This window comes from Chanos chanos, chromosome 8 (genome assembly GCF_902362185.1).
Source record: "Chanos chanos chromosome 8, fChaCha1.1, whole genome shotgun sequence".
Classification (NCBI taxonomy): Eukaryota; Metazoa; Chordata; class Actinopteri; order Gonorynchiformes; family Chanidae; genus Chanos; species Chanos chanos.
In genome coordinates, this window is record NC_044502.1 from 19,183,663 (window position 1) to 19,255,751 (window position 72,089).

Sequence of the window (72,089 nt, forward strand, 5' to 3'; positions counted from 1 at the left end):
CTCTAATATTACACACCGTGGACTTCTTGCTCTCAGATCGGAGTAAATTCTTTGCTCTTCTTTTTTTTTTTTTTTTGCCGACGGGAGTTTCCTTTATCACACTGGCGACGCCGAGTATATCGGGAAAGCAACTGTTTGTAGAGCCGTGAAAAGTGTCCCTTGTACTTAAACGGCTAATGCACATTTTCCTAGTGTCAGACCTCTAAGGACCATCAAAGAGGAATTACACAGGATTGCAGGTGACTGATGTAGAATCATTCAGTTAAAGGTAACGATATTTTAAATTATATCGTGTTCATGACATTCTGCTGCGACCTCAGACTGGGATCAATCGTTAGTTTTTATGTTGCAGCGTTTCCCAGTGTCATGGGCTGCATCGATGGCACACAGATCCCTATCACTGCTCCTTCAGTTAATGAAGTTGACTATGTGAATAGGAAGTCTTTCCACAGCATTAATGTGAAGGTACACTGACTTTTGTCTTACAGTAACAAAGACTATACATCACAATATACTGCAACTAATCTTCCTCATTCTCTGCACTGTCAAGATCATATGTGATGCAGTGCATTAGATCACAAATGTTGAAGCCAGTGGCCCAGCTCTGTGCATGATATACGAATGTATCATTAGTGTACCCTGAGCAACAGATTTGCACATGGTAAGTAAACCTTTGCAGAAATACCATTCCTTGTCTCCCTCTTTTAACACCCTTAAAATGTATCCACTATATAATTACAGGAGAGTTTGATGGCCACCTGCTTGGTGACACCCATGCCAGCCCTCTCTGTTGAGCCCTTACCCTGACCCTGAGCTGGGCCCCCAACAACGTTCCAGTGTGGCCCACTGTAGGACTAGAGCCTGGGTTGAGATGACAATAGGCATGCTCAAAGCCCGGCTTCAGCGTCTGCGTAAACTCAGGGTAACCCCAGAGACGGCGTGTGACATTATTTTGCCATGTGTTGTTCTCCATAATAATATTGCCACAATTAGAGGAGAGCAGCACCCTGCCGCACAAATGAACCACCCTGAGGAAGACAGTCCCATCCACCCTGCAGATGTCCTGGATGGAGGAGCCGTCTGAGAGAATTTGCCAAAAACATTTCACAGATTAAGATACCACCACCCCCAGCAGCCAAATAAAGAAAAATCAGTCACATTTTATTTGGTCGTCTTTATTTCCTACAAATGCAACAATTACTGTATTTAGATTGTTCCAACAATTAACAATTCACCTGTGACCATGCACCCACCTCTAACTGCTGTTCTAGTAATTGAATTTCAAGATAGGCCATTTAATCTGCCACTGCAAGTGCATCATTCTCAGTCAGTTTTAGCCATTTTCCTCCTTAACTCATAACTGAGAAAACATAAGGATGACACTAAATTCTACAGTTCTACATGCAGAATTAACCTGCCATTTATTGAACATCTCACTGTGTCAGTCTGTGCTGTGGAGGTTGATGGACTCTCCTCCTGGTAATGCCCAGTCATGCTCTGTTAAAAAGGATAAGAACGTGTCATCCTTTCAATGTGCATTTTAAACTCAAAATTCCACAAAAGAATGTAAAAACATTTTAATAGGGAGATAAATAGCAGTAGCTACCATACATAATATTAATGTAAACCACAGTAGGCCTTTCTGAATCCCTCTCTGTGGCAGCAGACAACGTGTCTTCATCATCATCCTGTGATGATGAGGAGCTTTCTGTTTCAGTATACTTTAAACTACTATCATTGGCAAAATCTCTGGCAGTATTTACAGCCCAAATGTTAATCTGCTAAGCAGGATATGAGGTGAGAGGACATTTGTGTGTCTTAAAACAGCATTCTGTTGGGGGTTAAAGCTACTCCAAGTTGAAATAGCCACTGAATGACATGTACTTGGTTTAATGTCAAATATGATTAAAACCATAATGAGGTACAATCATGAGCCTATAGGCCTAAGCAAAATGTGTCTTACCTGTTTGAAATATGTTTTTATATTTCATTTTCAGCGGCTACCAAGTGCGCTTTGTGCCCGTAGGATTGCTCCTAAAAGAACATAGAATTTTATTCAATTACATTCCACCACTTCCACCTGTAATATTAAAAGAAAGTGTGCTTACATGTTAAATGAATAGACTTCTGCATTCAAACCTACGCATTGACTCGGGCAGCAATTCTCTCCCACGCCGATTATCTCACCTTTGCTGATGGGAACCGAACCAAACAGCTTTTTGTTGTGAGGCGACAGCGCTACCCGCTGCGTCACCGTGCCGCCCCAGATTGTGCTCATACTCGCCATAAATACGTATCAGAATTTCTAACTGCCGCGGGGTGAAGTAAAACGATTTTTGTTTTCGCCGGTTGCCATGGTGAATCGTAGTATCGGAGCTCCATTGATGATGGCTTTTTATAATTGTCATGCACGCGCTTAACATACTCAGAGTTGATCGAACCAACTCAGATCAGCTTTTCTGGAACCGAAAGCTCAGAGTTTCCCATCTCAGGGTTCATCAACTCAGAGTTCAGAATTAAACTCGGAGTTTGTTAAACCCGCTTCTTGAAATACCCCCCTGGGGGGTATTTCAGAAAGCGGGTTTAGTGAAAACTCTGAGTTTGTTAACCCTGAGATAAAGGAAACTCTGGGTTTTCCGTTCCAGAAAGTGAGGTAACTCAAACTCTGGCTCAGTTACCGTGGTAACTGACTCTGCAAACCTAACCTGCTCGCTGGCAGGTTTTCTTCAACAAACTCTGAGTTTCTCCCTAACTCCTCCCTCTGGCTGAACCTGAAGCAGCTGTCAAACATGGCGTCTCCTTTCGCCGCTAATCCGATCGGTGTTGAAGCCAAATTAATTCGCATAGCTTAAGTCGGGAGAGGTTTATGAGACCCCGATTAGATGTATTATCATTCCCTGATGACTACGTAATCGAGTGTTAGTTTTTCATCACAATCTATCATTTATCCGAACAACTCCGGCCTACATCTCTAATATTAGACACCGTGGACTTCTTGCTCTCAGATCGGAGCAAATTCTTTGCTCTTCATTTTTTTGCGGACGGGAGTTTCCTTTATAACACTGGCGATGCCGAGTATATCGGGAAAGCAACTGTTTGTAGAGCCGTAAAAAAGTGTCCCTTGTACTTAAATGGCTAATGCACATTTTCCTAGTGTCAGACCTCTAAGGACCATCGAGGAGGAATTACACAGGATTGCAGGTGACTGATGTAGAATCACTCAGTTAAAGGTAATGATATCTTAAATTATATCGTGTTCATGACATTCTGCTGCGACCTCAGACTGGGATCAGTCGTTAGTTTTTATGTTGCAGCGTTTCCCAGTGTCATGGGCTGCATCGATGGCACACAGATCCCTATCACTGCTCTTTCAGTTGATGAAGTTGACTATGTGAATCCACAGCACTAATGTGCAGGTACACTGACTATTGTTTTACAATAACAAAGACTATACATCACAATATACTGCAACTAATATTTCTCATTCTCTGCACTGTCAGGATCATATGTGATGCAGTGCACTTGATCACAAATGTTGAAGACAGTGGCCCGGCTCTGTGCATGATATACAAATGTATCATTAGTGTACCCTGAGCAACAGATTTGCACATGGTAAGTAAAGCTTTGCACAAATATCATTCCTTGTCTCCCTCTTTTAACACCCTTAAAATGTATCCACTGTATAATTACAGGAGAGTTTGATGGCCACCTGCTTGGTGACAGAGAGTACCCATGCCAGCCCTCTCTGTTGAGCCCTTACCCTGACCCTGAGCTGGGCCCCGAACAACGTTCCAGTGTGGCCCACTGCAGGACTAGAGCCTGGGTTGAGATGACAATAGGCATGCTCCAGCCCAGCTCCAGTGTCTGCGTAAACTCAGGGTAACTCCAGAGACGGTGTGTGACATTATTTTGCCATATGTTGTTCTCCATAATAATATTGCCACAATTAGAGGAGAGCAGCACCCTGCCGCACAAATGAACAATCCTGAGGAAGACAGTCCCATCCACCCTGCAGATGTCCAGGATGGAGGAGCCGTCCGAGAGAACATTTCACAGATTAAGATACCACCACCCCCAGCAGTCAAATGAAGAGAAATAAGTCACATTTTATTTGGTCTTCTTATATTTCCTACAAACGCAAATGCAACAATTACTATATTTAGATTGTTCCAACAATTAACAATTCACCTGTGACCATGCACCCACCTCTAACTGGTGTTCCAGTAATTGAATTTCAAGATAGGCCATTTAATCTGCCACTGCAAGAGCATAATTTCTCAGTCAGTTTTAGCCATTTTCCTCAGGAGATGTATTTTATACAACTCCTTAATTCATAACTGAGAAAACATAAGGATGACATTAAATTCTACAGTTCTACATGCAGAATTGACCTGGCATTTTTTTGTACATCTCACTGTGTCAATCTGTGCTGTGGAGGTTGATGGACTCTCCTCCTGGTAATGCCCAGTCATGCTCTGTTAAAAAGGATAAGAACGTGTCATCCCTTCAATGTGCATTTTAAACTCAAAATTCCACACAAGAATGTAAAAACATTAATAGGGAGAGAAATAGCAGTAGCTACCATACATAATATTAATGTAAACCACAGTAGGCCTTTCTGAATCCCTCTCTGTGGCAGCAGACAACGTGTCTTCATCATCATCCTGTGATGAAGAAGAGCTTTCTGTTTCAGTATACTTTAAACTATTAAAATTGACAAAATCTCTGGGAGTATTTACAGCCCAAATGTTAATCTGCTAAGCAGGATATTAGGCGAGAGGACATTTGTGTGTCTTAAAACAGCATTCTGTTGGGGGTTAAAGCTACTCCAAGTTGAAATAGCCACTGAATGACATTTACTTTGTTTAATATGTCAAATATGATTAAAACCATAATGAGGTACATTCATGAGCCTATAGGCCTAAGCAAAATGTCTTACCTGTTTGAACTATGTTTTTATATTTCATTTTCAGCAGCTGCCAAGTGCGCTTTGTGCCCATGGGATTGATCCTAAAAGAAAATAGAATTTTATTCAATTACATTCCACCACTTCTATCTGTAATATTAAAAGAAAGTGTGCTTACATGTTAGATGAATAGACTTCTGCATTCAAACTTACGCATTGACTTGGGCAGCAATTCTCTCCCACGCCAATTGTCTCGCCTTTGCCGATGCAGTTGTGTTGCCCCCCCCCTCCCTTTTTTTTTTTGGAAAATGTGCTCATACTCGCCATAAACACGTATCAGAATTTCTAACTGCAGCGGGGTGAAGTAAAACAACTTTTGTTTTCACTGGTTGCCATGGTGAATCGTAGTATCGGAGCTCCATTGATGATGGCTTTTTACAATTGTCATGCACGCGCTTAACTCGGAGTTAACATACTCAGAGTTGATCGAATCAACTCAGATCAGCTTTTCTGGAACCGAAAACTCAGAGTTTCCCATCTCAGGGTTCATCAACTCAGAGTTCAGGATTAAACTTAGAGTTTGTTAAACCCGCTTTCTGAAATACCCCCCAGGTAGTTACTAATGAGGCAAGCTCTCGCTTTTTCTCAACAGATGCATGACCTGCCTGTCAAGATGTAGGTGTGATTTGTTTAAGTGGCTTCATAATGATAGTTTAATTGCAGTGTGTCTAAGGCCCCACCCACTTGACAACAGAATGTTTTGAAAATATCATTTTTCCTTTGTGTTTTCAAAAAGTTTCGCATCCATGCAACGTTTTGAGAACTCATGCTTGTCCATACAAATTCAAAAAATGAGTGAAAACACTGTAGTATGTATGCCAGGCCAGTAGGTGTAACTTTGCCACTCAAATATAAAAACACCACAGAAGAACACCAAGTAAATGTAAATAGCCATGTTTGAGGTGGGGCCGTGTCTTCATCACTTTCAAAAGGTTTCGTATTTGACTGTCTGCATGGCGACATAAGGGTTGCGTTTTCAAAAGATTCCACTCTGGAACCCGGTTTCAAAAGTTTGTGTTTTCAGGCCCGAAAAACACCATTTTCATGTGGATGAAAGGCCAAAATGCAGCAAAACTTTTCAGTTTTTGAAAAACTCAGTATTCATCATTGTTGTGTGGACGGCCCCTAAGAGGACACTTATGTGTGAGGTCTGATTGCTCCCTGAAGTACCTGATTCTTGTCCAATATGGTTCGAAGTCTTCTTCCTGTGGCACCTCCCTTTTTGGTAAATATGGACAGCAGTCATGGCTTGTGTTTGTCGAGGAGCAACATGAATTCTGACTGTAGATGTAAAGCAATAATCCTTCATAACTTCTCTCGCACCTTAGAGACACAAGAGTAACAAGAGCACTTAGAAATACAAGAGTAAAGTAAGTTGGGAAAATAAATTGGGAGAACATCAATGCCACTTACGGCTTACTTATATACATACATAGTAAAATGAAGAAGTTATGTACATACCTGGGAAAACCTGAACAAAGCCATCAGCCATCTCTCTTTCACCTCTGCTATTGGTGGGCACTGGCACACTACTTCTTGTCTTTTAGTGAAAATGTCTGTCATTTTTCCTCTTATCATTTGGCTTTCTTCTTTGACTCATCAATCAAGAGAATTTGTTCTCATTCCAGAATTTCTCCAGTTGTCTGAGGAGGGAGATAATTAAGTTAGGCTTTTTCTGGCTTTTTCATATTTCTGTCAGGAGATGCATTTTGAGATCTTGACGTTGCTTCAGTTTGACAGAGTTGACTGTGACCTCTGGGGGTATTTCAGAAAGCTGGTTTAGTGAAAACTCAGTTAACTCAGAGACAGCAGTAACCCTCCTAATACAAGAACCCTATGGCTTTGTTCTCCTGGCAAAACAAAGCAATAGCAGTCTTCTATCAGGAGATTTACTACTTTCACTGAGTTAACGAACTCTGAGTTTTAACTAAACCCGCTTTCTGGAACACCCCCCTGGACACCTACCGCTTCTGAGTTTTTTCAGTAATTCCCCATTTTGTACTTTAAACTTGACAGCCAGCCATAGCGACCAGAGACCGAGCCTGGTTCTTTTAAGCACGGATGTCACTTGATGAGAGCCTCTGCCACAGCACAAAGCTGTGCACCAGATGGATAGGCTGTGTACTGGTAGATCGTTTCTGCCAACTTCTAAAGAATGTTGGTCTTAATACTTGGTGAGTTCAGAAGGCTGCCTTCCCTGAGAAAGCTTTCATGTGCTCTCTCCAACACAAGCTCTGTGTTATAGGCAAGTATTGGAATCAGAAACTCAGATAGCCAGGGGATGGATCTTTTTTTTTTTTTTATAACTTTGTTTATTGGGTTTTTAAAGGGAATTACATTTTTAAAAGGGTAATTTCAAATACAAAGTGAACTTGTAACACCCCGCAAGAAAAGGAATATGTATAGAGAGGGGAAAATTGTATCAACTACAGTTGCGTTACCCCCCCACCCATAAACAACACATATATCCATTCACATACACACACACACAAATTAAGATTACATGAAATATACAATAGATTAAAAGAAAAAAAAAATAGTAATTTAAAAAAAAAAGAAAAAAAAAAAGGAAGCGCCGCACAGTAAAATTAACAGCACAATCCACATTACTGCACATGTTATTATTCTACAATGATATAAGGAAAAACTCAGTCTGGAATTTCTGTAAAGGAAGTGCGTCTAACATACTGGAAAAGGGGGTCCCATATCTTTTTAAATTTATTTGAGGTACTACGCAGGGATAGCCTTATCTTTTCCAATTTCAGAAAATAAAAAACGTCTCTCATACAATGTGAATGAGATGGAAGTACCCGTGATTTCCACTTCATCAGTATCAACCTTCGTGCCAATAAGGTGGTAAAAGCTATTACATTCTTTTTAGATGAAGAAAGGAAAGGTAAAGAAGGTGACACACCAAACAGTGCACTTAGAACATTAGGATCAAGTTTCACACCGATTATGATTGATAAAGTTTGAAAGATTTCTGTCCAATAACTACCTAATGATGGACAGAGCCAGAACATGCGTATGAGGTTAGCCGGAGTCTGATGACACCTGTCACAAGCAGGAGATACATCGTCATATATTTTAGACAGCTGAGCCTTGGTGTAATAAGTACGATGTATGAACTTACACTGCATAAAGCCATGTTTTGCACAAATAGAAGAGCTGTGTACCCGTTTCAAAATCTCACCCCAAAGATCATTTGAAATTCCTTCCCCTGTCATTTTCCCAAAGAGATTTTATAGAGGAAAGCAGTGAATGTATTCCCGAATGGTATGCATTGAAATAGGTAGGAAAACCTTGGAAGAATGTTCATCTTAACTGCACTGATTCTTGCAGTAGTTGATAACTTAAGCAAGGACCAGCGCTCAAAATCATCCTGTAGCCAAGATAATAAAGGGGCAAAATTTTCTTTATAAAGATTTGCAAATTTCTCAGTAATATGGACCCCAACATATGTAAAACCATGTCAAGCAATTTTAAAAGGGAATTTATATAGGGGGTTTTTCTGAGCGACTTTATTAATTGGGAATATCTCGCTTTTATTTAAGTTCAGTTTGTAACCAGATATCCCACCAAAAGACTGAAGTGTTGTTAATGCAGCAGGAATGGAGGTAGACAAATTGGTGACAAACAAAAGCAGATCATCAGCGTAGAGTGAGACCCTCAATTCCACACCATTTCTAACTATACCAGTGATATCAGGATTGGACCGTAACGCAATTGAGAGAGGTTCAATGGCTATGGCAAATAATAATGGACTTAGAGGACAGCCCTGTCTAGTGGACCGGTAGAGGCAAAAAAAATCCGAATTTCTATTGTTTGTTCTAACAGAAGCTTGAGGAGAAGAATAAAACAATTTAATCCAGCATTTGAATTTTTCCCCAAAACCAAATTTCCCCAGTGTATAAAACAGGAAGTCCCACTCTACTCTATCGAATGCTTTCTCAGCATCTAAAGATATCAAAGCCTCTGGGGGGCTAGAAGAGGGAGAATTATAAATGGTGTTAAACACACCTCTAATATTAAAAAAGTAATGTCTGTTACGAATAAATCCTGTCTGATCCGGAGAAATAATAGATGGGAGAGTTGGTTATATGCGACGGGCCAACAGCTTCGACAAAATTTTAAAATTGGCATTCAGCAGGCTTATTGGACGATACCAGGCACGAGCTAAAGGATCTTTACCTTTTTTAAGAAGGAGGGAGATCGAGGCTTGAGTTAAAGTCTGGGGAAGACGACCTGAATTAAAACTATCATTAAACAAATCTAACAACAAGGGGGCTAACTTATGTAAAAATTTCTTATAAAACTCAGGTGGATAACCATCCAGCCCAGCGGATTTACTGCTTTGTAGTGACACTGCAGCTGCAGTAAGTTCTGCAATTGTGATTGGTTTCTCCAATTCCTCTACAACAGACTGCTAAATAGAAGGGATTTCAATTTTATAAAAAAAAGTTATTGAAATCAGAAAGAGTAGAAGACTGTTCAGATGAATAAAGCGAAACATAAAATTCTTTAAATGCCTCATTGATTTCAACAGGATCCGTTGTTTTACCTGAGTTCGTTTGAATCTGAGGGATAAGATGGGATGAAGAGACTTGACGTAGCTGATGCGCCAGTAGTTTACTCGCCCTGTCACCCTGTTCATAGTAATTGGGTCTAGACTGAAGCAAAAGTTCAGTGGCATGATCTGACATAAGAATATCATATTCGGTTTGTAAAGAAAGACGCTCTTTATATATATCAGGAGATTGGGAGGTAGCATATGCGGTATCAAGTTGGGATATACGTTGTGCCAAATTATTTAATTTTTCTTTTCTAAATTTCTTCTCATATGCAGTGTAAGAGATTATTTCCCCTCTAATATATGTTTTAAAAGTCTCCCACAAAACTGAAGCCGAAACATCTGAAGTTTTATTTAAAGTTATAAAGAAGTTGATTCGCTGTGAGACAAAATCAACGAAATCCTCATTTAAAAGTAAACGTGTATTAAGATGCCAAGACGCACGCACACTGACTGATTACTGAAAGTGGACATTCATAGATACTGAAGCGTGGTCAGACATAACAATTGCATCGGAGATGTCAAAGGAAGGAGCCTATCATCAATTTAAAAAAATCAATACGTGTGGAGAAAAAGAATACTCTCTTTTCAGTGGATTAAAAAAGCGCCAAGGGTCGGAGACAGCAAACTCTTCCATAAAGGACTGTATTATTTTAGCAGATTTTGAAGGCGTACAGGGCGTGAAGAATGGTCCAAATGAGGGTTCAGCCAGTAATTAAAGTCTCCCCCTAATATCAAGTAATGTGAAGACATGTCTGTTAACATGGAGAAAAGGCGTTTAAAAAAATGATCATCGTCCCAGTTCGGGGTGTAGACGTTGGCCAAGATTACATTGGTATTGTAAATTCGTCCTGTTACTATAATAAATCTGCCATTAGGATCTGAAAGTGTTTTAGTATGAACAAAAGGAACCGATTTATTTAATAGGATGGCCACCCCCCTCGACTTAGTAGAAAAAGAAGAGGAGTAAACGTGAGCCATCCAGCCCTTTTTTAATTTCAACTGGTCTGAAACTCTGAGATGGGTTTCTTGCAAATAGATTATATTAGCTCCCAAATGGCGTAAGTAATGAAATATCTTACTGCGTTTTATCAGGTTGTTGAGGCCTTTACAATTGAGACTACTGAATTTAATGTCCCCCCCCCCCCAGGGGAGTTACATTAGACTGAGTCATATTCCTATACTAAAGATATTGTGCAACATGAGCATATACGACAAAATGCGGCCACCAAAGCAAAGACAAAAAACAAAAAACAAAAAAAAACAAACAAAACAAACAAACAAAACAACAAAAACAACATATAGTCCCTCCAATCTCCCAAGAACACCCAGTAACACACCTCCCACCCCCACCCCAGCAGAAGCACCCCCCCCAAACGGGATGCGCGCGACCCCCCTCCCTCCCCCGCCCAATATGAACAAACCGTCTCACCCTTAACAGTAGTTTAAACCTTGTTAACCTACTCTCGGTGTTCTCTGGGAATGTGACAATGAACAATACAGGAAAAATATGCACTACAGTGAACGTACAAATATTTAGGCTAGATGTATTCTGTTCAACCTCCTTAGGCGCAACAAAAGAGCGAGAAAAAAGTGGCCAAATATTACACATTCCACCATATCCAACGAGCAAGGCACCTACAGGCATTACAAATAAACGTAAATATAGAGGTGTGAATCAGAGAGGTGCCTTTAAACAGTAACCTGACATCATATTTAGGAACAAAGAAGATTAAACATAGCCAAGTTTCAGCTCCTTCGGCAATAAAAATTTGGTGGGAATGAAAATTATAAGCTCCATTAACAACAATAGGCGCTTTCGCACCGAACAGTTCTAAGGTCTAATTCATAGGAACTACCCCCTGTGGAGCTTCCCCTAGAACTACATTCGTTCTAGGGCCTTTTTTCTGTTTGCTTTCGCACCGCCAGTAGGAATGCTGAAGTGACGTAAGCCGGCCGACGGTATAGCAGCTAAGAGCTGTTGTTTACGACTAACCAGGATAGCTGCACATTTTGAAGTACAAATTTAATGACTTTTAAGACCTTTTAAATACCTCCAAAAGGAAAAAAAGAACCATTACTGCGGCAAAAGAAATCGACAAACTAGACTACAGTATACACAATGAGTTTTATTGAATTTGAATGACAGAAATATTGATTGCACATTAGATAACCTATAACTGCCTTCTCATTAACGAAAATAAAAGTGTATGGCAATAGACCCAGTCCAATGGAAAAAATAATTTCCCAATGCATTTATGCATTTACCACCGCAGTAGCAGTGAATGACTTAATGGGTATAGTACTTTTCGGGTGCTAGCATAGCGCTTGTGCCTGACCCTTGCTCGCAGCATCGTGTTTTTTTTTTTTTTTTCCTTCTTCCCCGCCGCAGCCCTCAAATCGTAAGCTGGATAAACACATTCTTATTTTAGGTTAAAATGCAGATCACAGCCACACAGGCGGACACACAAGCAGCTACCGAAGCAGAGTGTACGCTACCTCTTCAATGTACAAATATACATTGGACGTTGCAAAATGGTCATTGTTGGGGGATATAAAATACCGGTAAAATAAAACATAAAAACCATGTGTCCCCTCCTACAATTCCAGACATTTTAAGACATTTTTAGACATGAATATCAAAAACAAAATGTAATACAGTCCAAGACTTTATATTTTGCATGGATCTTTAAAAATGGTGGTTACAATCATCGTATACCTGCGTCTGGACCAATGGCTGTACACCTACGTCACAAGGTTCCTATTGCGCCGCGAAAGTACCTACCCTGAAGTAGGAGCTAAAAAAGCCCCTCAAAACAGCGTTCTAAGAACTATGATCATTCTAAGTTCCTGCGGTGTGAACACGCGAAAAAGGGGGTACTTTCTCCAACAGTTCTAAGAACTATGGAAAAGTTCCTCCGGTGCGAAAGCGCCTAATGTCAACAATGAAGTTCGACTATTTGGCCATCATGGTCGCTAACGCACCGTTCAAGATCTCCATTCACCTCACCATGCAAGACAAGTTTAGAGTCAAGTGGCTCCAAAGGGGCGATGATCTCCCTTTTGACTGCCTCTGAGACTATGGAGTTGAATTTATTGATAATGTCTTCTCGCATGTTATCCATCATCTGTTTAATTCTCCGTAGCATAGTTTCATTTGCGTCAAGCTCCGAAGGTATTTTGGGCTCAGGATTGTGAGGACTCCAAGGCTTCACGCGGCCTAGCCCGGAGGTGGCAGACTTCGAGCGCAAAGTCGCCATTTATCTTGGCAACAAGTAGAAAATAGCAAAATAATGTAATCACAAACAATACATAAGCCTAGTATGGCAAAAGAGTACAATTTAGTACAGAAATAACTTATGAAAAGTCACATTCAAGAGGAGCCACCATAAAACACGTCTTACATCTCCGTGCTCCCTAGCGCCCCCCAGGGGATGGATCTTAACATACATGGCTCACGTGGCAACAAAACTGTGTCTGCAGAGGAACTGAATGATGTCAAGGAACTACAGGGGGCTGGGGAGGCACCATCATTTTGGGAGATGTTCTCAGCTATATCCAATGGTGGCACAAATGCTGATGGTGGAATGTGAATGACTTTGAGTGTGGATTTTAGGGATGCAACGGTACATGGTATGTTATTGAACCATTCGGCACGTTCCCACGGTTCAATATGCACATGTCAAACGTGGTATCATGATATGCCTGTTATTTTCCTTTAATTTACAAAACTTGCTTATTGTGCTGCAGACTACATGAACGTTGTACCTTCAGATCCACAGAACCTCTCTGGAGCCTATCAGAATTTCCCTGCAGCCTACTTGTGCTCTGTATGCAAATATGAGCTGGAGAAGAGAGGAGAAAACAAATATTCTCTCAGCTTCAATGTGATAATGGCGAGCGCCAGCGAGACAGAGAGAGGCAAATTTGAAGAGGCACCGCCGTCTTTCAAATCTACGACCAAGTATTAGGGCCACATTAAGTGGAAAAAAAAAATCAGAGATTTTGAGAATAAGGTTGTAATATTACGAGAATATAGTCGTAACTGAGAAAAATGTAATATTACGAGAATAAAGTTGTAATTTAATGACAATAAAGTATAATATTCCAGGAAATTATTATGAGAATTAAGAGAAAAAAATCATAATATTGTGAGAATAAAATCGTAAAAATTTCGAGGTAAAAAACTCATATACATTTATTTGAGAAACCTATACTAAAGTATAACTTCACAAGATCACATGTTCCTTATTTTAACACAGGTGGCAGGCTGCTCTTCTGATATTTCCCCTCTAAAATAACACATAGTCTAAAATTACGACTTTATTCTCATAATATTACTCACTCGCTAAGCCACTTATCCTGATTAGGGTCGCGGGGGGTGCTGGAGCCTATCCCAGCACTCATAGTGCGAAAGGCAGGTAAACACCCTGGATAGGTCACCAGTCCATCGCAGAGCAGACACACAAACAAACTCACATTCATACCTAGGGGCAATTTAGTGTCTCCAATTCACCTAACCTGCATGTCTTTGGACTGTGAGAGGAAACCGGAGATCCCAGAGGAAACCCATAATGCAGACACACATGAAGGACCTTGGCCGCCCGGTGACAGCGCTACCCACTGCACCACAGTGCCGCCCTCTCATAATATTATTGCTTTAGATGTATTACCTTATAAAATTATGAGTTTAATCTCATAATATTACAACTTTTTTCTTGTAAAATTATGACGTTATTCTCATAATGTTATGACTTTTTTCTTGTAAAATTATGACTTTATTCTCATAATATCATGACCTTATTCTCGAGATCTCGAGATGTGGCCCTAATACTCTGTCATACAAATCCGCTGTGTGGGAACATCTCGGATTCAGAATTCGATACAGTGACCATAAACAAAGAAAGTACAGTCTGCAAGCATTGCTTTGGCACTGTCAGCCCATTTTTCTGAATGGAAAGTTTTATTTGTCTATAGGCAAAATGAAGAGTTCATTGTTTAAAGGGTGATGTGCTTTATTTTTTTTTTCCAATGTAAAGATACCGAAACCATACTGTTATCGTAACCCAAAAACTGAGATACATACTGAACCGTGGATCCACTGTACTGCTGCATACCTAGTGGATTTAGCTTCGATCAGTTCATCAGTTGAAGTTACAGTGAAGAACTGGTCTCTGAAATCTCTGTGTACTGAGGGGTAAACTCCTCTTGTATATCAAATTCCTCTTTTACAGCAGCATGGAGTTCTTCTACAATCAGCGATATTCCAGATGGTCAAGTCAGTTTCATGTTGTGCCAGAGTCACTCAAAGCATTAGTGTTACCTCCTCGGTGTAGTGTGGTGTCTAGGGGTATGTAGAGGGGACGTAGCATAAAGGAAACCCACCACCTGTGCTGGTTTGGGACGATGTGATGGGGGAGGAGAACACGGACACGGGGAATCAATGTGAAAAAAAGTGCACGATATATTTGGAATATTTACAAAGTGATATTTACAAAAGGTTTACAAGTATATATTACAAGCACACACAAAAACACACGAAGATGGGAGAGCACGACAGACGGTGCCAAAGGAACGAAACTAGTAAAACAAAAACCACCCTAAATGTCTACACCAAAACATACACTGAACTAAAAAACAAAAAGGTGGCAGAGCCAAAGGAAACCTAACTACACTAACTATCTAGTAACAAGTGGCACCCGCCTCTAACCTAACGCTATACAGCGTGAGCACTACCGCAGGTATCCCCTACCTTACCTGTCCTTCTCCTCGCAATAACCAAATCACCAAAGCCAAAGCGCAATCCACAAACGAAGTCAATAAACGAGAATTCAGGGTTGTATACAGAATGACAAGTTTGTAATTATAGCAGGGAATCGACAAAAGGCACAAAGGCAAACAATGAGATCGGAATCTGAAAACGCAGCACATCTAGCTTCTTTAAATGTTGGCACTCCATGTCTGGTTGGCCAAGCCGAAATGGGCACTCCATTCCTGGCTGACCAGGCTGGCACGGGGACGCGAGACGTACCATCAGGCCAGATGGGACAGCCTTTCGTACCTGGGGAGAGAGAGAGAGAGAGAGAGAGAGAGAGAGAGAGAGAGAGAGAGAGAGAGACACAGATGAAACAAGACACACAAATGAAACGCACAGTGCGTCGCACGTAACAATTAGAAGCAAAGCCATTGTGTCTGGTGTCAAGCTAGGGAAGAGTAGAAGAGAGAATAAAAAAGAAGAATGATTCATTTGGCTGCATTTGAAGTGATGAACATTAATCATGATCTTTTTGAAGGCATTGTACCTTATGAGCTGGCTCTGTGCTTTGGTCTCTTCATTATGAAGAGGTACACTACACTGACTGAACTGAGGTTTAGGTGTATGTACAGTGAAAGATTCTTTTATTCAGAGCAGTGACTACAGCTCTGAATAAAATATACTACTGCTAATCATTGCATAAATTTGTAATTATTCCCTAAATAACCTGAAGCAACAAGCTATGTGAATACATCTACATATCTGATGTATCTTTGTTTAATGGGAAAAGAGAGAATTAAACCCACCCCTCCCAGTTACCTAAAATGACAAGCAAATATGTCTCCGTGGAGTTACTGTAACCCAGTCAAATTTATCTGTTCTAATAATCATTATAATTATTATATTTAAATTGATAAATAGTGAAAGTCTATACAATAATTAATAAATAACATTTATTAATTCATATTCAGAAGTCCCTCCCACCTCCTGGAGTGACTGTACGTATTCACAATATCACGCTCCTGGAGCGAATGTATCTATTCGAAAACTCACGGTTGCTGTGTCTGAAACCGCTCCCTGCTCCCTACTCTCTACTCACTATATAGGGAGTTCCATGTACAACACTATATAGTGAGTTCATCTGCAAAATTAAAAAACACTTTTGGACACTACTCTGGTCATTTTTTCTGTGACGTTAAGTACCTCATTGCTGTCACACAATTAAAACGTACCAGATCAACGTCTGTTTGTGGTCCATCCATGAAAAATACCGGCATAGGTTTTTGTGACATATTATACTGAATGTATTTTCCCAAATTAATAATTAGTAAATACAAAATACTTCATTATGGCCTTTTGTGTTGTAATGCGCTGCTCTGCTAAACTGAAACATATTAAAGCATAAATTATGAAACACATTAAAGCACATTATTTTCGGGCCACAATTCATGAATGTCTCGTGCCTGTCCTGAGTAAAAACGAACAACGCTCCAGTGAAAATACTTCAATATTCTTCTTTTGTAAAACAGCTTTCAGAAATATGTGGAAATGTCACCCATTACCAATCTTTCTTTCTCTGTTCTCACCACCATTCAACTATTGCTGATTAGGAGAGGAAACAGGAGTATAGAAATAAACAGACAAAGAAAACTGAAATGTGCTGCTCTTGCTACACTAGCAAGACGTCGTTGAATTGTAAGTGAAAAGATTAAGATGATGCTAGGCCTTTCTAGTTATATCTTCATTAGATATATATGTACATCATTACTAAACTCTCATCAGTGTGAACAATTAACTTTCTCATAGTATTAGACTACACCCCCTCCTGGGGAAACTTAGACATGGCACAATTTTGTTTCCACATCACATACGGCACACTATTACAACATAGTGTGATTGTATTATCGCATAGCTTTTAGTCACATATTACATTTCATGACACTGGATTATCAGTGTTAATATCTTTATTTACAGTGTGAACAATCATCTCATTATTGCACACTGAACAGCCAAGCTCTTGTTTTGTCCTTATACTTTGATGGCTAAAGTGACCTGCAACCAGACTTCTGCCTCTCCTGAACTGATGGGTATCGCTCTAATTTATATTGGATATTGAAATCATAATTTAAATTGAGAATACTGTGTGTGTGTGTGTGTGTGTGTGTGTGAGAGAGAGAGATGAACTTTGTATATAATTGTTATTAATCTATAACGTTGTATGATTTAATTATGGGTGCACCCATAGCCTTGTTATTTATATATTTGATTGAATCCCTTTGCAGCTGATATTTGATTTGATAGTAGTATATCTGATACATTTTTATTTATTTATTTACTTATACTTAATAGACATATAATATTAATATAGTTCTGCACAGACTATTTTAACTACTGAATAACTAGATTTAAAATATAAATAAATCTCTTTTAACTTAAGAAACAATTGTCATTCCTTACACCTCCATGGAACCTACTGGTTCAAAAGCATATTTAATCAGGTACTACTGAGGTACCTGTTACATAACCATATGCTGTTGTAAGCTGCCATGGGACAGACATCACCAAGTTGTTGTTGCTCAAGATATGTCTGGTATCCTGTAACTGATATGACCTTAAGTGTTTGTTGTGTCATGCACTACGAGGCCTCGCAGTGAAACTGACACTGTTCTTAATTACTTTAATTTTAAGAATTTCAAAAAAAGATGGTAATCGTTCTGCTGAGCCATAAACACAAATCATTCCAACAGCATAACTGATTCCATGACAATATACTATGCTGAACAGCTGCACAGATCTTAGGCTTGGATGCTTCTTTTGTATTGTTTCCTGTATGTTTCCATGCAGCACATGTAGGGAAACTGAAGACACCTTTGAGCCACTCACGGTTGGTTTCTGTAGAGGACCACTGTGCAGATGGTAGGACAGCATCATCTGGTGTTTCAAAGAAAGGGATAATAGCACATTCTTGAAATTGTGTGCATGTCTAACAACCCTTTTAAAAAGCTATGCTTGGCCTCAAATCGCATAGTCCATAACAACACAAGTGGCCCAAAGGCTTGGATCATCTGATGATAATGCTCCAAAAAAATGGTGCTTTGGAATTAGTCTAGATGAAGAAAAAAGTTTGACAAATTTATGGCTATGCTAAGTTATTTTGCAGTCAAGATAATAAACAGATTCTTCCAAATGGACTGGAGATGCAATGAACTCCACAATGTCTTTCAAGTCCATGACAGCTTACCATCCTAGTTCATCAACAGGTATCTTTGACCCGATTATCAATGGCAACAATCTTAAAACGGTGCAATTTTCATGTGCATTTACACCAGCCCTTCTACGAGAGGTAAAATTCTGTGGAACAAAATGTGGAATACTACGCAGATCAGTCCATTTGTAAGGAAATCTCCTAAGGGCATAGTGAAGAGATCAAAGCACAGAGCCAGCTCATTAGGTACAACGCCTTTAAAAAGATCGTGAATTACCTCAGGAGGGTAGCCAGAAACAAAATGAAAATGTCCCAATTTATAAGTCACTGGACACTGCCTCTTGACACCATGTGAGTGTGTCAATGTAAGATTATCAAGTAGAGCTAGGATGTCTTGCTCATGGGCCTCTTTCATTCAGTGAGAAAATGCCCCAGATCGCACTTCTTTTGACTTAAATTCAGAATGTGGTCCGAAACAAAATCTGCAATCAAATGAACCTGAAAAATTTTCAAGAAGGCCACGAATTGAATGAACCCCTAGATTATCAGCGTATACACAGTGAACAGTCCCAATCAATAATCAGCAGCAAATAGAATGATCAAAGTGTAAATGGTAATATAATGGTAATGAGTCTATGTACAAGTATTCAGTGTAGGACTGAATGAGTGTTACAGTAGAGATGTATGTGCATGTGTGTGTGTGTGTGAGTGAGAGAGAGACAGAGAGAGAGAGAGAGAGAGCGCGCGCGCGTGTATGTGGGTGTGTGCCCAGCTGCGCTCTGAAGAAAGAGGGAGGAGCGAGGGAGAGAGGCTGTGCGCAGGCGCACACAAAAAAGGAGGAGGAGCGAGGGAGAGAGGCTGTGCATGTGCACAGGCAAGAGGTATGCGTGGTATGAGGATGTAGTGCGCAAGCATGTGTGCTAGGCACCAACTAGAGTGGGGATGGGCAACGAGAAGCGCATGTGTGTGAGAGAACAAAGAATGTCTAACTTGAGAGCTAGTCTCAAGCAAGTAGGCCCTAAACTCAACAACTCTATCCAACCCTTAAGTCACACTGCAATCCCACTGTTGGAGGTGTGCAATCAGAAAAAGGAAGTTAGAGAGAGAGAAAACGCATGCCAGATCTATCCTTCAGAAGTTGTAACCAAAAGAAAAGAACAAGCGGCTAAAAACAGCATTGTACATGAAATACAGTGTGTACATTTAAATCATAAAAGAATTCAAATAACAACACTTCCTTCACCTTAACTGCACATAATCTTAATACTAAAGTGTGCCCAGATGCCAGCCTTACTTGGAATAGCTCATTGCGTGGTGACCGAAGGTGCATCTTTGGTGGCCTGATGAGAAGTGCGATTCGCAGGTCCAGGGAGAAGTTCCTTTTCCTTGTCGCTTGAAGATCTTCGGGGCTCCGTTGCTCGTCCGATGATCTTGAAGGGTTCTTGATTTAGTTCGTCGACGTTTTAAGAAATAAAAGGGGATCCGGTCGCCTTTTCTTCCGTCGAATACTGTGTGCGTTACAGTGTAACTAGCCGGTTGAAGTTAAAGTCGCAACTGCGTGACAGAAAATACATTAAAACTTTGGTCATACGAATATCTCGCTTCATTGTTACTTTGTTCTTTGCTTCGGCAGAGAAATTGTGTCTCTTTATCCTGATAGGATCACTCGCCCGAGAGATCAAATACCAGGGAGTAACGGAGTCTCTGTATGCCGCTAGAGACACCCGCTGCCAGCAAGCTGCTGCCAGGGAGTGGGAGAATTGAAGAGCTGGAGAGAGAAAGAGTTTGGAATTTTCCGCGGTTTTATGGCGAAAATTGCGTTATCACTGTGTCTGGTATCTGGCTCCATTGCTGTATCCAATACCGTTACAGTGAAAGCTGAGAAAATAGGTTCAGATTACCCATGGGGTCAAGCAGGGAATTATGGGTAATATGGTCTACGGGCCTGACAACCCCTACAGTGTACAGCCATTGGTCCAGACGCAGGTGTACGATGATTGCAACCGCCATTTTTAAAGATCCGTGCAAAATTTAAAGTCTTAGAACGTATTACATTTAGTTTTTGATATTCATGTCTAAAAATGTCTTAAAATGTCTGGAATTGTAGGAGGGGACACATGGTTTTTATGTTTTATTTTACCGGTATTTTATATCCCCCAGCAATGACCATTTCTGCAACGTCCAATGTATATTTGTACATTGAAGAGGTAGCGTACACTCTGCTTCGGTAGCTGCTTGTGTGTCCGCCTGTGTGGATGTGAACTGCATTTTAACCTAAAATAAGAATGTGTTTATCCAGCTTACAATCTGAGAATTGCGCGGGAAAAAGGAAAAAAAAGCACGATGCTGCGAGCAAACGTCAGGCATAACCGCTATGCTAGCACCCAAAAAGTACTATGCCCATCGAGTCATTCACTGCTACTGCGGTGGTACATGCATAAATGCAGGGGGACATTTTTTGTCCATTGGGCTGGGTCTATCGCCATACAGTATTATTTTCGTTAATGAGAAGGCAGTTATAGGTTATCTAATGTGCACTCAATATTTCTGTCATTCAAATGCAATAAAACTGATTAATTGTCTATACTGTTGTCTAGTTTGTCGATTTCTTTTGCCGCAGTAATGGTATTTTTTTCCTTTTGGAGGTATTTAAAAGGTCTTAAAAGTCATTAAATTTGTATTTAAAAATGTGCAGCTATCCTGGTTTGTCAACAGCTCTTAGCTGCTATACCGTTGGCCGGCTTACGTCACGTTATTACGTTATTGCTGCTGTCCCACTATTGTCATCTCGCAACAATTCACAAGTGCACTTCATGACTGCTGCTCTCTGCCCCTTTGCACACACTGTACATGTAACAGCAACATTGCACAGTCACTGTAACAAACTGCACATGTAAGTTCAATGCTAATATTCTAATTACTAAATTTACTTGTCATAGATCTACCTCAATTTTTTTCTCTTGTTCTGTCTGTCTTCCTTATAAGATTTTATTTATATATATTTTTATTCATACTTGGCTGGTAACGGAGGATTAACAAAGTAAGGATTTCATTGTGCAGTGCAACTGCCTGTTTTGCTGTGCACAGGACAATAAAACTCTTGGATCTTGAATCAAAATTCTCAGGGCTCCCTTCCTCTTCACTCATACGTTAAAGAATCATCCTCAGCAATATCCTGCACCTCATCAATAGCCTGCTCTGATCTTCTGAGGGGTATTTCAGAAATCGGGTTTAGTGAAAACTCTGAGTTTGTTAACCCTGAGATAAAGGAAACTCTGGGTTTTCCGTTCCAGAAATTGAGGTAACTCAAACTCTGGCTCAATTACTATGGTAACTGACTCTGTGAACCTAACCTGCTCGCTGGCAGGTTTTCTTCAACAAACTCAAAGTTTCAACAAAGTCAATCAACTACAAATTGAGAACAGCTCATACAGAAGTTCTCTACTCAGTAACTGGTCAATTGTAAGTCATAGCTAAAACCAAAGAGCTTAGTGAGGACCTCCGGTTGTGTATTGTGGCTGCTCACAAGATGAGCAAAGGCTATAAAGCCATATCCAAGTGTTTTCAAGTGCCAGTGGCCATAGTGCAAAACATAACCTAAAAGTACAAGGAGTTCCACACAGTTAAAAATTTCAAAGGGCGGGGTAGGAATCCAAAAGTGACCCTTGTGCTGGCAAGAATGGCAGTGTATAAAAGGGCCATCAGTTGTCCAAGGAAAGTATAACACAGATTTACATACACTTACATAATTTCATAAAGTAATCATTTAACATCACCATCTATATTCAGTCAGTTAACCCTCTCAGTATTTTTCCTATTTAAACACAAGTCCTTTCAGTCAGTTAAATATTTCACACTACCAATTTCAACATGTTAGATGCAATGCACTGGGCAAGTTCTGTGTTTTTCCATCAGGCTGGCAGAGCTCCCCCTCCCCCTGATGCACCCCAAAGTCAACAAGTTGCACATACACCAAAGACCGCACCCATAAACTTCTCGTCCAGGTCAGGGTTAGCCAGCTGACCTGTCCATCCAGGCTGCCCTCTGACCTTACAACCAATAGGGTTAAAGATACAGGTCAGCATATATAAGACTCGCATCCCCCCGATCGTCAGATCAACCCCCACTCCGGAGAGAAGAAGTGAAAACCTGGACAGTTTACGTTTATGCGGTGTGCGTCAGTGACGATTGTAAGTGCTAAACATTGTTGGGCTAAGGGTGCATCTTTCGTAAATAAGGGGAGGATTTGTAATTAACTGCATATAGTTTGTTATATATGTATATATGTCTTTATTAGCATTTTCCTTAGTATCGGTCGCATGTACAATTACTGTAATTTCCCTGCCGTCTGCCGTCACTAAGATACGTATTTGTATATGTATCCTAGTCCCTGCCAATACGTAATAGCCACATAGCCATATCGAACATAGCATAAACGATACAATGCTTGTGTACCTGTACAGTGACGTGCATGACCTTAGTGTAATGCCTCCTCTGTTGCCATAGTGCGGTCCACGATTAGAGTTCCACTAGCACACATGCGCAGTGTAGCGCCCCAATATGGCGGTGCCCTGTGAATTATTTTCTTAGCATTGCCACTTAGCATGCTGACGTTAGCTATGTAGCATGCTACAGTTAAGAGTCCAATGTGGTTACCGCACACTAGCGCTATTAGTGGGCTCATGAACGTGGATCGGCCACAAGTTATTACAGTTTATCTAGTCATGCAACCAAATATTCCCTGTAAATAGTGTTGTTCATGTGTATGCATATGTATTCATGTTTATGTTTACATCCATCATTAACTGTTTATTCATTATCGGTTTATATGTTTATTTCCAGCAACCACACACACATATACACCCACACCAGACCATACCAACCAAACCCCCCTTTTGTAAGTTCAAGTATGCTCATGTCGTGCTGTGCGTTTTAATAAATATAAAAAACCCAAATTAGATGCTTGGATTGTGTTCTGACCGACACCCCACGATGACAACAAGGTCCCTGAAACAGCGCAAAGGCACAGTGACACAGAGAGCAGCACACCTAACACTGCACTCTCAGTCACCCTCCTTTTCAGGCAGTATGAGAGGCCAAGAATCCAAGGATTACCACAAAGGCCATTCTGATGAATCTGAGCAATTCTGGTACCAACATGTCAAGGCAGACACTCCAGCAGATTGTGCACAAGGGTGGTCTTCATGGACAACAAGCAAGGAGGACTCCACTTCTTCAAGACAGGCACACAAAAGCCCACCTAACCTTTGCAAAAGCTCACCTGGTCAAAGAAGAAAGCTTGTGGTCATCCGACTGCAAAATTGATGACCAAAAGCTTTCTTCTTTTCTGTCTTGGCTGTCCGTCTGTGAAAAAAAAAAAGGACACCTTTAAGGACAATTACAGTTTTCTGAGCATGAAACATTGAGGGTTCGTTTGGAAAAGTGTAGATAAAGGAAAATTAGATACAATGTGTACTGAAAGTAAACTTCATTGATTTAATTCTCATTTACAGCATTAAAATATTATGATATGCTCTATCTCTCTTACCTGACATGATTCAAAAGGCTTCAGCATAAAAAAAAAATGTATAGGATTTTACAGGAGCAATTTAATTGACTAATTTTTTAAACAGCTGCAAATATAGCAAGGCTGGGTGCAGTGAACTCTGCTGCCATCAGGGGATGCAACTGAGAGATAGATTGAAATGAAATGGGCAGGATAGGAGTGGAAAGTGTTGAACTATTGAGGCTTTGTGGGCATGGCAAAATAGACTATTATAAGAGGGGTGAGGGGGCAGGGAGCAAAAGGCTTACACTCCTCAGTGGTTTGATCCATGGACACATAATGCTGAATCTATCTATCTATGTATCTATCTATCTATCTGTCTATCTATCTATCTATCTATCTATCTGAGACTCTTCGTGTCTTGCTTGATTCAAGCTCTATTTAGTTTGTGGGGAGATATTGATGGTCACCCTCACTTTCAATGCTGAATAAATACAAATAAAGCATAATAAATAAAACAATAAAATAATAAAAGGAACAACAATAAAAACAATACTAATAATAAAACAAACAGTCGAATAAAGTAAAAGCAATAAAACGTGGTAAGCATAATTAAGAAACTAAGACAATAAAATATTGCCAAAAAACAGGTAAAAATTCCAGCTAAAATCCAACAAAAATCAGTTAAAACAGTTAAAAACTGAGACGGGGTGGTTTATAATCATGGTTTTAAATTGACTGCAAGAATGTAACAAACTGATTTTTAGGGTGTGCTGAAGATCATTCCAGGAAGATGGGGCATTAAAACAAAAGGCTGATTTTTCATATTCCGAGCAAATCTGAGGGACCGTAAGCATAAGGCAGTCATTTGAGCGGGTTTGATAAGATCTATGATTCGAGTTCAACATACTACAGATGTAAGGTGGCAGCTTTCCGGCAATGGCCTTGAAAATAAATAGAAGCCAATGATTATTTCACTTCAGTATACAGGAAACAGTGGTGGGTGCTGTAACTATCACCAGTAATAAATCTTAGAGCAGAATGACAGATTGTGTCCAGGGATTTGAGGGGGGAAAGAGCAGCATTTCTATAAATTACATATCTGTAATCCAGCACAGACATAAAACCCACTTCAACAATCCATTTTCTACTAATCATAGGGGAGCTGGTTCTATCTCTGTAGAAAAAGCCTATTTTGTCGAAGTTTACTGGCAAGATTGTCTATATGGTATTTAAATGCAAGTTTCTCATCAACCCAGATGCCAAGATATTTATATTCAGGGACTCTCTCGATGTTACAGCCATTTACAGTGGTTAAATGCAAACTGTTATAATCAATATTCCTAGCTCTAGTAAACAGCATGAATTTTGTTCTGTTCGCATTAAGTATCAGTTTAAGGTTAATAAGAGCCTCTTCAAGACCATCAAAGTTGCAGGTTCTCAATGGCTTGTTGTACAGAGTCAGCAGTTCAATACACAATAGTGTCATCGGCATAAAGATGGACATGACAACCACTCAATGAGGAGATAATGCCATGAATATAAATGGTGAAGAGGACAGGACTCAAAATTGATCCTTGCAGAACACCCTTAGTCACCAGCAAGAACTCTGGACAGTTCCCAACTTCACACATTGAAGCCTCTTGGACAGACAGTTCTGAAACCAATCACAAACCTTTCCATCCAAACAAATATTACATAATCTTTGTAAGAGCAAAGGATGATCAACTGTGTCAAATGCTTTTAAAACTCCATAAAAAGGGAAGCATAGTGTTTATAATTGTCTAGAGCAGATACTGTATTGTTTGTAACTAACGTAATAGCTGAGATAGTGCTGTAATTAGTTCTGTTCAGACTTAATATTGAGTGACTTGACAGGAATGACTTGAGTTGATTGTTAATCAGATATTCCAAGATTTGTGCTAAGTAGGGTAGTTTAAAAATTGGGCAGTAATTATTTAGATCATCTCTATCACCTCCTTTATGGAGAGGAGTCGCATGAACTGATTTCCAAACACTAGGAAATATGGCGGTGGTACCTGGCTAATGTTGCTGCTGCCCAAATCATCTGTCTAAAAAAATTTTATAAAATAAAATAAAGTAAAGAAAAAGAAAATTAGAATAGGCATCATTTTTGCAATCGCCACCTTCGTCCCCACCAGTTTTGACAACTGAAAATAAAATGAATAGAAAGCTTCTCAAAAAGTGTTAATTACCAGTTGATAGATGAAAAATTGAATTGATACATGAAAATGAAAGTTGTGTGTAAAGTCAATCTAAGTGTTACAATGTAGCTATGACAACCCCCCTCCCCCACCCGTTCGGAAGCAGTCACCTTTGTTCCAGTGCATTATGTTTGCCGTCCATTTAAAATAAAATGCATGCTTTTATTTCTATCTATGTCTAGCTTGCTTTATGTGATTTTAAAGTGCTCTAACAGAGTTTCTCAGTGTTGCTACCATCGCAATTTTTGGTTCTGTTTGCCAAGTCTAAACAAAAGAACGTGTTGCTGCGCTGAAAAAAAAAGAAAAGAAAGTCGGATTTGGTAAAATGACACTTCTTTCCAAATTTTTGCAGGGTTTGAATAAGAGCTGATGATTAGGTCTAAATAATGATTAGATTTTGCTTTTCTCACAGATTATGTGCATTTATCTCTGTTTCAATGTTAACCTGTGTGATGGGTCACCAGAGTGATGGGCTAGCGACCAGGCTCTGTTCCTTTCCTCAAATAAAACTGATACTTCGGGTGAAAACCAAGGAGTGACTCTATCCTTTATTCTAAGCTTTTTGAATGATGCGTGTTTGTCAATGACTGAGAGAAAGGTTTTTGTGGACAAAGTCCAGTGCCATTTCAACATCTGTGATTTCGGAAGTGTAGTGTATGTTGCAATGGAAGACATCAGTTAAAAACGCTTGGTGATTAAAATATCTTAGATTTCTCTTCGTGACTGTGAGATTTTGTCTCCTTATGCATGTTCTTCTTCTGCATCTAATAGGGCAGTGATCAGTAATTCCTACCTCGAAGACATCATAGGCAGTAATTTTGTCAACACTATGGAAAATATGAGATCAGTTAGGGTAGACTAAGCGTAATCCTTCAGATTTGGCCTAGTGGGTTTAGTTATTAGCTGGGATAAATTGAGACCGCCACTAACCTCCCTGAGATAATTGGATGTGTCATTCAGCCAGTTCAAATTAAAGTCCCCCATAACACTCAACTCAGCATTGGAATACTGAGAATGTAGCTCTGCTATAGCATCAATGGTACCTAAGCCTGTAGATGGGGGTATATAAATCCATACCACAACCACAGGGTTAGGCTCTAAATGCACCTTTAGTGCTAGAAATTCAAATGATTTTGGTATGGTGACAGTATTTAAAATTGTTACAGAAAAAACAGATTTAACATAAATTGCCGCCCCTCCTCCTTTCCCAACTATGTCCGCTCTATATAAGATGTAGTCCTTTAGAGCTACATCTAGGTCGTTGACATTCTTTTTAAGCCAAGTTTCACTCAGAATCAGAATATCGGGATCAGTCTGCAAAACTAATACATTTACATGATCTAATTTCCAAAGTAGGCTTCTAATATTTACATGAATTATCCCAAATCCATTTCCATTCTTGAAGGTATATGGCTTAAAAGGAAAGATTGAAGTGGGCTCAGAAGTAGTGATAGAAGGCTGCAGGGGGACTGTAATTAAATTAGAGGTGACAACAGTACACTGTTTGCCAATAGGGGAATTTATGAAGTTAGTAGGGGGTCCTCGCTCCACATAAGTTACAACAGAGAAGCATGAAGAACCAATTTGCTCAGAGCTAGGATCCTGGGGATGTCAGTAATAGTGGGACTTGTCAGAACAAATGAGCTTGTCTGAACAAGTGAGCTTTTAGGGAAAGTTTTGGCTCTCTAGATGAACGCCTCAGTGAACGACACAGTACAAAATGTTTGAGGACAATAGCTTCGACCCCAGTCAATTAGGATGTTTGCCATCATCTCTAAATAACTCTCTGCGTTCCCAGAGAATATTGAAGTGGTCAGTATACTAGACGCTGTGTGCAATGCAGGCTGATGAGAGCCAGGTATGCAGAGAGCGTAGCCTGCTAATACGCCCAACACCACGGCCACAGGAGGGGATGGGGCCAGACATGTAAAAGTGCTTCACAGATTTCCTCAGTGAGCAGAACAGGTGCACAAAGTCAGTTTTCAATAGCCCAGACTGCTCCTTATGGACGTCATTTGTTCCTATGTGCACAATGAGTTTGGAAATGCTCGGTTCATTAGCGAGGATCTCATTAGCTTTGTCCTCTATATCAGTAACAGTGGCACCTGGGATAGAACAGGTTATTGCCGAACTTATTTTGACATTCCTGATTATGGAGTTGTCTATGATAAGTTTTGTGGTCTGACGTGGGCGTTGTTGTCAGGCCCTGGTCCCTCTGTCTCCTGTGTCCCCTTTTTTTCATTTGTTCTCCCTCTAGTGTTGGGTCTGGGTTCTGGGGGGTATTTCAGAAAGCGGGTTTAACAAACTCTGAGTTTAATCCTGAACTCTGAGTTGATGAACCCTGAGATGGGAAACTCTGAGTTTTCGGTTCCAGAAAAGCTGATCTGAGTTGATTCGATCAACTCTGAGTATGTTAACTCCGAGTTAAGCACGTGCATGACAATTGTAAAAAGCCATCATCAATGGAGCTCCGATACTACGATTCACCATGGCAACCGGCGAAAACAAAAGTTGTTTTACTTCACCCCACTGCAGTTAGAAATTCTGATACGTGTTTATGGCGAGTATGAGCACATTTTCCAAAAAAAAAAGGGAGGGGGGGGCAACACAACTGCATCGGCAAAGGCGAGACAATTGGCGTGGGAGAGAATTGCTGCCCGAGTCAATGCATAAGTTTGAATGCAGAAGTCTATTCATCTAACATGTAAGCACACTTTCTTTTAATATTACAGATAGAAGTGGTGGAATGTAATTGAATAAAATTCTATTTTCTTTTAGGAGCAATCCCATGGGCACAAAGCGCACTTGGCAGCTGCTGAAAATGAAATATAAAAACATAGTTCAAACAGGTAAGACATTTTGCTTAGGCCTATAGGCTCATGAATGTACCTCATTATGGTTTTAATCATATTTGACATATTAAACAAAGTAAATGTCATTCAGTGGCTATTTCAACTTGAAGTAGCTTTAACCCCCAACAGAATTGTCACAACCTGCACCTCCGTTTTGGACTTTTAATTTGATATGTCTTTGTGCTCTTGTTCTGTGCCTGTCTCCGCCCCTCACCTGTTCCCGTTTGTCTGATTATTACCTTGTTAATTTCTACCAATCCTGTGTTGCCCTGTTTTGTTCTCCTTCTATTTAAGTCCTAGTGTTTTGCCTTGTCTTGGTCTATCGTTGTTTGTGTTAGTTTGCACAACTGTTACGCTGCACCTTTTTTGTTATTGGCTTTGCTTTTGTTTTGCACTTGTATTTTGATCTTCATTTTCAGTAAAGTCTTCCGTTTTTGTCACTTCAACCATCGTGTCTTGCACTTGGGTCCTGCACCACACCACCAGCCGTGACAAGAATGCTGTTTTAAGACACACAAATGTCCTCTCGCCTAATATCCTGCTTAGCAGATTAACATTTGGGCTGTAAATACTCCCAGAGATTTTGCCAATTTTAATAGTTTAAAGTATACTGAAACAGAAAGCTCTTCATCACAGGATGATGATGAAGACGCGTTGTCTGCTGCCACAGAGAGGGATTCAGAAAGGCCTGCTGTGGTTTACATTAATATTATGTATGGTAGCTACTGCTATTTCTCTCCCTATTAAAATGATTTTACACTCTTGTGTGGAATTTGAGTTTAAAATGCACATTGAAGGGATGACACGTTCTTATCCTTTTTAACAGAGCATGACTGGGCATTACCAGGAGGAGAGTCCATCAACCTCCACAGCACAGATTGACACAGTGAGACGTTCAATAAATGCTAGGTTAATTCTGCATGTAGAACTGTAGAACTTAATGTCATCCTTATGATTTTCTCAGTTATGAATTAAGGAGGAAAATGGCTAAAACTGACTGAGAATGATGCACTTGCAGTGGCAGATTAAATGGCCTATCTTGAAATTCAATTACTGGAACACCAGTTAGAGGTGGGTGCATGGTCACAGGTGAATTGTTAATTGTTGGAATAATCTAAATACAGTAATTGTTGCATTTGCATTTGTAGGAAATAAAGAAGACCAAATAAAATGTGACTGATTTTTTTTATTTGACTGCTGGGGGTGGTGGTATCTTAATCTGTGAAATATTTTTGGAAAATTATCTTTCGGACGTCTCCTTCATCCAGGACATCTGCTGGGTGGATGGGACTGTCTTCCTCAGGATTGTTCATTTGTGCAGCATGGTGCTGCTCTCCTCTAATTGTGGCAATATTATGGAGAACAACTCATGGCAACATAGTGTCACATGCTGTCTCTGGGGTTACTCTGACTTTACGCAGATGCTGGAGCCAGGCTTTGAGCATGACTACTGTCATCTCAACCCAGGCTTTAGTCCTGCAGTGGGCCACACTGGAATGTTGTTGGGGGCCCAGCTCAGGGTCAGGGTAAGGGCTCAACAGAGAGGGCTGGCATGGGTACTCTCTGTCACCAAGCAGGTGGCCATCAAACTCTCCTGTAATTACACAGTGGATACATTTTAATGGTGTTAAAAGAGGGAGACAAGGCCATGATATTTGTGCAAATCTTTACTTACCATGTGCAAATCTGTTGCTCAGGGTACACTAATGATACATTCGTATATCATGCACAGAGCTGGGCCACTTGGCTTCAACATTTGTGATCAATTGCGTTGCATCACATATGATCTTGACAGTGCAGAGAATGAGAAATATTAGTTGCAGTATATTGTGATGTACACGCTTTGTTAATGTAAGACAATAGTCAGTGTACATGCACATTAATGCTGTAGAAAGACTTCCTCTTCACATATTCTACTTCATTAACTGAAGGAGCAGTGATAGGGATCTGTGTGCCATCGATGAAGCCCATGACACTGTGAAACCTTGCAACATAAAAACTAACGACTGATCCCAGTCTGAGGTCGCAGCAGAATGTCATGAACACGATATAATTTAAGATATCACTACCTTTAACTGAATGATTCTACATCAGTCACCTGCAATCCTATTTAATTCTTCCTCAATGGTCCTTAGAGGTCTGACACTAGGAAAATGTGCAGTAGCCGTTTAAGTGCAAGGGACACTTTTTTACGGCTCTACAAACAGTTGCTTTCCCGATATACTCAGCATCGCCAGTGTTACGAAGGAAACTCTCGTCGGCAAAAAAAAACAAAAAAATGAAGAGCAAAGAATTTGCTCCGATCTGAGAGCAAGAAGTCCACGGTGTCTAATATTAGAGATGTAGGCCGGAGTTGTTCGGATAAATCATAGATTGTGATGAAAAACGTTAACGCTTGATTAGGTAGTCATCAGAGAATGATAATACATCTAATCGGGGTCTCAAAAACCTCTCCCGACAAAGGATATGCGAATTAATTTGGCTTCAACACCGATCGGGCTAGCGACAAAAGGAGACGCCATGTTTGACAGCTGCTTCAGGTTCAGCCAGAGGGAGGAGTTAGGGAGAAACTCAAGGTTTGTTGAAGAAAACCTGCCAGCGAGCAGGTTAGGTTCACAGAGTCAGTTACTTCGGTAACTGAGCCAGAGTTTGAGTTACCTCACTTTCTGGAACGGAAAACCCATAGTTTCCTTCATCTCAGGGTTAACAAACTCAGAGTTTTCACTAAACCCGCTTTCTGAAATACCCCCCTGTTTTCACTGTTCTCTTGTTTACCCCCTCTTCTGTCAGTTTTTGGTTCAGTCCTGTTTAGTCTTTGTTCAATCATTGCTCTGACCTGTGTTTAATTAGATATATCTTGTTTGGTTTCATATAAGTACTCCTTGGTTTCCCCTGTTTCTTTGTGTTGGCATTGTTTGGATTTTTCCTCCAGGTCACGTTTATTTTCTTGTTCTGCCATGGTTCTGTTCTGGGGTCTGTGAGTCTTTGAAATTCTTGTTTACTTTAAATAAACAGAAAAATTGATCTGCATGTGCATCCAGCCTCTTTCTAGAGACGTGACAGTTTTCTTGCGTACTTGGAGCTGGATGCCATTCTAGAGGCACCTTTCCTTGGACCGGGACTGGAACCAGCACCAGTGCTATTCGGCCTTAATGATAGCGGTGTTGGACTGGCCGTGGGCTCCAGGTCAACAGCAGACTGCTGTTGCTCCAGCTTCTCCGGTGTATTGAACCTATTACATAGTAGTATAGATCCAAGGAGCTGAGTAGTACGGGAGAAGTTTCTACCTCATTTCTTGTCACCCTGGAAGACAATCCAGGTTTCCGAGGGAGCAGGTGTGGAACAGATCTGTGCCTTGGGTTTGGCTACAAACCTGGGCCAGGGATCCTGTTCATGGGACGGCAGCTCTAGCTCTATGGGACCATGCCAGGGAAGCATGGTGTTGTTGTCAGGAATGTGGGAGGCTTCTGTGGCCAGCAGATCGAGTAGTCGCTCATCCTCTTGGAACTGGTAGATCTTGGGGATCCACGTTTGGCGATTTTTTTTGGCTCAGCTGAAGGAATCCAGAGCAGTCTGGAAGAGAAGTGAGTGGTGGCATTGATATACCATGTAACTGCAGGTTCAGTTACAAGATAGCAGAGTCTCTACGCTTGGTGTTTTCTTCCTTGTATCCCCTTCTAACCAACTCACGGACAATCGATCTCTGTTGGTCTACGAAAGACCTTTACATTTATTCCTTAATGGACTCTGCAGTGGCAAATAACAAGTCCATAAAACAAATCCGGTAAAACAAACAACACTGTGTTCAAGTGGATCTATACACCTTGGCACATCACTTCCATGTCACATTTTCAATTGATGTAAAGCTTGATGTAAAGGAGCTTAAGATGGTATTGAGCCCGATGTATTGATGAGCCATATAACTGTGCAAAACTGAAAAAGTCAGTTAACCATTGCGGTGGTATCTGTGGTATCTGAATGAACCTCATGCTGCTGAATCCATCAAATTTAAATACATTTCAGTCAATTTTGACACAAATAAGTCTGTAAGAAATGTGGGATTGAGTGTGTCTAAAGTGGGAAGCTAGTTAGCTGTAGGTGGAAGGCCAGGCTGGTCAAACTATAAGCTAAAAAGATTTTCGTAAACCATAATTTCAATTAGCATGTTCCCCTCATATGATTCAAGAGGCCCATTCAGACTAGTTCTGTGCAAGACACTGTCCTCTGAAACTTAATATTATCAACCACTGTGTTTAGACAGCATTTCAGAGTTCATGAGTTCCTAATTGTCAAAGGGTTCTTTCACAAACTTCAACTTAAATTCTTTGGACTGTATTGTTTTCTGCTTTACAATCTGAAATCATCCAGAAAAGGCAGATAATAATGTTAATCATAACATTTATTATTAAACCTTTATGTAAACAAACATGAGGTGTTTGTTTTGGAGTGTGTAAAGAAATGGGTGTTTCATGGAAATGGATGTTTCACTTGGCTGTAATTTGCTGTAAAGGGAAAACCATGACACACACCATTAACACCTTGTACAATCTATTTAATTTTTCCGTGATGTCTTTTTGGCTGCACCTTTGAACTCACTGATCCATATTAACATTTACTAATGTTTGCATTTTTAAGCTTAATTCAAATGTAGAATTTTCTAGAGCAAAATTAAAGAGACAGACAGCAGACTTCTGGCAGACGAGTTGTATTTGTCAAATATCAAATAAAAAGCAAGCAATGCAAAAGACTGCACATCAAAATCTTAGAAAATCAGTGCAAGGACTGTCTTACAGCTAACTGATAAACAACAATCCAGTTCATGCAATGACTAACGATTATCTTCGCTCCTCCTAAAATGAAAAGTGCATTTACGGTGCCCCACTGGACATTGCATTGGCATGAGCAGAATACAGCTACTCTAAGGTATACAGTATAGTTGACAGAGGATGAGACAAATACTCAAATTGAGACATTCAGATGGTGTTGAAACATAACAGAGGACTACTTGAATGGGCATTTAACCAAGTCTTCATAAAGTGACTTGATCATGCAGTCTTCACCTTCACCAGTGTTACTGAGCATCCATAGATTAGAGAGAAAAAGAAGAGGACGAGGAAGGCACATGCCAAGTTCCAGGTTTCCTCTGCTGTATCGTTTAGGATCTCATCAGCCTTATTGTCATCAAAGTATATGCTCTCCTCAATGATTTCTTCAAAAAAGAAAGTATATCCAATGTTAATTATTTATTATCCATTTAGAACATGGAGTGAGGGTAGTACAATCATACAGTCAGTCACAAGGCACAATCATGACATGATTAGAGTGCTCAATTTTTTTTCCCTAAAGGAATTATATTTTTTGTGACACTGCTGCAGATCTATTGTATTGAAGAATGACGGGTACCTGGTTTGGAGACATTGAATAAGAAAATGCCAGTGGTGTGGTTGATCCTGCAGGTATACACTGCTCCAGGTGCCCAATCTGAGGGCAGAAGACGCAGGCGACTATACACAATGAATTTTCCATCTGACCCTTTTGCCGGGTCGCTGACAGTGAAGTCAGATTGCTCAAAGTCGCTGTTCAGTAACCAGGTGATGGTGATGTCAGATGGACTGTAACCAAACGCCATACACACCAGCTCCCCGGGACCTTGTAGTAAAGTTGCAGAGGGACTGGAGGGAGTCACTGAGGCTAAAAGAGGAGAGAGAGATTAAGGGAGACAATTGTGGCCAAGGAAGAAAGAGGACAAAAAAATCCATAGAGATATGTAGGAGTGTTAGTAGTTAGTGGAAGTTTATTGATAATCACATCTTTGTTTTTAGTATACTGTAGCTTGAGTGATACTCTGCAGTTATACTGATTCTATCACACATTGTCTTTATCAGATAGAATCCCACTTGAAAAAACATTCTCGGATCAGTTTTCCCAAAGAACATGTTGTTAGTAGACCTTGTGCATGGCCTCAGCTGGCCTAAGTGCTGTGGATAAAATAAGTCAATACTCAGGCTGCAATTCCAGATACACTGGTATGTAAACATTATGTGACTTCCAATAATACATGTCTCTACCTTGCTACAAAAAAAAAGACGGACAGAAAATATAAATTTAGGTACCGTTGTAAAATATGTAGAAAAGCACAGACAAAAGCATTTGGTGAGTAAAAATTCAAAGAAAGAACATTGTGTCTTTGTGTGCACCTACCATAAACATTGTTAACTGTGCTAATGATTGGCTGCTTGGATGACTCATGAGAAACCACACAGGAGTAATTGCCTTCACGTTGATCTGATGCTGGTAATGTCAGCGTGCTGTGCATGGAGTACGCTGTTTTCGCATTGTCTGATTTGACAGGGCTGTTGGTGAATCGAGACTTCTCTAGGCGCTTCCCATCCAGCTCCCAGTTCACAATGACATCAGAAGGGAAAAAGCCTGTGATGATGCACAGTAGAGTGGCATCTCTGGAGCTTGCAAGATCAGCATCAGAGGGTCTAATAATTTTAAGGCTTGGGCGCTTGGGATCTGCAGAAAAATGTGAAAACATGCCAACAAGGATCAACGAGTGCCAAATGTCCTATTTTTGTGGCACTGAGTGATTATAAAAGTGCAGAATCTGTCTGTTTCATGCTACTGAGTGATTATAACAGGCAGAAAGAGTTACTATGTTACTGAATGAGTGTAAATGCGTTCAGAAAATCAGTTTTACTGTAGAGTCACTCACTTTTAGATTTTGAGATGCTGCGCTCCAGCGTTCTGTTGTAACAGAAGTGTTTGAACTCACAGGAAATAGGAGTATGTGCATGCCATGTGCTTGCTGGAACCTTTAAGATGCTCTGCACACTCTCAGTCCCATTGCCATGGTTTTTGGGTTGCTGTGTAGTCATGTTGTCCTTTGAAGTAGCGGTGTTGTTCACTCTCCAATCGATGGAAAAGTCCCTTATGTGCTGTCCAATCACCAGACAAGTAATAGGTACCTGACTCCCAGATTGCAAATCACCAAGAGAGGGACCAAGCAGATACACCTCAGCCATCTGATACGATGGTGCAATCACTGAGACATGAAAAATAGGATGAGTGGCATGTGGAGGTATTGTGGACAGAAAAAAAAAAATCTTACAAGTTTAAATGTGAAGTAGACAAGAGACTTGGTTAAACAAATCTAGTCCTGGAGGTACAAAGTCCTAATGGTTGTTTTCCTAACCACAAACTTACGGGCTGATTTTTGACTTGAAACACATTTACGGATTCTTCCGCTAAAAGAGACCGCAGTGATAGGTAGACATGATAAGAGACAATGTGGCCCCCAAGGAGCGCATTTCAGGATTCCTAAATAAGAGGAGCTTCTGTGTCCATAAGCAGTGTTACCCTATCACAACTTTATTTGCCCCACCCCTGAGGTGCACACACATTTGTGCTGTGTACTGCAGTTTTGACAAAGGAATTTTAACATAGTGGCTTAACATCGGGAAATGTAAATGGAAATTTTCTTGACTCTCTTTTTCATGAAAACAATCAGTTTTGTTAATTGTACAATTATTGAGTACTTGGGTATTAGGAATTACCTGTGCAGACACTGATGATCTTTTTTATGGGTTTCTCAAGGACAGGATCATTGACCTCACAGGTGAACTGTGACCCTTGGTACCAATCTTGCTTTTTTACTGAAACCTCACTGGTCACAGTCACCCGTCCATCTTTGCCCACTGTAGTTTTAGTGGTTGCATCAATATTTTGCCCAGATTTTGGGAGCCATTGGAGCTTTGGACTGAATCCTGTTCCAGAACACAAAAGTTTCTGGTGCTCAGAACCTGGTGTCTCACTACTGGGTTTCACAGAGAGTTCCACAACAGGATCACCTGGAACACATCATAATTGCCCAAGTTGTCATTTGTGAAGTTTACCAGAAATAGGAATTGGCCTAATAGTCAGTACATACACAGTAAAACAGACTCAAAACATTTGCAAGCCCAAGAGATACAATTAAAGATATGAAAACAGTTCTCACCAAACAAATTTGAAATGGGACTGGACAACCATTCACTGGTTGGGCTTTTGAGAACTTTGCAGGTAAACTGGTTGTTTTTTTGGTATTTGGAATTAGGAACAGTAAACAGTGTGGTCAAAGAGTGCAGCTCATTGGACTCAGAAAGATCTATATACTGGGCTTCGGGATGATCTTCTCCGTTAACCTGGAAGGTGATGGAGACCTCACCAGAGGAGATGTTTCCCACAACGCACTCCAACACAGCACTGTTATTCTTCAGAAACTCTGAGAAAGACCTCCTGATCACCACTGTAGGAGATTCCTTCACAGATTCTAAAGATGAAAAAACACAGATATTAGTATTATTCAGTTAATTTGTTTTCAGTGTATTTGCACACATTTGACAGATTCTGATGTTTGACTTTGTTCTGTTTGAGAGACTCAAGTGTATGTTGCATTCGGGCTGCCTGACCTTTTAATGTGATGGTCTTCTGTACTTTAAAACACTGATGCACAGCTTTGCATGTTAGAGTTGTCAGTGTATTCCATTCATTTTTGGACAGTGTCAGGTTGCTGATAATGCTTTGAGTTTCACTGTTTGCATGTATGATTGATGTCTTATCCTCAAGTCCATTCTTAAGCCATGAAACTTTAGTGCCGTATGGGGCATGCACCACACAAGCAGCTGTGACTTCTTCCTGTGTCATAACATTCCGCAGTGATGGTCTCTCAATGTGAATGGATGGTGAGGAGAACTGATGAACTGAAATAGCATGTTTCAAAATTTTAACGAGAAAAGAAATCTTTCTTTTGTCCTTTACCACTGGTACTTGTGTGAATGGTGTAGCCATAACAAAAAAGTGAAAATTCTTTGATTATCCAGACATGGATTACCTGAACAAACACTGATACCCTTCTTTATAGTTTTCAGAAGGTCAGGATCATTGACCTCACAGGATGAACTGTGACCCTTGGTTCCAATCTTGCTTTTTTATTGAAACCTCACTGGTAATAGTCACACGTCCATCTTGGCCCATTGTAATTTCAGTGGTTGCATCAATATTTTGCCCAGATTTTGGGAGCCATTGGAGCTTTGGATTGAATCCTGCTCCAGAGCACAAAAGTTTCTGGTGCTCAGAACCTGGTGTCTCACTACTGGGTTTCACAGAGAGTTCCACAACAGGATCCCCTGGAACACATCATAATTGCCCAAGCTGTCATTTGTGAAGTTTACCAGAAATAGGAATTGGCCTAATAGTCAGTACATACATAGTAAAACAGACTCAAAACATTTGCAAGCCCAAGAGATACAATTAAAGATATGAAAACAGTTCTCACCAAACAAATTTGAAATGGGACTGGACAGCCACGTACTGGTTGGGCTTTTGAGAACTTTGCAGGTAAACTGGTTGTTTTTTTGGTATTTGGAATTAGGAACAGTAAACAGTGTGGTCAAAGAGTGCAGCTCATTGGACTCAGAAAGATCTATATACTGGGCTTCGGGATGATCTTCTCCGTTAACCTGGAAGGTGATGGAGACCTCACCAGAGGAGATGTTTCCCACAACGCACTCCAACACAGCACTGTTATTCTTCAGAAACTCTGAGAAAGACCTCCTGATCACCACTGTAGGAGATTCCTTCACAGATTCTAAAGATGAAAAAACACAGATATTAGTATTATTCAGTTAATTTGTTTTCAGTGTATTTGCACACATTTGACAGATTCTGAAGTTTGACTTTGTTCAGTTTGAGAGACTCAAGTGTATGTTGCATTCGGGCTGCCTGACCTTTTAATGTGATGGTCTTCTGTACTTTAAAACACTGATGCACAGCTTTGCATGTTAGAGTTGTCAGTGTATTCCATTCATTTTTGGACAGTGTCAGGTTGCTGATAATGCTTTGAGTTTCACTGTTTGCATGTATGATTGATGTCTTATCCTCAAGTCCATTCTTAAGCCATGAAACTTTAGTGCCGTATGGGGCATGCACCACACAAGCAGCTGTGACTTCTTCCTGTGTCATAATATTCCGCAGTGATGGTCTCTCAATGTGAATGGATGGTGAGGAGAACTGATGAACTGAAATAGCATGTTTCAAAATTTTAACTAGAAAAGAAATCTTTCTTTTGTCCTTTAACACTGGTACTTGTGTGAATGGTGTAGCCATAACAAAAAAGTAAAATTTCTTTGATTATCCAGACATGGATTACCTGAACAAACACTGATATCCTTCTTTATAGTTTTCAGAAGGTCAGGATCATTGACCTCACAGGTGAACTGTGACCCTTGGTTCCAATCTTGCTTTTTTACTGAAACCTCACTGGTAATAGTCACACGTCCATCTTTGCCCATTGTAATTTCAGTGGTTGCATCAATATTTTGCCCAGATTTTGAGAGCCATTTAATCTTTGGATTGAATCCTGTTCCAGAGCACAAAAGTTTCTGGGACTCAGAACCTGGTGTCTCACTACTGGGTTTCACAGAGAGTTCCACAACAGGATCACCTGGAACACATCATAATTGCCCAAGTTGTCATTTGTGAAGTTTACCAGAAATAAGAATTGGCCTAATAGTCAGTACATACATAGTAAAACAGACTCAAAACATTTGCAAGCCCAAGAGACACAATTAAAGATATGAAAACAGTTCTCACCAAACAAATTTGAAATGGGACTGGACAACCATTCACTGGTTGGGCTTTTGAGAACTTTGCAGGTAAACTGGTTGTTTTTTTGGTATTTGGAATTAGGAACAGTAAATAGTGTGGTTAAAGAGTGCAGCTCATTGGACTCAGAAAGATCTATATACTGGGCTTCGGGATGATCTTCTCCGTTGACCTGGAAGGTGATGGAGACCTCACCAGAGGAGATGTTTCCCACAACGCACTCCAACATAGCACTGTTATTCTTCAGAAACTCTGAGAAAGACCTCCTGATCACCACTGTAGGAGATTCCTTCACAGATTCTAAAGATGAAAAAACACAGATATTAGTATTATTCAGTTAATTTGTTTTCAGTGTATTTGCACACATTTGACAGATTCTGAAGTTTGACTTTGTTCTGTTTGAGAGACTCAAGTGTATGTTGCATTCGGGCTGCCTGACCTTTTAATGTGATGGTCTTCTGTACTTCTTTAAAACACGGATGCACAGCTTTGCATGTTAGAGTTGTCAGTGTATTCCATTTATTTTTGGACAGTGTCAGGTTGCTGATAATGCTTTGAGTTTCACTGTTTGCGTGCATGATTGATGTCTTATCCTCAAGTCCATTCTTAAGCCATGAAACTTTAGTGCCGTATGGGGCATGCACCACACAAGCAGCTGTGACTTTTTCCTGTGTCATAATATTCCGCAGTGATGGTCTCTTGATGTCAATGGATGGTGAGGAGAACTGATGAACTAAAATAGGAAGTGTTTTGTTACTCTTTCTTTATCATCTTTGCTTAATGTAAAAAACAGCCTTAGTGATTTTATTTGCGTATGGATAGAGGAAAAGCATTCTGTAAGCTCAGAACAAAACCCAGACCAATGATTTGAAGCATTCCATTTTAGTTTCATGCTGCGTGGAAGCTAATGTCGCAGGACACTTTCATAGGTAGTTTTCTATGACAGTTTTAGAGGAATTGACAGATGCATATCCTTCCTAATTTTGTAACTGTGTTCTACTCAACTGTATTCAGTTTTATTGAATGTTATCTATACCGTGCCCGCTTCTTGATTAATTAAAAAACAATTATTAATTTTAAAGCACTTACCTTTACACAAACTGATTGAGTCACTGAATTGCTTGCTTTTGTGATCTGCTTTACAGGTGTACTCTGTTCCTTGAGTCCACTGCATTGAATTCACCTCTATATTACTGCTTTTGCTGTATAATGTCTCATTCCTTTCATGAGTTTGTAGCTTAGTGTCCGTTACAACTGCTCTGGAAGGTTGTCCATTTTCTTCCCATTTTATGTCAATATTTTCAGGGTAAAAAGCATTCAGAGAGCACATCAGCTGTACTTTCGAATCATCAACAAACTTGCTCCACAGTGTGATCTTAGGCTCAACCACCGGCTCAACTAAAAATTTACAAAGAGGGACAGATTAATTTTTATGTATTTTATTTAAAAACTGGCACTGGTTAGTATGTATGCTGTATGTCAGATAGATATGGTTCAACTTTATCTTAAAAAAAAAATCAATTGCCACTGTTGTTAAACTAGGGACTATTTTCATTACGGTAGTTTCAGGTGTGCTCTACAGAGGAAAAAGATGAAGGGCAAAGGAAGGAGTGCAGAACAAGCTTCAGTGAGCACAGAAAACATTAAATGGAAACAGTGAACAGAAAGCAACAGATTTTCCCAAAATAGTCTACAAATACACTCCAAGGCAGAACGGAAACCCCCACACTTCACTACATGTGTAACAATCAGAATTTGAGGCCACCTGCACCGGATGAGGTTTGTCATTTGCATGGATCGTTATAAATTTTCACATGTACTATTATGTAATTTACATTTCATATGATAAACTCTTTATGCTTTGATTGAACCTCTCCAAGTTACATTAGATAAACTGACTTCCGTACAAAGATAAGGGTGTGTTTTCCTCATATAATGAAAAAAGTCGGCTCTTGCATGCCGAGATCAACTAAAGTATTTGTTGTCCATGAACAGCAACACAAACCCAAACACAAACACAAACATAAATAATCACTCACCATCACACACACATCCACACATGCACATACACCCTTAAAAACATATTGATTTATGCAGCTGAGCATTTCAAAGGCACAATATGTCAGCATCAATTAAAAGAGTCAGTCTTGTGTTTTGTAGTTATAGAAAACTTTATTGAACACAAAAGTTTGTTAAGGAAAGGCTGTGAATATTTACAGAAGTAAAATTCAAATTAACTGACGGTCATACTACCAAAGAATAAAAGTCAGTCCACTTGACAGAAAGACAGAATTTGTGGGGAGAAAGAGTTGAACCTTCAAACTCTTGAGTCATTTCACCTAAAAAATAAACAAACAAAAGAACCCCCCATTAAATTTACTCTTATTCACTCTTGACTGGATACATTCTTTAAAGAAGATGATCATGTTTGGGTTTGATTCTTACCTTAATCATAGTTGCTCCAATGCTGTAGAAGAGGGTAATGAGGAAGAGGAAGATGAAGGTAAAAGCAGTATTTGCCATATTGTTGTCCTCTGTGTCTCCAGGATCACAGAAGGCAGCCTCAGCATGCACAAGGCATTCTGGCAAAACAAATGCGGAGTTGCACATAAGAAAAGGAACATTTTCTGAACCACACAAAGCCCCCTCTTTTAAACCATATGGTTTCTTCACTTTGGTAGATAGGTGTTACAATAAAGACAATTAGTATTTAAGTGATATGATTAAAGTAATGAGATCAATAACTATCCACCTCTGAAATTGTTCATTGTGTCATGTCTTTGTCTACAAAGCACTGAATTGAACAATTTAAATTAGAACTGAAATGAAAGATTTATTGTTGTCTTCCACTTTTTTTCACCAATGTCACTATAAATATGATAGTGTTGATTTATTTAATAATTATGAAATACTCAAATGTATATTGAATTTTCTCATTTTTTTCAGTGTAACCAATTATTAATTAAAATTCAGTATAACCCATTAATTGGTTCATAAACTGATTCACTAATGTAATCATAGGTTAACTGAATGAAAGACTCATGTGAGCTCATGATGTGTCATTTTCCTAACCCAGGTCTGTAATAATGAAAATGAGAATCATGACACTGACCTGATTCAGTCCCACCTCAAAGGGTGAGGGCTGCTATTGTTAAACAAAAGGTTATGGACTTACATTTAAATGTGTACATTTTATATTTAAAGTATTATTTCGTTGTATGGCTGTACTATTTACAACGAAGGAACTTTTTAAATGATTTTCAAAATTGCTTTTGTAGATGCAAAAGTGACCGTGACTTGCTAGGAGAAGGACGAAAGTGGTAGTATCATATATAATGTGTCTTGGCTTGTTTCCAGTGAGTCAGAACCAAAATCCCTATTTGCAGAAACTTAATGAAACTGAGTGAATATGGACAGAAGTGAACTGATCGGTCCCAAAATCAACACAAGACAAAGCATCACTGACACTGTCAATATGACAACACATAAACAAACACAGAAACTGAGCAGAAATTAATAATATATGTTTTGCAGTTATCTTCCTGCACCCTTCCTGTTTAGTGTTCAGTATTTCTTCTCTGCAGTCTGTAATCATTTCATTTAAACTGCATAATTCTAGGGAAATGCATGGGGAAACAATGACCACACTGGACTAATATGCCTGTAGATCATGTTGTTCAGATGCAATTCAATACAGGTTAAATGGTTATAGTACTGTGTTCTGGTACATGGAGCATCAAAATGTGCTTGGTCTTTGCAGTGATAAAATGACTTTTCCTCACTGAGGTGATTCCCTGCCATACTAAACTTCTAAACTTCTAAAGTGTAAATTTAACCTCATTTCTTACATTTTTGGAGTGACACAAAACACACATGTAATAATTGATTTACGAATTGCAGGGGACATATGCTTGATTCCTTTTTATTATTGTTTCAATGTTAATTATGCATTTAAACAAATAAAGCACACAAAGCTGTTACAGAGAGACACCAAGACACAACTCAAACAGTTGTGGAGAAAAAAAAGAATCACATACACACACGCACACACACACAGACACTCACACACACACACACAAACGCACATAAAGCATAACACTACTAAGCATGAGTCAGCACAGTCACCAAACACACAGTGTTAATTTCCTGAATCTTTGCAGATCTTTGGCATATTCAAGGCAGATTTCTGTGAGCTTTTGTCAATGGTTCTGGTTGTAATGCTCACTGTCTCACCAGTCTCATGGTACACTTGACAAGTGTAGACATTGCCCTTCTCCCAAAGAGAAGTGTCAAATGTAAGCTGGCCATAGACTGAAAAGAGGCCTTTGCTCTGCAACACATTGGTTGTTTTCTGCTCGTATTCCTGTGTTTTATCAACAGGTTCATCGTTAACAAGCCAAGACACAACCACCTCCCTTGGGAAGAAATGTTTCACATAGCAGATCAGGGTCACTTTGCCATTTGTCTGTTCTGGAGGTGGAAGCAAGTAAACAGAGGGACAGCGATACTCTCCTCCTGAAACCATGAGAAGACAGTTAATATCTATACATTTCCTTCTAGAAGGACCAAAATCTACCCCATCAAAAGACCATATTACTGAGAATCATCTTCTTCCAAACTACAGAGTTCAGGATGTGCAAGACACAGAACACTGGCCTACCGTTTTCTCTCCGGTATGTTAAAGATTCAGGATTAACGAATCCCTTGTGGTGAACTTCACATGTGAATGTTAAAGCATTCCAGTCTTCATAGGAGATGTGAGTTGTTGAAATTGTTGAGTCCTGGCCATGTGTAGTATCAGAAACACGGACATCTTCACCAGATTTCCATGTGATTTTATCCACCATAACAGGACAGCCGGAGACAACACATTTAAGAGAACCAGCTTTCTCTTTCAGCATGTCCTCAGCAGTGGGTGGAATGATTTCAATCTTGGGTTCACAGGCACAGTGAACTGCATGAAGGCAACAAATATGTTATGTCATACATGTATATATCTAGATAGGAAAATCTGACTGGTAATTAACAAAATTTGTGTTTGTCATATGATACATCCATTATCCAAGGTAAATTTCATCAGAGAGCATTTCCCCCTATTACTTAAAGAATTAAAAATAAAGAAATGGCAAGTTTAGGTCCATAGCAACTTTCTAAGTAGTCCAAAAGTATTATTTGATCCTTCAAAATTGTGCATTTGTTTCAACAAACAATTAAATTTTTTTAATTTTTACTAAGTTACAATTAAAACTGTCATTTAATATGAATATATGGGTACACTCACCGGTTGAGGATTTAGCCTCTTTGAACAAGGTCTTGTCCTGTTGTTTAAACTCGCACCTAACTGTAGGAGTTGCTGGATAATTCCATGCACTTGAATCGAGTTGCAAAACGCTAGTAGCCGTATACAAGGTGTGCATTCCATTCTTTTCCTCTTTTATAGATGTACTAAAGATGTACTTTTTGTCTGTCACCTCCTCATTGTTTTTTAGCCACTTAAACGAGTGTTCTTTAGGAGAAAAATCTTTGGCTAAGCAGACGTAGGTAGCTGTTCCCTTAGCTAGCTCCGTTTCAGAAGGATTTGTTAGGTACAGAGATGCAGACTGCTTGTGCACAGCTGAAAAACAAACAAACACAGATATGTAAGCAGCAGCTAGCAAATTAAAAAAAAATCTGCAGTTGGAGTTAGCCGTTCCGCTTGTTGCCACAGTACACTGAGACACCAATCCATCTTTTTGTCTGAATCACAATGAAAAGGTTAAAAGATTACAGGTTATTGTGGCAACTGACAAACACATGCAGATAAGAAGCGAAGGCAAAAATGACAGAGCTGATATTCTAACATGTGGATTAAGCCTGGACAGATGGGTTATGCAGATAAACTGGAGGGTCTCTAACTTTTTTCTAAACTTACTGACAATGTGCTCACTCAACCATTTTATATATATATATATATTTATATATAGTTTTTGTATTTATATATACAGTTTTTGTTTTTTGTAAATGTTTGTGTATTTTGTTGTCGTTGTGTTTTGGCCCATCATCAGACTGTATGAAGACCTCCAAAATCTGTTTATGAACATAAATTTACACTTTCTATCTTCTGAGGCAAGGGTAATTGTTTTCTCATGTGCTGAAATACATAAATTATATTCTCACAAGCAGGCATTGTTCTAGGCTCAATTTAGATCTTAACAGAATACACAATGTCCTATTCTGAAGACTTGTGTTTTCTTTGCGAAACATTCCATTACAACAATTAAAGGTGGAGATACCTATCAGAACTGTGTCCTGCCATGGAAACATGAAAATCCATGCATAACATGGCTACTGACACAAAACACTTGCATCAAGAGAAAGGGTAGGAGGAAAAACTGCCCATGTAAGTAACAGGCTACATTAGTGTGAGAGCTTGGCTTCTTACAGAAAAAAGTGTATGGAAAACACACATCTATCTATTTATTATATTTAAATGATGTAATAGTGTGTCTCTGTGCTAATGTTAAACCAGATATGCTCATTGTACCAAGAAAATGTTATACATTAAACTAGTGTAACGTCAGTTTAAGAGATATGATTGCTATCAGAGAAGTGCATTGTGAGGCATTCTTTTTCTTTTTCAGATCGGTGTAACTGTTAACACAATTAATACATGGAATTGATCAAAGTGATTAAATATTGCTATCTGTGGCTTTTTTTGTGCCGACGACAGTTCTGCATCAGTGCTAAGGCTCCAACAGCCACAAATAAGTAATGAAAGGTTTTTAGACACCGCTCTTGGACTGCTAGAAAACGGACTTGTAAGCTGAATACAATACGATATAATACAATACGTGTACGTAACTGATTAGTTAAAAGCCTATGTAATGTAAAAGTTAAGCTAACAGCAGATGAAAATAGAATTCATCAGTTTAAAAATAGAAAAACAAACAAACAAACACACAAACAAACAAACAGAAAAACTTACTTGCTGGCTCCAAGATAGTTTCTTTGATCACTCCTGCACCCTCCGCGACGCACTTGAACGGTTTCCGATCTTTCCAATCCTGTGCTTTAACATTCACGTGGCTGATTTTGGTGTATGCTCCATTTTTCTGAACTGCGGGGTACTGGACAATATCAGACAAGGCGGTCCCAGAGCCATCGGTCCACTTAAAGTTGACGGAATCGGCCGGCGAAAATCCAGATGTCATGCATCCGATGGTGTAGAACCCGCCTGAAGATGGGCCACATGGCAAAAGTCCAAAGATCGACTTTGGTGGTGACTGAACACCTTGGGAAAAATCAGAAATATCGTGTTTAATGTACACCGAATGTACATGGCAAATAGCCTATGTAAATGAATATATATATTATTTATACATTTATAAACACACCCACACCCACATATATAAATAAAAAATATTAATATTAAATATTAATATATAAATAAACGAAATGAAATGTGCACATTCGTGTAAACGGAGGAAACGAAAAATCTCGAAGTGGTAAAACATTTATTTCTACTTATCACTTTGCTCTGTTAGGCCATCAGCGTGCTGCTACCCCAGCAATCAATTGCCCAGTCACACAACGTTTAAATTGAATTAAAATGTTAACATCCTTAACTAGAGTGGTTATTTCATCTTTATCCCTTAACCATAGGAACTGAACTCAAAGTCAACGAATTGAAACTGAACGCATTAATTGCCCACGGCGCAATATGAAAACGGGCAGCTTCAAAAGACTTATAAAAATACATGAAATATTTGTAGATCTTACCTGGGAAAAGGAGCTAAAAATTGCAAGGCAATACATTTTATATGTTTTGAATTAACTGCAGAATATATTAATAACAACACGCTTCATTTGGTACCGTATAACTCCACCAGACAATTATTGAATACCACAGGTTTGTTACAAGTAGTTAATTATTTTAGATTTATAAAATATTCCATTTTAACAAGTAATCGCGTGATAGCAGAGGCGTAATAGGTAACGTGAATTGCTTCTGTTTGCTAGATTTTTTAAGCATAATTGGAGACTCCTTATCAGCTATTTTTTTGTCTTATCAATTCAACTAGAAAAATATTTTAAAATTTGAACGCATTTTGAGGTGTTCAAATGGACAGACAGGCCCATTACATCTAAGACGAATGCTGCAGTTTTGAATGGAAAATACACAGTAAATACACTACATAATAAATAACTAAGTGAGCCAATAAATGAATAAACATCCGACAATAAGAACCGAGCCTTACCGGATGAAACAGTGACCGTTGTTCCCTTTCCCCAATAATCGAAAGCCGAGTCACAGTATGAGGTGCCATATCATTCACCGTGCAAAACCCGATTATTTCAACTGATCGCACATAGGCCTAAGTGATTTTATGTTAGGGTTTGAAGTTTAAAAGTTAAATCCACAGCGTCCGTTGTTTCGCCTAATACTTCGACTATAACGTCGCTTTCCGAAATAAAAGTTGTTTGCCTGAGAAGCTCAAAACATTTTATTCGCTTTCACAACGACACTTTGATCATTCTGCTTTTCCCATAATTAAAAACTTTGTTTCATTTAAAGATTTCAGCATTTCATCGTTCAAACACACTGTCTGCAGACCGGTTTTCTACATGCCGCCTCCACATTCATCATAAACTATTTCGTACAGAAGGTTCGAGACAGCTTAAAATATAAGGTCCTTAGATTAACATGAAATTTCATTTTCAAAGTTAGAGATGCGTTTTAGGCTACGTAGAGTGGCACTAAGAAAATAATGTGTTTTCAAGGAGAGCAGCATAATCTATAAATACCTTTCCCCCTTTAAAGGCGCATTAAACAATTCCAAAATTTGCGTGTGAGGACGGCTGATATGTCATTTTAACATTAGAAAGTTCAAGGTTCTTAAGGAGATTGTGCCAGCCAATTAAATGCTGATTGCAACAGTCAAAGGCAGTTAACGCCTAAAATATACTAAATACATTAGATACATTCAATATATTAAAGTATATCAGAAAATAAGAGAGACACGTGTAAAGCAGACACATTAAACCATCTGACCAGATGAAGCCATGTCCGTTAACGTGCCTTTTCCTCAGTAGTCATCAAGTTCATGAAAAACTACGTGCTACAAGAACATCTGTTTGACATGACATTAACAATTGGGTCGACTTTGTCTATTGTTTGCCGTAGCTTATTATTTTAAGCTTCAACTTTGAACGGTTGGCAACTAGAAATGCTACCGAACATTTTTTCCTATGAACAAATTTTGAGATACATTTCGAAATGATATCAAGAAGTGTTTCTTATACAAGGCTGCCTGACAAATTTTAAGGAATGCGAATACTGGTTGAATCAGTTTTCAGATTACTAAATGCACTTTGCCAAAACTTGAAATATGGCACATAATTATTCTTACAGACATTGGTGATTACGTCTTACCGGTTGAAACCGTGACCATTGTTCCTTTTCCCCAGTAGTCGAAAGCATTGTCACAGTGAAACGAATAATATCACTCACCATACAAATAAGGGATCGAATAAACTGAACGAGTCAGTTTTTTCAAAAACAAAGCAAAACAGGGTAATTAACCCAATAGCAGAGGTGCCTTCGTCTTTAATATTTCTTATTTTATCAAGAAAAAAAAGTCTCGAAAACGAAGTTTGATCAAAACTAAAACGTTTTAAGTGGTTCGTTCTCAACGACGAACTGTCAGTCACTTTAAACTCAATAAAAATATTACCAATTTAGTTTTTTTTTTTAACTGAAAAAGCAAAATTTCACCAGTAAGGTTCTCGATTATTGACACTTACCAGAAGTTACGGTCACTTTGGTCCCCTTCCCCCAGTATTCGAAGTGGATATGGACTCCATTTGTCTCACACTGCTATAGTCAATACTATTGATCTCTCTGTATCGTTCATCTCCTGCATTTACAACGAATTTCATACAGGGGCGTGTCTACGGGTGGGCTGGGGTGGGCGTTGCCCAACCAGAGATAAGCCATTCATTGTGTTGTCTCTGAAAATTTTGTCAGAGCTATATGTGTTCATTGAACTTGTGTATGTAAGTAATCTGTTAAAAAAAAGAAGCCATAAAAACTGCGGGATGGAGGTTGGGTGCTTGAGAAAAAATGTGTGGTCTCTGAGAATGAGGAAAACTTTCTTTTTTTACAGCATACAAAGTTGAAGCATAGAGATAATCAAGTTATCCACTGACTATATGCCGTATAGATAGCACTCCAGTGTCAACAAAAATAAACCTTGTGGTAAACCACTGTGGACTACATCGAAAAGTGAATGAATTGTTATTAGGAGATAAAAGCATTTTGTTTGATAGCATGATCATTTTGTTCTTAAGGAGTCTACATGAAACGTATATATAGTTAGCTCCATAAGAATTTGGACAGGGACACAATTTTTGTAATTTGCCTCTTAACAGCACCAAAATGGATCTGAAATGAAGCAATCAAGATGTGATTGAAGTGAAGACTTTAAGCTTTAATTCAAGGGGTTTAACAAAATATTGCATTAATTGTTTAGGAATTACAGCCATTTTTATACATAGTTGCTCTATTTTCAAAGGCTCAAAACTAATTGGATGAACTAACATGATTACAAATATAAGTATTATTTTTAATACTTTGATGAAAACCCTTTGCAGTCAATGACTGCCTGAAGTCTGGAGCCCATGGACATCACCAAATGCTGAGTTTCCTCCCATGAGATGCTTTGCCAGGCCTTTACTGCAGCTGCCTGCTTGTTTGTGGGTCTTTCTGCCTTCAGTTTTGTCGTCAGTAAGTGAAAAGCATGTTCAAGTGGGTTGAGGTCCAGTGACTGACTTGAACAATATTACTTTTCTTTGCCTTGAAAAGCTGTTGTGTTGCCTTCACAGTATATTTTGGGTCATTATCCATCTGTACTGTGAAGCGCCGTCCTATCAGTTTTGCAGCATTTGGCTGAATCTGAGCAGATAGTATAGTCCTATACACTTCAGAATTCATCCTGCTAATTCTATCAGCAGTCACATCATCAATAAACACCAGTGACCAAGCTCCATTGGCAGTTTTCATCTGTCCAAGGACTCTTGTTCCAGAACTGAGCAGGCTTTTTTAGATGTTTTGTGGCAAAGTCTAATCTGGCCTTTCTGTTCTTGAGTGTAACCAGTGGTTTCTGCCTTGTGGTAAACCCTCTGTATTTACATTCATGAAGGTGTCTCTTGATTGTAGACTTTGGCAATGATACACATACGTCCTCGAGAGTGTTCTTGACTTGGCTAGATGTTGTGAAGGGGTTTTTCTCTCCACCAAGGCCTTTTGGTGTTGCTGAGCTCGACAGTACAATCTTTCTTTTTGAAAATGTACCAAATTGTTGACTTAGCCACTCTTAAAGTTTCTGCTATCTATCCGATAGGTTTTTGTCTTTTCAGCCTAATGATAGCCTCTGTCACTTGCATTGACATCTCTTTGGACCGCACATTGAGAGTTCCCATGAAAAGCTACCAAATGCAAATTCAACACTTGGAATCAACTCCAGACCTTTTATCTGCTTAATTTGTCATGAAATAATGAGAGAGCAGGCCACACATAGCCATGAAACTGTTTGTCAGTCAATTGTCCAATTAGTTTTGGGCCTCTGAAAATACAGGGACTATGTGTAAAAAAAATGGCTGTAATTCCTAAACGATTAATGCATTATTTTTGTTAAACCCCTTGAATGAAAGCTGAAAGAAGAAGAAGAAGAAGAAGAAGAAGAAGAAGAAGAAGAATCCTCTTCCAACATACACCCCTTCAAGTGAATGAACTCAACTTCACCTAAGTTGCAGTTAATACCCGTATTTAGGCTTACAAAGCTTTTAATTAATTAATTAATTTTTTTTTACCAAATCACGGATTTTACCACAGGACGGATTTGGGTTTAAGGTAACTTTGGAAGAGCAAATTTGCATGAACATGAGAATGGACGAGGCACCTTTAATAATGAACAGGCCTGTCTGAGGAATCAAGTGCTAGAGAATGTGCATGCCCCTACTGGACACCAGGGTGTTGAGTGTACTTTATGACTGCTGAGACATAGGAGCCTTTGGGTTGGAATGTCTGAGGACATTGAGCTCTGGGTTAAGAAGTGTCAGAGGTATGTATTGAGTAAAATGCCTCAACCTAAAATTCATCCACAAATGAAAACATTCAATGCGACAAGGGCACTGGAATTTGTTGCAATAAATTTCAATTTGCTTGAGCCTGCAGCAGATGATTGGTAATGATCAAAACATTCCCCCAATGTTTTTACAAGCTCATGCAATCATTTCCCAAATGTGATCAAAAGACAGATATGACAGTAAAGTGCTCGTAAAGGAGTTGTGCTATGGAGACTTAAACCAAGGACAGGATTTTGAAAGTGAAGCGATAGTGGAACTGTTCAAATGAGGCGGATTCAAGAAAAATCATATTACACCTCATAATCCGGAGGGCAATGCCAAAAGTTACTGGTCAAATAGAATCTAACATGAGCTGATATTCTGACAAGAACAGCAGTGGCCAGGGTATCTGCCAGAACTGGTTTATGTGTGAAATGTGACCCCACTGGGGTTTTCCTTATTATTTGGCGTGGATCCCTATGTATAGAGTGAGGAGCTCGGACACCCGGGAGGAGCTTGGAGTAGAGCCGCTGCTCCTCCGCATTGAAAGGAGCCAGTTGAGGTGGTTCGGGCACCTAGTCAGGATGCCTCCTGGGCGCCTCCCTATGGAGGTGTTCTGGGTGTGACCAACTGGGAGGAGACCCCAGGGAAGACCCAGGACACGTTGGGAGAAATATATATCTCGGCTGGCCTGGGAACGCCTTGGGATCCCCCAGGAGGAGCTGGTGGATGTAGCCGGGGAAAGGGATGTCTGGGCTACCCTCCTCAGCCTGCTGCCACCGCAACCCGGTCCCGGATAAGCGGGAGAAAATAATGATGATGATGAGGAGGAGGAGGAGGAGGATCCTTATGTGTGGATCCTTATATGTGTGCATAACAAGTAAGTAAAGGCCTAATTGTGTTCCCTTGTGGGAACATGAAACCCACATGTTTATATTTAAGACCAAAGAGACTCAAGTCACTCTTCAAGAAGACATAAAACTGCTTTCTTTCACAAATAAAAACATGCTAATCTAGGAATAAATTGTATTTTAACTGGACAACTGAAGTCCTTTGAAACTTGTAGACTTTTGCTGTTTATCTTTTAACACAGGTGTACAGGGCCTAATTCCAGAATAAGTCACGCAGCACTATGCACTTCAGGTATGTTCTGACCCATAGGGTATTTTAGTGGTGCTCCCTTTCACAGAAAAAAATACACCGTATATACTCAATAAAATTAAGGCAACGGATTACAAACAATTTTATTAACTATATATAAGTATGCTTGGTATTGAGTTAATATAAATGAAATAAGACCCTTTAGCTATCCATTTAATATGAGTAGATTCAAATAGAAAACAAAAATGAATTACTTTACACCTAAACAATAATATTGAATTAATATGAAAAACAGCAACTTCTAAATTTGTGAATAGTACTAATACAAATTCATTTAATTCTACATGTTTCAAGTTTCAAGCTTATTTAGAGCCTGATATCACTATTTAAAGTCTCAGGGGGCTTTGCATGTCCACAACAAACAAAGCAGGACAGAACCCCCTGACTTAATCCCCATAGTGCGCTTGAAAAAACTCCCCCAAAACCCAGTTTTAACAGGGAAAAAAATGGAAGAAATCTTGAGAGGGACCACAGAGAGAGAGAGAGAGAGAGAGAGGAAACTCCTTCTTTGCCAGACAGCTGAGCAACAGGTGCTGACCCAGTGGGCAATCACAAGTAATACAATCATACTATAAAAGAGAACACACTAGCAGAGGAGGCTGACAAGGAGGAATGAAGAGGACAGAGGGGAGCAGGGCACACCTGCACAGCAAAATCGGAACTGTTAATTGGTGTGAACTTTCCAGTGAAAATGATTTTGAGTTGATGGATGTTGATTTGGGTGTTTTTTTTAGCACTTGCAGTGTTGAAACAGCTCTGGGGGCGGTGCAGAGCCAGCCAGACGCATAAGCGAACTAAGCAGCTGCTTAGGGTCCCCATGGCCACCAGAAGGGCCTAAGAGTGCTTGAAATGTCCCACAAGAAAGGTTGTTTTTTTTGTAATATATTATATCAATGGTAATCATACAAAAACGCAATATTGTGTTAACAGGCTGGCTAGATGATATTTTTAATTTAATCAGTTTCTGCTGTGGTGGCACGGTGGCGCAGTGGGTAGCGCTGTTGCCTCACAGCAAGAAGGTTTTGGGTTTGGTTCCCGGCTGGGTGCTCAGGGTCCTTTCTGTGTGGAGTTTGCATGTTCTCCCCGTGTCTGCGTGGGTTTCCTCCGGGAGCTCCGGTTTCCTCCCACAGTCCAAAGACATGCAGGTTAGGTGAATTGGAGACACTAAATTGCCCTTAGGTGTGAGTGTGTTTGTCTGTGTGTCTGCCCTGTGATGGACTGGCGACCTGTCCAGGGTGTTTCCCCGCCTTTCGCCCTATGTGCGCTGGGATAGGCTCCAGCACCCCCCACGACCCTAATCAGGATAAGCGGCTTAGATAATGAGTGAGTGAGTGAGTTTCTGCTGCCTCTGTCAGAGCTGGTGTCACATTCATGTGACGCTAACTGCATTTTGATGCAAGCACGGTCAGTCAGGCTAATCTTAGGTCACAGTCCCCTCCTCTGCATCGATGGAAAAAGCAGCAAAAAAGTAATGTAATAAGGACATACCCTACTGTTTATCTAAGTTATTTGATTTTACTTGTAGTCAATTATTGTTGTTATGATGGAGTATTAGGGCCACATTGAGAAAAATAATTCTGATAGTTCAAGAATAAGGCCACAATATTACGAGAATAAAGTTGTAATTTTACAGTGAAAAGGCATAATATTATGAGAATAAAGTTGTAATTTTAGGCTACGTGTCATTTTAGAAGGGAAATATCAGAAGAGCAGCTTGCCGTCTGGCTTAAAATGAGCAACAGAACTATAAACCTGTGTTGACTCAACAAGTAAACCACATTTATCAAATGTTTGATGATTAGATGATTAAGTAAAGTTACCTGTTGACTGATGAAGCCTGAGACAAACACCAGTTGCCAGAGGCAGGTTCAGACTGCCATTGACTGTGCTCTCACCTGTTTTGTTTCGTTGCTGGTATATTTTCCTAACAATTATGTTTTTTTTTCCCTCCTCAAAATTTTAATATTTTTACTCTCATAAGATTATGATTTTTCTAATAAAATTATGACTTCATTCTCGTAATATTAAAACTTTTCTCTTGAAATATTATTTTTTTTCTCAATTACAGCTTTATTCTCATAATATTACAACCTTACTCTCAAAATCTCAGATATTGTTCTTTTTACCTCAATATGGCCCTGTTTATGAGGTAATTAGGTAGGGCTAGCTCGTGTAGGTTGGGGCAGTAAACAGGATGGTGTGTTTGTCAGGGCACAGGAATGAGGATGAAGAGACGAAATTGTTTCATTGAACTGTACTGTGATCCAGCAGTATTCAATCGTACAGTATAATACTCAGTATTGGCAGCAGTCTGAAATAATACATAAATCAACATTAAGCACTGGCATCTTTGGCAGCAACAGGACATGAACGATTGTAAACATGAATGAAGAAATGCCTATATCGCCAAAATCAGAGCCTCCGGGACTCATTCAAACACAAACACAAGCATATCAGTGGACACTGCAATTTCTCCTTTAGCGGAAACGGTAACCTAGAGTTTCGTGAGCTTACTCCTCAGAGAAATGAACAAACTCTCATGTATGTATCATTGTTACATAAAAACGACGGGGACACATACGACGGATAATTGTCCCACTTAGTGTACAAATGTGGTAGAACGCAGTCTCCTTGATAGCTGACTTAATATTTCTCAAATCAATCACAACGTGAACATCGCGACATTAGCAATATCTCCTATCTTGCTAGATACAAGTGCATGGCTAAACTTACCAGATATGAACATAGCAACGACGCAACGGGCACTTACTTTCCGTCATTGACTCAGCACTCGAATTTCAGAAACTGGATCACACAAGAAGAAATAAGAGGATCAGTTATCCCAGGTAAATAAATCTAATTATAGTACAGGTTGAACTTAGGCACTCGTGCCCTTTACACAATAGCAGAAAAAACTGGCAAATTATATACGTCATCTCTTGCAACCAGAGGACGTCTGTCTTAAAGTGGCAAGCGCCAATAAACGTCAGAGCCTTTTATACAGGCCCTAATACTCCGTCATATGTTGCACGTTACAATTTTTTTTAAACCAAAAGCAATTAAAGTGGGTAACTTGTTTACAGTAAATGCACTCTCTGCTGGTTTATTTTGTTACTTTTCAGTACACCACGTTCAGTATGCCACTTAGTACTGTATCACTTTTAATATTAAAGTACAAATTAACACCAGACCACTCTTGTGAGTTTGCTACTGTCGGAGAAATAATATGTTGCCTTAAGATAATCATTGTAGCAATCACGATAAACACTTTAACAATCATGTAATGATTTTTATAGGGGTGAATAAATGTAATCTTTTGAACTAGAAACTGTAACTATACAATCTTTTGTATTAGAAGACATATCAAGCTCTTTGTATTAAAAAAGAAGAGGTCTGTGAGGCCCTTAAAGGGCTGCATGTGAGATAAGGAAGGGGCCTCTGCCGGTGCGTTGTGGTCATTAACAACGCATGTAGATGGTGAAACATTCAAGATTACATGGTATGTCTTATTCCACTAATGTGAGGGGCAGTAAATATTGGTGACAACTTATGCTTGCTGTAAAGGGAGAATATTTAATAACGCTGTATTGCAGAGTGGATGGGGAATCTGTGAGGCTGGGCCGGCAGAGGCACCCAACCGCAAAGAGATGAGGCAATGCAGATCCTTTTTTGGGGAATTGATAAGAATATGTACAAGAATCAATGCTGTCGGGCGGACACTGTGCAGCTTTCAGAAAGAAAAGGACATTTGTTAACCTTAAGTGTTCCCTAGTAATTAAAGTTGTGTAAACTCTCTCCCTCTTTTTCACCCTTCCTTATCTATTTCTATCACCCTCACTCTGCCTCTCTATCCCCATCCCCTTTGATCCCAGTTCTCTCTTTTATGGCCCAGGCCTCCCTGCGTTCAGGACCAATGTGCATCAAAACAGTAACCCCCCCATGTAACACCTAACAGAGACCAGGCTCGATGTTTTTGCGCAGCAACCCTCGGACCATTTGGTCAAATGCTGATAACATTTAATTGCGAGGGAGACTAGATCACCTCAGGAGGTTAGTCTCCCTGTGAGAATGGAATTCAGACCATGTCACGGGCCCCATCTGCATTACTCCACTCGGCTAGCCATGGGGCAGTGCTCTTTAAGCGAGTTCATTGCATGCACTCATCTTTCGTTACACAACAGGTTTTAATGTACTCTTTTTCTTGAAGTCACGGTGACAGTGTAGAAAACCTAGCGTCTGGAATATAGTATTTAAAAAGGTAAGAACTAAATATATTTACTTACACAACCTGGATATTTATTTGTTTATTAACCTATCTTGTGATAGCTTTGTCTGGCAAACACTGGTCACCGATGATTTTTTTTACATGATGGCAGACTGGCACCAAAAATAGCTTGGAACTCAGAGTGGTGGGGTTGAACGTAGCCGGCATTAGGTCATCTTGATATCTAGCAAGCTGATAGCCTTCCAGGCCCAGGGGTAAGAAAACCTGCTCAGTCACATAATATGTTAAGACTCCGTCTAAAGTTATGAAAAATATGGCTTTTGTCCATCCAACTGAATAGCAGAGACCAATAACATTTTTTTTCTAAGTATTTCTAAAGACCAGCATCAGCTGCAAACAGTGTGACATTAGAAATTTTGGGGTTAAGTGACAGGTTTTCCATTAGTAGATCACTATAATCTGCATGTAGCCTCTGGTAGGCTTCCGTAAATGGATGGTTGAGTATTTTTGAAGCTACCATAAATTCTGAAATAGTGGCTGAGGCTCAGTAGGAGACGGGCTATTATTAGAGACAAACCATTATTTAATATGTTACTCTTAACGGCAAGATCATAATGCAAATGAAACAGTGCAGACTGTTTTAAGTTTGTGTGCTATTGTGAAAACTACAACGTGAGATTGTTTAATTAAGCTGATGCAACATACACTGCATGGCCAAAAAAAAGTTGCACACTCTAATATTTCATTGCACTGCCTTTAGCTTTGCTTACGTCGCACATTTGCCATCGCATTGTCTTGACTACCCTATGCAATGTCACAACATTTATTTCTGTCCAGAGCGGGATTCATTTTTGGCCGAGATCTTGTTGACAACGGGAGAGTTGAAGCACTCCGTAAAGTCTTTTCCAGCACATCCCAAAGACTTCCAATGGGGTTAAGGTCAGGACCCTGTGGTGGCCAATTTATGTGTGACAATGATTCATCATGCTCCCTGAACCACTATTTCAGAATTTGAGCCTGAAAAATCTTGGCATTGTCATCCTGGAATATGCCAGTGCCATCAGGGGAGAAAATGTCCATTGGTGGGATAACCTGGTCATTCAGTACATTAAGGTATTCAGCTGACTTCATTTTATTGCCACATAATGTTGCTGACCCTAGAGCTGACCAACTGAAGCAACCCCAGATCATGACACTGCTCCAGAGGCTCCAGATTCAAATGGTGATTTTTTTTGGCCAGGCAGTGTACATATATGTATATTGCATTGACTTGTGTGCAATGTACAATAAAGTTTAGCACACATACCGCACAAAAGCGGATGTTTCATGAGCATTCAAACTGCAGAATTTTCGCAGATCATTTTAATGTATCAATATTACCTGGATTTGGAGAGAGAATGAAGAACAAAATTATCGACAGGTTTAAAAACATCTGTAGATATAGCAAATAATGCAATAGTTTGCAAAGAACAGTAATTCTATCACAGAATGAAACTGTTAATCATTTACCATACTACCTTACCTACGCCATCTAAAATCAGACATTTTATCCCTTCTGTGACTTTTTCCAAGTACCTTTAAGATGTGCCGTTATATGACATCGAGGAATAGAAATAATACATATAATGAAATAACGCACAGGAAATAGGAAGGAGAGAGTTTTGGCAGTGATGTCCCTGAATACTAGTAATCAGCCATTAACACACATAGTCCTACAGCAACCACAAGCCATGTGAGTTAGACCACTATTGGTATGGTATTTCTGTTAAAAAGTGAAACTAATAGCAAAGAGCGGTGAGCATAATTACCGTACGTTGTTGTACTGATGTAAATATTGCTGTGGAAATATGATGAATTTACCACCTGAGCCCTTCTGTGTTTTCTTTTTCATCCCGCCCGCATTTGGGACCAGCCTTTACTTGCCCAAACAGGCAGTAATTTGAGACCCGGCTTTTATTCGAGAATTTACGGTATATATTATGTAGCTCACAAAAGAAGCCTTTAGATTTTCATTCTGAAGCAGGGGTGGGGAAAATAAAAGCAGAAGTACTCTTGCAAAACATGCACTCTGAGCAGAGTTAAATTATCCTCCCTTAAAAATACTTAAGAGTAAAATAGTCGCTCATTTACAGTTTACAGAAACATTTACAGTTTACAGAAACTTTTTTTTTTGGCAAGAGTACTTCTGCTTTTACTTTTTCCACCCGTATTCTTAAGTGTTTGTTTCCTAGAGATTAGCTTCTGCCTCCTGATTATTTAGTACTGCCAGTGCAGGTAATTGGGGAATTTAACCATTTCTCTCAGAATTAATATTGTAGCATGTTGGGGGTAGAGGGGCAGAACGACCTGGCATGCATGGGGCGACGAACTGTAAATTAGCCCCAGTTCACTATTGTTCGTTCTTGTTTCCCCTTTTGTGTTTAGTCAAAGTGTATGTGTGTTGTTTTATCATGTTGTCATTTATGTGACAGTTTTATACCGTAACTGTACTTGTCTGCATGGATGAGGTGCCCTCCTATTGAAAAGTTAAGAAAGTTCTGTCAGAAAGTTAAATGTGTAATACTTCTGTTTCTCACTATCTGTGTTGCTGTTTGCTCTTGAAAGAGCATTGTTGAGCAATAGAAAAGAACATGAGTATTGTAAGAGAGACCACGTCCACCACAATGGTGTAATAACTCTCTCTGAAAGATCTGAAATAACCTTCTTAATATAATTTTTTGGCGGCCTGACTTGGCATTAAGTTAGTAACTTCTTGCATTTGAGAAGCTAAAACAGGTTTCTATTAGAGAGAAATTGGTTGAACAGAAATTCATTACATGCAGTTTAAAACCTGCTTCAGGTATCTTAATCTTGTGTCATGCTAATCTTTCTGTAGTCAAAAATAAGTCTGGGCTCCACAGTGCATCTGAACTTCACATTTTTATGAAAACTGGACACAGTAGTGGAGGAAGACATCCTTTTGGAACTGATAGAGGCGCCACCCCTGAAGAGCACTTTTCTAGCAGGTCACCCTTGTGTATGTTTGTGTTTATGTTTTTTTTTTTTTTTTTAAGATTTTTCTCCTTTAGCTCATTCAACACCATCTTCCCACTTGGATACCATATCAGTTTCTTCAAGTCACAACGACCTCTTCAGATGGAGAGAATGGGGTTTTCCCAGGAATATAGCCAGCTCTGAAGGCATGAACAGGTCTACCACAGAGGTTTCTGGGTCAGAGGCTGCAGAAGAGGTACTTGAGAGCAGTAGATGTTGTTTACAATTTTTACTCATCATCAATAAAGTGTCAGACTAAACTGAGATTCTGACCAATCAGAGCATCGTGGCATTTAGAATGGTGAATGCCAGATTCAGAAAGTTAGAAAACTTCATTTAGTGAGGAAGTGAAAATGAACCCAGGGATTGGCTGTTACGCAGCTCTGTGTTTTGTAAGTTTTCTTTCTATACACATTTACTAAATTAGGTTATCATTTACATACCTTAAATGGTCACTTCTCTTCTGCAAGGCCAGTAGTGTAGTTGGTTGACAGGTAGTCAGTAGTTGAGACCAGACTTTGTTGCTTATGTTGGCTTTTAACCTGATCCATTTTCAAAGAAAAGTGTTATCAATTTGTTGCTTTACCTGATTTTTTTCTTTTGTAGCCTGGCTGTTTTTGACCTTCGTCTGATGCAGTTGTGACAAGTTAAATTTATAACTCAAGACAGAAAAGTCTAATTCAGAAAAGTCTGATTCACTAATGGTTGAATGGTTTGTTTGAATGGTTGAATGTCTTTGTCACTTGCTTATATTTCAATGTTTACGTCATTTCTTTGTGTAATGTTTATTTCATTGGTTCACTGTTTTAACTTAAATAATGCTCTGTTCATTCTGTTGTGTGTGTTAGGTGCACAAGAGAGAGATGCTGACCAACCAAAAGTTGTACGCATTCTCAGTCAGAGAAGGAGAACGCCTGAGGAATGCGAGTCGCGTCTTCTCCCTCCGTTCACAGTTTTCCCCTTTTTTAACAGGTTTGCATTATTGTAATAATACTATTCCACCTCCATATATTATAATATAATAAGTAATCAAATCAGTTTCATTTTTGTGTGTGAAAGGTTAGTGACAAATAGTAGTTAATGTAACTGTTATTGTCCAGTGCTACATTGTAACCCAGATAAGTTCAATCAACTTTTTTGAGGTAACCCGTTGCCCTGAAAAATAAAAATTTAAGTTAACCATTGTTGAATAAATAAACAAATATAAGTTGAGAGTACTTAAAGTACTAAATTGCACTGCATTATGAGTTTTAGTACAATAAACTAATTCTGTATGTTGGGACAAGTTATACTTATCATGTTAGATATAACTTAAAAGTATTTTTGTGTGACTCATAGATCCATAGACTCATAGATAATTGAATTTTTTGCGTTAACCAAACCTATATATATATATATATATATATATATATATATAAGATGTAAAGGTGCTTCAAACTGTACACCCAGAATCCCCAAAAACTGTACTTGTTCCTCAAGACTGGTGTAAAATCATCACAGAATACTATCTAAGTATTTGGGCGAGATTCTAACTTAGAGGCGTTCAGTCATTATCTCACAGATGGTAACGTCGCACCATTGCCTTGTCAGTCAAGCGCAGCATCAAATGCAAAGTAGTTGTAACGACAACTGTAGTGACTACCTTCTTTTTCAAAAACTCTTCTTAATCGCTGTAGAAAGTTCATGAGGTCGAATGTAAGTGGAGGCGCCCCAAAATGCACTGCGGAGCTGACGTCGGATGATAGAATTCCAAAATTGTAAGTTATAGTGACTTAAAAATTTGGAGTTCATATTACTTAAAGCAATATGTAATTTGAAATAAATCAAAAGTTTTTAGTTTACGTAGTTCAAAACTGGATTATGTGTTATAACAACTCAAAAATTTTAAGTCAGTACAATTTTAAGGACATTTTAAGTTTACACAATTTAATAGAATTAAGTTATTTGAAAGTTTGGGTTTACAGTGTAGCGGAACAAAGTCATATGATTGTAAAAGTAAATCAATGTAAATACACTAGATTACTTTCTTTTTTTATGGTTTTGTTTTTATGACTAATGTATATTTTGTGTCTTAATACTTGCCCTATTTAGATGGCTACGTAAATATTTAAATTTGAATCGTTTAAGTAATAGTTTTTGTAATAGTGTAAGGAGTAAACGCGTCCAGTGGTGTGTGTGAGTTTCTATGGCAATGGGCCTGCTACTTTGACAGTTAGGCAGACAACTATACAGTAGCCCTACCGATGAAACCTCTGTTTTGTTTCAATGCTGCGTTGTTTTGTACATAATTAAATGTAAATAATCTTTGTTTGTATTGTCTTGTAAATAGTAAGCTAATATGGAAACGTATTCCTGTTATTTATTATTACTCTAAAATTACATGTTAAAGCAATCAGTTAAGACTGTGTGACTGTATGTTGTGTTAGTGCTTTCTTTAATAAGCTTTAGGCTGAATAATACCATACTGCTAATATATATATATATATATATATATGTGTGTGTGTATGTGTGTGTGTGTGTGTGTGTATGTGAGAATGAGATGATTTTCTATATTTTAATGTTAATAAAGAGAAGGGGAATGCCTGAAAATACGAGTCGCATCTTCTCCCTCCGTTCACAATTTTCCCCTGTTTTAACACAGTGAATAACTTTTACCCTTAGTCTGAACAGACAAATTTTGGTATATTGTTGTTCAAATAATTTTATCCTGGAAGACTGAAAAATTCACTAAAGCACCATATCCGGAGACAGCTTGTTCCTCCTCCTGTGCTGCTTTAAAGTGATAGTTCAGATTCTTACATGTGCTTCACTGGGAGTGTGTTCCTTCCAAATGAATGAGGAGACAGACGTCAGCACACTCAAAAAACTCAACAAAAGCATGTGTTTTATTAGCAAAATAGAAATATGTTTGTATAATATGAATGTATCATGTTTATGTTTGTTATATTATTCGTTCTTGTTTGTTTAACTTCAAGCATGTCACGCTGGTGGTGTGGTGCAGGACCCAAGCGCAAGACACGATGGTAAAAGGTGAAAAAACTGAGGACTTTACTTAAAATGAAGATCCAAATACATGTGCAAACTGATCACAAAACCAATAACAAAAAGGTGCAGCGTGACTGTTGTGCAAACTAACACAAACAACGATAGACAATGAACCAGGCAAACACTAGGGCTTAAATAGGAGGAGAACTGAACAGGGCAACAGAGGATTGGTTGAAACTAAACAAGGTTAATAATGAGACAAACAGGTACAGGTGAGGGGCGGAGACAGACACAGAATGGGAGCACAAAGACATATCCAACAAAAAGTCCAAAACGAAGGTGCAGGTTGTGACAAAGCAACAAAAATTCTGATGAACTAGATGAACATATATTGATTCAAGGAGGTTGAGTTACTTTGGATCAATGACAGATGTATTGCGAGCTACTGCGCATACTCCATACTCCAGTATCTGGGTAACTCAAAACTAGCAGGAAAGAACGCTCACAGCTCGCGCGCAGCACATAGCCACCTCGATCATCTCTGTCACACACAGCAGATTATCTATTGGTCGGCAACCTTGGCATTACAGGTGAATAATGGAGATTCAAATATCTGTCTGAACATATTAAGTTATTAGTCGATATGAGTTATTACAGTTTTGAAATGTTTCTTAGATATCTCCACAGGACTGTAATCCTTACAATTAATTGAGCTAACAAGCCAGCTCTACCTGGTCATGGCTAACATTGGCTAGCTAGGCTTAATTTAGCAATGTACCTGGAATACATTAATGCTCTCTCTCCATATTAGCATTCACTTCTAGTCGTTCTTTTCTGTAGAGCTAATAGATTCGCTCGGTGACTGCTTCGCCCGTTTGCTTGTTGGGGAGCTAGTCGCAGGACATCTGAAGTCCAAGTTGCCAGAAAATTGCTTTTTTATGCCCGCTTGGTCGCTAGCGGTAGTTCCCACAGCTCTGAAGTCTGAAGTGCCAGCTGCCTTCATTATGACATCACGGCCATTTTTTCAAAACATGTGGATGTTCTAAGTGTATTTCAGTGGCAACATTTTGACTGGGAAAGTTGAAATTCTTTAGAAATATAAAATTGTACTCGTTCAGAAAATACAGACTAACACTCATCTCAGTGTAATTAACTACAGACCTGTTACTATGGATGATATGAGCCACACTTGCCCCCTCATGAAGCATAACCATGGAAGTGATAATTGATACGGGTTGAGTATTCCTAATCCAAAAATCCGAAATGCTCCAAAATCTGAAACTTTTTGGGTGCCAACATGACGCCACAAGTGGAAGATTTGATTGAGTAAAACCTCAACATTAGCTGCTAAAATGTAGGCTATTACGAAACATCTGTAACTGATCTGAAAGTCCTCTGCTGCCGACTTGAAATCACACGTGTCCAATGTGCTGTTAATAGCTGTTTTGCTTTCGAAACACAAATGTCCTTTGGATAGCCTTCGCTATAGCAACGTTTTTTATGCGTACTGGACATTTTGACCGAGAGGTTAATTTATCTTTTTTCTTTTTTTTTTCGTTTTGTTTTGTTTTGCTTTTGAAACAAAACCCAGTAGCCTAATTGCCAGCCAATGGAAACCCTGATCTCAGTATGTATATGCAAATATTCCAAAATCTGAAACACTTCTGGCCCCAGGCACTTCAGATGAGGGATACTCAACCTGTAAACACCATCACATGGGATGATTAATATATCAAGGTTAAAATTACTGGCAGATTTTTGTATGTATGTTCATGTATGTTTTCACAGGGATCATCTGCTTAATAGAACTAATTTACATTTTCCTTTTTTCTCACTACTAAATCACAAAATAAAGCTGTTCCTTTTTCCTATCCATACACACTTCTATGCCTTACATGGTAAGTGTTTATAAATACATTTACATACAGACAATTATGTCTCAATATTTTAGCTGAAATGCAGTGTTAACTGTAGTGCGCTAATAACTAACTATCTTTGACTACTGTGTTTCATTTTTCTTTCAGTGATGTGTGTGTTTGTGTGTATGTGGCAGTGCAGAGTTTGTGACTCCAAGAAGAGTTGTAGGTACACCTATTCAGTCGGAGGTATGCGTCTGGTTACTTTGAAGAGACACATTGACTTGCAGGGAAAATGGAAGTAGTTTTTGTAAGTATTTACTTTTCAATACATCCCATACAGTGCAAGTAAAGTCTCAATCATTCTTCACACTTGGGTGGTTGAAATCTGTTTTAAAAAATTACAATATTCACTCTTTGTCTGTGGCAAGTCACAGTTTTCCCAAAACATGTAAAATATTTAAATTATTTTGTCCAATCCCAAGAAGATATTCTGTTTATAACAATATAACAGCAAATACTTGTAGCCTGTTTTATAAGCTGAAACTGTGATTTGATCAAGCGACTTGGTGTCGACAGTATTTACATTATGCCAATTATTATGCCTGCCCTATCGTTGCTGGTCTATGTGACTATATATGTTTTTTCATTCTGAAATGTTTTCAATATTCGGGTGTACACAATGGCCCAGCCTATAAGATTGAAGATAATCCTTGGTGAAGATGATGCCAGGTAGTTAATTCTGCCAGGAGGGATACCAGACTCTGTAGAGGAATTGTGCCAGACCATCACGGAAAACTTTGGATTGCAACAAGCTTCAATATCAAGATACTGATTTTGGAAATGATTTAATAAATCTGTCAGAGATCTCCGAAAAAAAAGACAAGGGGACACTTAAGGTGATCTACTTGCAAAATTATGCAGAGGAAGACAGTGCAAGGATGTCTCCACAACCTCGAGCAATGCCGGGCCCAAAAGATTGTTCATCGATTTCCTCATCTGACACAGATAATACTGAGCCCTTTTCGTCTACAGGTTTGTCAACATCTACAAGGCTGATGGTTTGGCCAAGTGTGTTCATCATCCAACATTTCAGCTATGACGCTGAACTCGAACTTGAGAGTGGCAATGCAGAGTGCAGCACAAGTGGAATTCATTTGAACCCCTCACCAAAACTGAAATCCCAAATTCTTGAACGATTGGCAGAGGAAATGATCAAATTCTAAGCCTCCCCGACAGACAATGATCTCAATGATGTTGCTGAAGCCCTTGTGAAAAAGCACCCGTGTTTGAGAGAGCAGGGGTCTTTCAACGGATGTTATGTGTGGAAGATCAGCCTAAAGTATAAAATGGCCAATTTCAGAACCAGACTAAGAGGCCAGGGGTGTGCTGAGGTGACAATAAACTCACTGAAGAGCAGCTCTGCCGACAGAAGTCGAGCAGCATTAAGTGTTAAAAAATCCTGTAGAACCGAAGTGAATTACTGTCAAACTAATCCAAAAGGAACAACCACTGACAGTCGGGAAAATGAAAGAGTTGCAATACTTTCAGAAATGAAAAAAAGAAGCAATGAGCATGTTGTGACTGAGAAAATGGAGAAAACTTTCTCATACAGAAGACAAGCAGTTCTTCAAGGAGAGCCAGTGGCTGCAGAGCTCAAAAGCAGGTGGCCAGCTCTGTTCACTGTGAAAGAGGTGCATATCCTATGTAATATTACATTTTATATATGCCTCCAGAACACACACACAGATAATGACAAATGAAATATTAAAGTGTCGACCAGAAAAAAAGGATTAGTAATGTAATATTTAGTATGGCTTCTGTATCTCTCCTCGGTTCTCTCATTACAGATATGTAGATACAAATGCATTGATCAGTTTGTTTTTTTAATGATTCTTCAGTGCTGTATATTGTTATGATGTGAGGTGAGTGACAAGTGCATTGTTGATATTTTCCAGATCAACAAGTAGTTCATGCGGACTTCCACTATACCACTGCTGTCTACTTTCTTTGCTGAGCTTCACTGCTGCTCACCACGCTTGATGGAGCTCTTTGGGCTCAAAGGTGGGAGAACTGGAAGAAAAATAAGCCATCACATGCTCACCATCTCCAATGTGTGTATTATAAATTGGTAAACTGGTGGTTGTAAATCCTTTTTAGGGTAGTTTTTGTTGGGCTCCGTTTAGGCTTATCTTGCTTTTGCTTATTTTTCCCCAGAATGACAGTACATACCAGATGAGCATGTGTCATCAAGTCCTTGTGCACTTACCTGAATGAAGACTATGAGAAACTTGTACAGGAGTACATGGTGAGTTACTCAGAAAATGTAGTATATTTCCAAAGCCCATACACATCATGATTTGGCCAGGTTGTTTCTTATCTGCAAATCTGAGAGATGGAGACATGCTATTTGCATGTTTATTACTATAGTATATCTTAGAATGTATGCATCTTATTTTTCTTTTATGCCACTCATTTCATTTATCCATAAATAAATTTGGGGGTTTTCCAAAATGCATATTTCAATCCATTTTGTCTGGCCTCCAGTCTCTTGTTGAACTGTATCATTTACTCTCACACTGTATTTCTTGTTAATGGGACCTTTGTTGTATTTTGTCCAAAAGAATACAGATGCTGAAGCCATCAGAATGATGGAGCAAACTGTGGGGGTGTATGTCATACTGTAGGTACAATTGCAATCCTAACACAGGGACACCAAAAGATGTAGGTGTGATAGGGTTAATAGATCAGTCTCATAAAATCAGTCTCATATAATTTATTAACCATTAATTTGGATGTTCAATATTTTGTTAATTAAACAACCAAGATTACAATTTACAATTTAGTTATTTGGCAGACGCTTTTTACCAAAGCGACTTACAATCAGTGCATCAGTCAGAGTCAGATTTCTAATACCTTGTCAGCAGAGATCACAATAAGACCGAGCGTAAAATTGCCCCTTCGTATTGCGCCCCTGGAATACTTTGACAAATGCAGATACAAGACAAAGGGTTTTTTTTTTTTTTTTTTTAGGAAAGGGAGGTTAGGCATTGGGGGACAGGTGGGTTCTAAAGAGGTGGGTTTTCAGTTTCCTGCGGAAGATGGTAACAGATTCCGCAGTCTTGACTGCATGGGGGAGGTCATTCCACCACCTCGGGGTAATGGCGGAGAAGAGGCGTGGTCGGGAGGAGCGGCTGCCGGGTTCCCGAAGTGAGGGGACTGTCAGTTGTCCAGACGTCATAGAGCGGAGGGTCCTAGTTGGGGTGTATGGAGTTATAAGAGCCTGAAGGTATGATGGGGCAGAGCCTCTAGTGGCCTGGTAGGCCAGCACCAGTGTCTTGAACTGGATGCGGGCTGCTACCGGAAGCCAGTGGAGTGCAGTAAGCAGATTAATGGGATAAGCTAGCTGTAACACTGTGCTGCAGTCTTAGAGAGCATTGCAGTACTAATGTACTACAATTACACTACTAAGTCCATAACACTCATGAACAACCGGGTTGATGAAGGTAATGGGGAGTGCTTTGATGGCAGAGGTTGGCATTCAGTGAATACTGCGGCAGAAACAGACAGGACAACAGTTTATTTCAAAGATACTATTTATTAACATAATCAATACTACTTGGCAAACTAATACTGATATGGCACAATCAATAATCAGCAGCAAATAGAATGATAAAAGGGTAAATGGTAACAAAATGGTGCATGAGTGTGTGTGTGTGTGTGTGTGTGTGTGTGTGTGTGTGTGTGTGTGAGAGAGAGAGAGAGAGAGCGCGTGTGTGTATGTGGGCGTGTGCCCAGCTGTGCACTGAAGAGAGAGGGAGGAGTTCTTTGGAGAGAGGCTGTGCGCAGGCGCACAGAAAAGAGAAGGAGGAGCGAGGGAGAGAGACTGTGCGCAGGCGCACAGGCAAGAGGTATGCGTAGTATGAGGATGTAGTACGCAAGCGTGTGTGCTAGGCACCAACTAGAGTGGGGATGGGCAACGAGAAGCGCATGTGTGTGAGAGACCAAAGAATCTCTAACTTGAGAGCTAGTCTCAAGCAAGAAGCCCCAAAAACTCAACAACTCTACCCAACCCTTAAGTCACACTGCAATCCCAATGTTGGAGGTGTGCAATCGGAAAAAGGGAGTTAGAGAGAGAGAGAACGCATGCCAGATCTATGCTTCATAAGTTGTAACCATAAGAAAATAACAAACGGCTAAAAACCGCATTGTACATAAAATACAGTGTGTACATTAAAATCATAAAAGAATTCAAATAACAACACTTCCTTCACGTTAACTGCATATAATCTTAATACTAAAGTGTGCCCAGATGCCAGCCTTACTTCGAATAGCTCGTTGCGTGGCGACCGAACGTGCGTCTTTGGTGGCCTGATGAGCAGTTCGATTCGCAGGTCCAGGGAGAAGTTCCTTTCCTTGTCACTTGAAGATCTTCGGGGCTCCGTTGCTCGTTCGATAATCTTGAAGGGTTCTTGATTTAGTTCGTCGACGTTTAAAGAAATAAAAAGGGATCTGGTCGCCTTTTCTTCCGTCGAATACTGTGTGCGTTACAGTGTAACTAGCCGGTAGAAGTTAAGGTTGCAACTGCGCGAGAGAAAGTACATTAATCTTTGGCTGTATAAATATCTTGCTTTGTTGTTACTTCGTTGCTTTCTTTGGCAGAGAAACAGTGTCTCTTTCTCCAGGTATGATCACTCGCCCGAGAGATCAAATACCAGGGAATAACGGAGTCTCTGTATGCAGGCAAGAACACCCGTTAGAGACACCTGCTACTAGCTAGCTGCTGCTAAAGCGAGCCGCTGCTAGGGAGTTGCAGAATTTGAGGAGCTGGAAAGAGAAAGAGTTTGGAATTTTCCGCGGTTTTATAGCGAAAATTGCGTCATCACTGTGTCTGGTATCTGGCTCCATTGATGTATCCAATACCGTTACAGTGAAACCTGAGAAGATGGGTACAGATTACCCATGCAGTCAAGCAGGGAATTATTGGTAATATGGTCTACGGGCCTGACAACCCCTATACATACAGAAAGAGGGTGCACAGCCAGAGGATGGCCCAGAGGACATTGGTGTCATAATTGTGGGGGTCCTAAGTGGTTTGGAGAACATTGCGCAGGCTTGTGCTCTGTTGTTTGGACTCATATACTGTTTGAACCTGAGTTACCCACCAGAACTCAAATGAAGGTTGGAGTCCTGCAGAAGATCTTTCTAAATCTGGATGGACAAAGATTGTCATCCAAGGTGCAATTTCTAAAAAACAAACTTCTTGGGTAAATAAAATTTTGAGATTTTTTTTTGTCTCGTTGATCCATGTACGTTCATGCGTGCATGTTCAGAGTTTGAAATGAAACTGGAGTGGTGTACTTGTTTACACACACACACACACACATATATATATATATATATATAGATAGATAGACAGATAGCTAGATAGATATAGATACATTTTTTTCTTTTGAGGTAGCATCACAAAAGACAGTTACATTATATTGATCTGCCAGCCTTGAGCCTTTGAGTAAACCTGATTTTATTTTTTATCTTTATTGTTCCTTATTGTTCATCACTGAATAATTTTTAAATGGCAAGAGGTATGCTGAAATCCTGTGAGATTTCTGTTAGGCTTTAAGCTGTTTAAGTTCTTACACGGTTTCTGCATTTTGTATGTGCACTTACTCCTCAGCCGTATATTAAAACAAAATATGAAAACGAATAAAACGAATAAAAATTGATTGACCTTTGGTAACCTATTGGTAATTTAATTTGATACTTACTAGTGCTACCAACAACGATAAATCTAATTGTAACAAGATTAACATTAGTAAAACTAACAAATATTAATTCATTCAACAAGACTTATACTAGTAAGATAGACAAACAACATACTAGTTTATTTGACTAGACTTACTAAAGTCAAACTTTTGGATTCAGTGCAGGCAAATAAATTGAACTTAATTGAAATGATTACATTTCATCAACAAATGTATGTTGTGTTCATAGAACATAATAAAGACAGATTAGTTTCACTTGATTTGTTTAGATGGAAATGTGTGGCATGGTTATATCATGTTCATTCAACAAATTATTTTTTTGAGAGTATCTCCCCATTCATTTGGGAGGAACATACTCCCAGCAAGCGCTCTCGTGACACAAGGGTAGTTGACTGATCAATCTGGAGGATCTATTACATTTGCATGAAGCAGCAAATACCACAGTATGGGTAAGAATCTGAAATCACTTTAAGGTATTCACTTTAAGGTTATTGTTCTGTTTTTCATTCATGCTGCAGCATCGAGGAACATCTGCAGGGAAGAGAGGGTAAACAACCATATGTCCATGCTGTTGGCTGAACCCAGAAGAGAAAATAAACTAATAGAATAAAAATAGCAAACAAAATAACAAAAAACTAAAGTTGAGGAAGAGCCCAGAGACTGACAGCCATCTTGACGGTGCATTACTATGGAAGCATACATAATAATACGAGTAATACAAGTTTATTTAGAGCCAAATATCACTATTGACAGTCTCAAATGACTTTACATGACCACAATAAAGTCAGATCAAGATTATATTATCCATAAGTTAGAGAGCACAAATGAGTCTTAAGTTTGGTTTTAAAGGTAACAGGAGAGTGCCTAGTTGATTTCTTTAGGTAGGCTACTCCAGAGAAAGGAAGCATGATAGACAAAGGCGCGGTGGCCAGCAGACTTCTTTGTTCTCTTAGAACAACTAATAATTTAGCATCCTGAGAGTGCAGGGTGTGAGGGGGTTATATGCTGTAATTAAGTTGGATAGGTAAGCCGGTGCAAGCCAATGTAGAATTTTATATGTCAACAGGATGACCTTAAACCCTTGCATGAATTGGGAGCCAATAAAGGGAAGCCAGGACAGGTGTAATGTTCTGGTCGGGATTCTGCCAGCAGCATTCTGGAAGACTTTTGGTACTACAGGCAGGCAGGCCAGAGTAAAGAACATTGCAGTAATTGAAGCAAGACAATGACAAA

The 72,089-nt window shown here is 39.4% G+C and overlaps 2 gene segments (V, D, J or C); both read right to left on the bottom strand.

The window, feature by feature from the left end:
• Positions 1–32,367: 32,367 nt before the first annotated feature.
• On the bottom strand, positions 32,368–40,403 carry LOC115819405 (Ig heavy chain C region, membrane-bound form-like). The segment is given in 7 exon segments: positions 32,368–32,595; positions 34,140–34,288; positions 34,483–34,770; positions 37,533–37,823; positions 39,272–39,565; positions 39,715–40,026; positions 40,166–40,403. Coding segments are annotated over 7 exon segments (1,800 nt in total).
• Positions 40,404–43,804: 3,401 nt separating this feature from the next.
• Positions 43,805–49,193, bottom strand: LOC115819406 (Ig mu chain C region membrane-bound form-like; the record flags this gene model as incomplete). The annotated part of the segment is given in 5 exon segments: positions 43,805–44,241; positions 44,387–44,680; positions 45,008–45,340; positions 46,691–46,996; positions 49,139–49,193. Coding segments are annotated over 5 exon segments (1,365 nt in total), but the record flags the coding sequence as incomplete, so codon positions are not given.
• Between the last annotated feature and the right edge of the window lie 22,896 nt (positions 49,194–72,089).